The sequence below is a fragment of the Hydra vulgaris genome, chromosome 06 (assembly GCF_038396675.1).
Source record: "Hydra vulgaris chromosome 06, alternate assembly HydraT2T_AEP".
NCBI lineage: Eukaryota > Metazoa > Cnidaria > Hydrozoa > Anthoathecata > Hydridae > Hydra > Hydra vulgaris.
The window spans coordinates 30895995-30968083 of NC_088925.1; the positions used below are offsets into that span (position 1 = coordinate 30895995).

The 72089-nt window shown below is 28.7% G+C and overlaps 2 protein-coding genes across 5 annotated transcripts; one reads left to right on the forward strand and one right to left on the reverse strand.

Moving 5' to 3' along the window:
• Positions 1 to 3842: 3842 nt before the first annotated feature.
• Positions 3843 to 32186, reverse strand: LOC101237748 (uncharacterized). Of its 4 annotated transcripts, XM_065799847.1 has the most exons (3): positions 32078 to 32186; positions 15192 to 15287; positions 3843 to 4620 (listed from the first exon to the last, which is right to left on the reverse strand). In XM_065799847.1, the coding sequence occupies exons 2-3, from the start codon at positions 15202 to 15204 to the stop codon at positions 4001 to 4003; spliced, it is 633 nt and encodes a 210-aa protein (XP_065655919.1). In that variant the 5' UTR covers positions 15205 to 15287; positions 32078 to 32186; the 3' UTR covers positions 3843 to 4000. The 4 variants fall into 4 exon arrangements, with proteins under 4 accessions (XP_065655919.1, XP_065655918.1, XP_065655920.1 ...); XM_065799846.1 differs by lacking the exon at positions 32078 to 32186 and having other exon boundaries at positions 15192 to 15330; XM_065799848.1 differs by lacking the exons at positions 15192 to 15287; positions 32078 to 32186 and adding an exon at positions 14549 to 15115 and having other exon boundaries at positions 3910 to 4620.
• Positions 32187 to 58245: 26059 nt separating this feature from the next.
• Positions 58246 to 59415, forward strand: LOC136081325 (zinc finger MYM-type protein 1-like). Its single transcript, XM_065798634.1, has one exon. The coding sequence runs from the start codon at positions 58246 to 58248 to the stop codon at positions 59413 to 59415; it is 1170 nt and encodes a 389-aa protein (XP_065654706.1).
• The last annotated feature ends 12674 nt before the right edge of the window (positions 59416 to 72089 follow it).

Sequence of the window (72089 nt, forward strand, 5' to 3'; positions counted from 1 at the left end):
TGGCCAGTAACACCATCAAAACCAGCCTTACACGTTAGTGTCATTGTTTTTATTGCTTTGTCGTTCAATATCAAGCGCCTTAGCACAGGTTCCTGAACTGCACAGATTCTTTGCAAAGTATGAGTCATTAAATCTTTTAAAGGAACTGAAGCTGAATAGTCCTCCACTGTTATGTTTGCAGGATAACATTTCAATTTTGCATCTCTGACATCATTGTAAGCGGGGTAGATGTTATATTCTTTCTCCAAGGCTACGCTTCTAATCAATTGATAGGAAGCTTTTGTCAGACTTGCATCAATTATTAAAGCCAGTGCTTCGTCTGCTGAATATTTAGTTGCTTTATCTGTATTTGATATATTTAAAACATTGTTGGCAGCAATAACAACAGATTCATCTCTAAATTTTTTATTAGCAGCAAAAAATAATTCATTGGATGAATGAGATTCAATTAAACAAGATACACGCCGTTTTTTAGTTTTATTAGAACTATTATCAAATGCAACTGGTTTTCGACCACGTCTACTTGCAGTTGGTTCATTGTCTTTTTTTCTGACAATTAAATATTCATTAAGCCAGTTCACAAACATCTTTTCAAAATTTTTCACAGTATAGTTTGCAGATTTCCACTTTTTTTTATACAAGTAAACAAATCGTTAAACAGCATGTCTAAAATCAACGTCTTTAAAATCAGCAAATTTTGGCTGAATAAATTTTAATATATCTTCAGTAATATTTTGTTTTGAAATACTAAGATTGTTCTTTTGGAGAAAATTATGAATGTCTAAGTTTAACAAAACCATATCTAAATAATTATTGTAACAAGTATTTTGTATTTAAAAGTAAAATGTTATAATATATATGCCGCCTGGACTACTAATACTTGTTAGTAATTAAGTTACTACAAGTGTTAGTAATTAAAATTATAAGTAATTAAATTACTGTCAGTGTTAGTAATTAAATTACTAACAACTACCGAAAATATGTTGTTGCTATGTTATGCAAAGTAAGGTATCCATAGTAACCAAAAAAAGTTAACCTCATAAGAATTCTGAATCTCATTTTAATACATACCCCCAATATTGTGTATTTAGCGCAAGTAAAATACTGTTAAAACAACGTTAATGTAAAAATGAGTTGTTGCTATGCAAAATTTAGTACCATAGCAACCAAGTTAAAACATACATAAAATCTGAACGGGGATTTAAGGGGACGAGCAATCAATTAAAACTCGATTGAAGCATCATATAGCTCAAATAAATATAAGACAACACATGGCAAATTGTGGTAATTATTAGTTATTGTGCGGCAAAAAATAAGTTTCTTAAGAAATTTTTTTTTTAAATCTGTGATTTTCAAAGTATAACTGAGATAACATGCTATGACAAATTTATTTCACACATTGGTTTTTCTTATCTCTAAATACTCTAGAATAACATGTACTAATTTTTTGTTTCAAAAACGTAGATGTACTTGAAATATAACACAACGTTGATGTCACCGTTAATTACTTATTTATAATTTTTTTATTTTATCTCAATATTCAAATGCTTAGAGTCCTGGTAACTAAGGGATTTAATATAAATAAATTATCAATAGATTTCTCCTAATATATGTAGATACTAAAATTAAATAGGTTTTCAAGATTAGACAACTAAAATTTTTCCCATTTTGTCCACCACTGTGGCCCACTGTGTGACGCCGAATGCTATGAAGTATTCATCCATCTGCTAATGCTTAGAAAAACGTCCAAAAGGATTTTTAAAAAATCCAAAAACTATATCTTATCTGAAGTGCGTAAACTTTCCACTAGTTGATCTGTCTGATGACACAAAGATTTTATTTAAAATAAAAATTTCAAATAACAAAAGTTATTTGAAATTTTTATTCTAAATAAACTTTTTTAACTTAGGGGAAATAAAAATAGGATTTAAAATAATTTTAAACATATATGAAGTCCATTGATATCACTTTATTGGCAAACCAGTGGACCCAAAGTTTAGGTTTTCTTAAGCCAAAGTTGTATACCAGCAAAAAAAAAAATGTTCACATCTGTAGAAAAGTATACACTAGGGTTATAACTTTTTGATAACCCCTGTTTCCTGTGAGAAAAATAGATGAACTTTGGTTTGAAAGCAACTGAAAAGTCATTAGTTTTGTTTAACTTTTGAAAAAGGTTACATCGCATCACTCTTCACTATACGCTGGCTTCCAGATACCATTTAAATTTTTTTGCTTTTTAAGTAATTTAAAAAACTTGGGTCTAAAAAAAAAAAATTTTAAAGAGATTTTAAAGTTTTTTTTTGTTAAAAACATATATTATGTTTTGTTTTAATTAGTCTAAAATTGCTGGCTTCTTTCGGCATATTTTAGGCTTGTTTTTCCAACATTTTTCCTGCTTCTTCAAATCACCAATTGTCAAACTTTTACTGGCAAAGAAGGATTATGTCCCAGATATTGTCGTCAAGGTTCATACTGTGTTGCAATAGTCGAGTAATTACTTTGTGCATACATCAATACTCTTGCAGTACGTTGTTGCGGAATGAAATTATCCAATGTAAAATTTTTTGATTTTATCTTCAACTATCTGAAAATAAAATGCAGAAAGAGTGAATAATTTAGAAGCTTTAAGATAAAAAAAAATAGACAATAATTTCTGAGACAAAACCTGTCAAAACCTCAATGCTTAAAAGAGGCTTAAAAGCAAAAAAGCATGGTAAAAAAAGTCTTAAATAATTTCTATTTTATTTTAGTTTTTTTAGAAGTTGCATTAATTGAAGAAATATTTTGATCACGACTTCTGATGTTACTTAAACTAAAAAACAGATTAACATTTGAGCAGCCGTGGCGCAGTGGTTAGAGTTCTGGCTCAAAACCCAGAGGTCCGAGGTTCGACGCTGGCTCTAGTCTAACAACCAACATTGGTATGTAAGGAGGCGTGAACTTCTAGTTTAAATGCTCTCCGGTGGTGCTTTGTGAAAAGACCGTAAGGGAGCACCTAAATAACTACAAAAAAGAAGCACAAAAAACAGGGTTTGTTTATTGCAAAAGTTGTGTATAAAAAAACGTAATATTACGTAAATAATTTTTCATTAACTTTTTATTAAATGTTTAACCAAAATAAAGCAAATAAAAACACATCATCGTTTTTTTTTTGTTTTCTTAATTTTGGTTGATTTTCTTAACTTTAAGGATGAACTGATCCGAACTAAAAACTTAAAAACTTTAATTAGGGGGGATCAGCACCCTTGAGCTACCTTTTTGACAAGAGTCCTTCTTCTTTATTAACATATCAAGAAAAAGTGACCCCAACTTTTACATTATTCGATATTCAGCCCTATCTTTACTGACCTTAATTAAGTCCTGTCTTTTCTGACTTTAATTAAGTCCTGTCTATACTGACCTTAATTAATTCTTCTCTTTACTGACCTTAATCAAATACTGCTTTTACTGATCTTAATTAATTCAATTAATTTTAAAGCTTTACTTTCTATCGTCTTAGATAATTTTTTCTTATATATTTATTTATAAAAAATAATTTTTACTGAAGTAAATACAACAAAAACATTATGATAACTTTTTTACTTCGTAAGTTTTCTACGTTATTTTTTTTTTACCTTTAGTGATATTATTTTTAATTTACCTTTAGACGGCTATTACTTATATTAAAAACTTAAATAGATTAATTATTTTAATAAATCATATAAATATATTAGGAAGTCTAAATGGTAAAGAACGGAAAATTAATTATACTAAAATTAAAAACATTTTTTAAATTGGAAATCTTTATGAACCTTAGGAGATAAAAGTTATCAAAATAAAAAGTAAATACAATCAATGATTACTTGATTAATAGCAGTTAACTAATTGATTAAGTTACAACCAGTCACCTTGCAGTTGAAACACCAAACATTAATGATCATCATGCCTAATAAAATGATAATTCTTTCTAACAGTATATATCTATGCATATAATATTTAAACAAGTTACTGCTGACAAAAATCAAGTTTTTAAATTGTTACTAACAATATATAAGGGTTTAGCAAATAAACTTTGTGAATCACCATCTGCTTCCAATAAACTTTGATGTCTTAAACCAATATCGGATAATTCAGAACTTTTAAGATCTTCGTCGTCATAATGAAAAAATAAAGTCGTTGAGAGTTTTTTATTATATATTTCTTCTGAACATTTAAGTTTTTTTAAATTGTTATTTGGTGAATTTTTGGCGTTGTTTGAAGGACTTTTTTGATCACGATCGTTTTTTAGTTTAGCTATATCATCTTTCGGGTGAAACAGTATATCGAAACTTGGTGCTCGAGATAAAGATATTTCTTTAAATGGTTTGCTGATTTGTTCTAAAAACGATAAAGAGTGTCTTTTATTTCTAACACGCTCAGATCCAGAGCTTGAGCTTATACTGTCAAAACTTGAGGTTCTTTCGCGTTGCCATTGTGCAAAAGGTGAGCGAGTCAACCCATTTTTATTGCTATTTAGAAAAGCAATTACTTTCTCCTCGTAATAGCTTTTTGGTTTATAAAAAAGTTCTATATCTATATTATCGAGTTCTTTATTTCCCACTTCTTTTTCTTCCATGTCTTTTTCTTTATTAACAGATTTATCTACAAGAAAAAACGTTGACTACTATTTTCAATAATCGATGTTAAATGTGTAAACACCGCAACCTTAGAAACGTATTAACATCGAATACATAAAAAAGATCCGAAACTTATTAACCGCACTTACAATTTTTAGTTTTTTGTTCTTTAAATGGTTTTGTTAGTGGTTTGTGGTTTTATTAGTGGTTTATGGTTTTGTTAGTGTTTTGTGGGCGATCCCAGTAGAAAATACGCCAACTGCATTATTAACTGAAGTAAAAAAAAATTTTTTAAATTTGTTCAAAGAGTTCCTAATAAAAAAAAAGAAAAAAAAAAGTGCTATATTGAAAATTTTAGGAAATACTTGTGCGGTTGCCATTAGCGATCATTAATGATTTTAACGATTTTAGTAATTTAAACAATAAATTTTATAAGTATTAGAGTAGTAAGTATATATTTATCGGCTTCGGAGCGTGCAGACATCGACTGAGGGTTTTTTTCGGAGAAGCAGTCTTAGGATATGATCTAGATAACCTATGTGCCGTGTAACAAGTTTTGCTTAAATTTTAAAGTTTTAATCACAACTTTTTCAATCTATTTTAAAGTTTTTTTTTAAAATCGATGGAAAAAAATTATAAAAATACATGTATCTCTTAACAGCCATTGATTTACCGGTTTTTACATCCATTTAAAGCAAGCATGACATCCATTTAAAATAACCATGACATTTATTTAAAACAACCATGACATTTAGACATCGTGACAATCAATTAAAACAATCGTGATTTTTAAATAAAACATTTAACGCATGCGCAATCTCAATATTCTATATTATTCAAAAAAAAAAGGTCTTATTTGAATATATGTTTTTATTTTTCATGTTCAATTTTTTTAAACTATTTAAAATTTTATTTTATCAAAAATATAATGTTTATTTTCCAATTACTGTCGAGATATGTCATCTGACCTAAGACACGTTACGAAAAAGCTTTCGCAGTGTGTGTAATAGTTTGATAAGTTAACATTAGGAATAGATAGGCATGCCTCACGCATTCTTGTAATTTCCGCTGGGGCCTTATTTCTTCGCACGTTATTCTTAAGATAAAAAAAAATCTCTTCACGCGGATTCAAGAATGGTGAATATGGTGGCAAATTTTTTATTTGAATGTTCTGAGCCCTCATCTCAACATTATGATGGGTTTAATCCATCACCAGGGTGAATTCTTCCTCTGTCCCCAAAACTCGTACAACTTCATCAATATATTCTTGAAACAAAACTATGTTGACTGACACACTGACAGCTTCGCAGTGAATAATATTTAAACCATTGACGGCCAATATTATCGAAACGTTACGCTGTCTCGGGCGAATAATCGGGTTTGGTGTTACTCCTCTTCTTACCCATTAATGACTGCGAAACATGTGTAAACTAAATGGACTTTCATCAATAGAAACAATATTTCGATAGCAATTAATAGGCGAGACTGAAGTGTACCACCTAATATATTCAATTCAAAGATTTTTACATCATTGTCGTTTGGGTTTTGCATCATTGAGTTTATGGCGGCAATGAAGTTTCAGATTGAATTTTTCTAAGATCAACGACCACTCTCAAAAAAAATCTTCACGTATTTTGGCAAACAGACTTTTGTTGTATTTAATGAAAATCTATAATTAGCTGTTTTAACGAAAATCTAATATGCACATGCGCTAAATGTTTTAATAGGAAATCATAGTTGTTTTAATTATCATCATACATGTTTTAATTTAACGTCATGGTTGTTTTGCCAATACAGTATGTGTACTAATATGTTCCGGGTTTTGCATCCATTTAAAACAAACATGACATCCATTTAGATTTAAAATAAATGCCATGAAATTAAAATAAAATAATATAACATTGATAAAAAATAAATTTAAATAAATATATAAATAAAATCTTTTTTTTTTTGTGAATAATATAGAATGTTGAGATTGCGCATGCGTTAAATGTTTTGATTGAAATTCACCATTGTTTTAATTGATTGTCACGATGTTTTAAATGGATGTCATGTTTGCTTTAAATGGATGCAAAAACTGGTAGTAACAAAAATTATACAGAAAAAAAACTCAACATTAAACTAAATTCCAATATAAACTATATTTTAAAAAGTTATACTCTACTTATTTTGTTATATTATATTTTGTTATTACAGCCAGGGGGATTGGCAATTTTATATCCCTCCTAATTATTCAAAATGTGACATTGAAAATTACAGCAATTATTAATGTTATATAATCGCTGACGTTTATTACAACAAACCGAATATCAAGTGTATAAAAAGTGTATATGAATATGAAAAGGGAATTTTATAATTTATTTTTTAATTAATTTTATAACGAATTAAGACAAATTTAAGACAAAGGGCTAACTCCTACTTACCTCATAATAATAATAATAATAATAATAATAGTAGTAGTAGTAGTAGTAGTAGTAGTAGTAGTAGTAGTAGTAGTAGTAGTAGTAGTAGTAGTAGTAGTAGTAGTAGTAGTAGTAGTAGTAGTAGTAGTAGTAGTAGCAGTAGTAATATTAATAATAATAAAAAAGGTATAGTCTTCTTAAACCCCCTTAACTACGTCAAAGTGTGAGTTACGTATTAGTATTTCTTAATTATATGATTCGATACAGAAACGAAAATATTTGTATACTTGGTTATTTAATTTTGTAAGGGGTGGATGAAATTTGAATAATACAAAGTAGTAAACTAAAATATACTTTTCAAAAAATATATACTTGTATTTTATTTAACTAATTTGACCAACAAAAAAAGAAAAATAATGAAAACATGAAAAACAATTTTTTTTCGACGTCTAGAAGACGTCGAAAACACTAGTTGTGTTTACTAAGAAACCTCCTATTTAACAACCGATAAGTCTAAATTCTTCATATGTTTTCAAAACTTCTTTTTAAATTTCAATAAATTCGATAAGATATGCAAGCTATATACATTAGGGCATCCCATACTTTTCAAAAAACAACTTTTTTCATAATAAACACTTGGTCCTTGGTATTTTTTTGCTTGAAAGTATATAAATTTAAGATCTGTTAAAATAAAGCTATTAATAAATCTTCATTTGCAAAAATTGATTTATTGCGATATTTTATTGACCTGAAAATTATCTTGAAGCGTAAATACATTTTTATGCGGAAACAATAAAAAAACCGTGTAAACTTCTTGATAAAATTAAAATTTTTACATTTCACAACAGATTTTCATAGGAAATTTTTAAAAAAAAAAGTTCTTAAAGTGCGATATTTTTTTGTATTATATTTTTTGTATTTCGCTTTTGTTTTTTTGTTTATTTTAACCCACCAATGCCATATAGTTGAAGTAAAAGAAATAATTTGCAATGAGTGGTATAAAAACAAGAAAAAAGACAAGTACAGCAATGTCTGATTTTAATTTAAAATTATATATGATATTTTATTAATTAAATATTATTTTAATAATATTATAAATATTAAGTTATGAATAATACATTTTCTTTTAAAAAATTTGATCAACAATAACATTGACATTGAAAACAATAATATTTACAATAGGTACATGACATTGAATTTTTAAATTAATCAAACACTAGATTGTTATACATCATTAGAAAGGCTTTTAATTCAGTATTACAAAGGGAAAAAAATTATCAAAATTGAACAATTCTACAAAAAGTTATGGCATTTTGAGTACTGAATTTTTGAAATATAGATTTCTTGAAAAAACTGTGTTCAAATTTGAGGTTCTTTTAACTTAAAACGTCATAACTTGGTCAATTCTTATCGAAATACTTACAACTTGGTATCAAAAGATAGGTCTAACAAAGGGCAATATGTATATGCAATGGGTGTACGAAGGACGCTAGAGGGGCGTCTACGAAACTCTTTATTATTATTACAAAACTCTTTATTGTATATTAAAATGTTTTTTTAAAAGAAAATATTATTATTTAAACGAAAATTATAATTTTTATTTGTATTTTTAATATATCCTATGAGGGTACCTTCAAATATGATTTGGATACTTTAGGTTGATAGACTAGAAGTTATTTGGAAACTCTATACTCCGCACACCTTGGGTAGGATGGGTTAAAACTTAAATACTATTTTTTGTAATAATTAATAATATTTATATAAAACACAAATTTTTTTATAAAAAAATCAAACTCAACTATATGCAAAAATTAATATACAAAAAGGTTAAACACAAGTATCAACTTAATAAATATATACATACACACTATACATACACCTATCAATAAGTGTATATAGATTCAGCTAAGTGAATCAATATAAACGTATTAATAAGTATTAATATATTTATAGCTATTAATAACTGCATTCCTGAATCCTCTGCCATCTCTTACGTCACCAGGAGGTTTGTATTTAAAATAAGGCAGGTCTTTACCTCCATTACGGGCCCATATGCGGAAGGCCCTTTTTGATTTAGGCCCAGGGTGGCTTTGGTGCCAAACCAAAAAATCACTCCTAGACAAACCTATATTAAAAAAAAAAAATTAAGTGTTCGAAAAATTACAATGAAAAACTTAGCGAGGAGGTCTTGGATTTTACTCTGGGTGCCAGATGGCAGTGATGACGTGGATGAAGCTGGTAAATTTAATTTTTATTATGAAATAAATTTAATAAAAATTATAAAAAATAGTGTTAATTAAGTAAAAACTATTTTTAAAAATCTGTTCTTCTGCAAAACTGAGCAGCTGGATTAGATTTGCAATTTGCAATTATTAGCAAAACTTTTTTCACTAACTGAATACCAGAAACATGATCATAAGTTGCACCCTCAGCTAAAACATAAAACTTTTTCATCCAAGGCTCAGTAAGGAGTTTTCCAAACAATGCAAGCACGCAAATTTTTTTTATGCCAGTTTTATTACAAAATGTCCCTCTTAGAATTGTTTGCAAACTTTTACATTTTACTGTTCCAACAGTGAGGAAATGTATAAACTCACTGTAGTGCTTCATAAAAATGAAACAAGTATGAAAACGAATATGAAGCCGATTTCCACAATATCTAGGAATAATACTTTGTAGTAGATCTTTTTCATCTAAAAAATTTACAAATCCTTCTGGATCACCTTTGATGTCAATAAACCTCATTTTGTTCATGGCTAAAACAATTTTAACTGCCATACAATCATTTCAAAATAATTAACAACTCTCACTCTCAAGAGACTGTAATGCTGAGCGACATGAAATGACATGCAATTGTGTCAAGAGGGTGCAAACGGCAGTTGAGCTGATTCAAATTCTTACTCCAGGTTGCACAAACTTTGCTTATAGTAAAATGGTTGACTGCAACTCTGTCTGGCATTGTGTTAGATATATTTTTAATAATCGAGTTACGACATTCATCAAAGCTACTTTGGTAAAAATCTGAATAAACAAATGTCATATAATCAATTGAAGTGCATATATGACTTTTATAATCAAATGCTTTTCCTCCTGGTAACTGATCTAAAGCAATAACAAGACATTTATCTTTAGATGTTAAGTTAATGCTATTAATGTGGACACTTTCTTGTGTTGTAGCATCGAACCCAAGAGTAAGATTGTTATTATGCATAGCCTATTATGCTGCTTACAAATCTGAAATACTGCCAAGTTTACGAGCCCCTTGCTCAACTGTACTTCGATAAGGAATATTATTAAAAATAACACCCATATGACGCCCTATTTTGCTCATAAGATATGGAACGTTACCTTTTTGTATATTACACAACAACATATATAAATTATTATTATTATTTGTAATGAATATGTTTTTTCATCTTCTGGCATGAAAACATTTCTTTCCTCCTTAATCTGGAGCAAATCATTCTCCAAACTAGCAATTACCCTGCTACAAAAACAGCAGCATTATGCTTAGTTTTAAGTTGCCTTAACGTATGCTTTTCATTTAATTTCAAAGCTTTTTTAATTTTTCAGCTTTAAAATGAGCAGATTCATATCTGCTCACTGTAATTTTATTTTTTTGTGTGTGTTTTTTCAGATCTGGTATCTCTACCCTTAAAGATTTAATTTTTTTTTGTTTTTGTTTAACATATTGTCTTAAAACACATAATTGAAACTTTAATAGTGCTATCTTGCTCCGACGTTCTTTGTAAGAGTTAGCAGACCGAGAAGACAAGTAAAATAACCTACCTTTTAGTTTTTGCTTTATGGGGCCTAATTACTCTCTAAATATATGTTTAGTTATGTCTCAATTGGCTATAACATGCAGATGTTGATGTTCGACTAATTAAAAAGAGATAAAACATTTGTATTGGCATATGAAACATCTGAGGAACCTGATGATAATGCAATATTAGGCAAACTTGATTTATGGCTTAAAAAAGGTTTATTTGCAAAACTCAAAAAAACGCTTAATGCCCTCAGCTCTATTAAAATTTCTAACCCAATTCAATGATTTATTTATGAGACTCCTAACCTGATTTTTACATGTTTCTATCTTAAAATGTTTAGTGACTTGTTGAGATGTTTTGAGAAACGAATCACTATTTTTTCTAAATAATAAAAAATATGTCCATTTCTATAAACTGTATTACACTCTGAATTAAAGTCAATGCTTATTTGCTACAATTCAATATTAGCAGTTAAATACTTTTTGCATTCACCATAAAACACAAACTTCGTTTTTGGCCCATGATAGCAAAAAAAAAAAGTTTAATTTTTATAAATAAAAAATAATGTATTTAAATAATGGTAAAAATAATGACATTACAATTCCTAACTCAATACAACTATTTAGTACAATTAAATAATCTATACGCGAGCGTATCGCATTATTGAAGCTTAAAACAGTTTCCTAATTGGAGTATAGTATTAAGGAGTCTGAGTATGCTTTTTTTTCAATGAAATTTGGCAGGTAGTAATAAAAATGGCTTCTTAAAGGGAGAGAATATATTAGAAAATTGAACCAGCGATCCTTTGACGATTATTTGATGTCCAAACAACAACAAATTTTGACCTAATTGGAGTAGATTTTTACAGATAAGTCCATTGACAGAAAGATCAAAAAAGTTTATAATGGTGTTCAGGGTATTTGCAGAAAAAGATTAACCAAAAAAGTAGAAATTGACAAAATAATGAAGTCACGACTATTTGGTATAACTAACTGCAAATGTGCAATTTTTTTTTTGTAATGAATCGAGTTATCTTGAATGTTAAAAAAAGTTTAAACCGACTGTAAATGTGAAAAGTCAGTTAGGATTCCTACGATAGAATTAGAATTTATTCACTCGCAGAGAAAAAAAGAAGGAGAGCAAATTATGATAGGGTCAAAAGACTACATAGAGATTAAAAGGAAGGAAATTGAACGGTATAGTAATAAGGAACAGAATTTGAAAAAGTTCAAGGAAAAGGAGATGATAAATAGTAGCCATTTAAAAAGAACTTATGCTGAGGTTTTAGAAAAAAGTAATAAAGAAGAAGAGTGCAGTTTGAGTTTGAAAGTTCTAGCTACACTAAGCATATTGATTTATTAATGATTTCAAAGTAAAGCGAAATTATATGAAGATTCAAAATACTGCTATTGCTGCAATAAGATATGAAGTTTCAAACACCGCTGCAGCTGCAATTGCTACAGAATTTTTAAAAGATTTGGTTGAATCTAAAGGTGTCAGAATCAGTTTTTTTTTTATTACTGGAAAAAAACAAGGTGCAAGAAGCAAAAAGCCAATTTAATGACATTTAATGAAGAAACCAAAAAATTTTATTCTCCAAATAAAAAGGAAAGTCACTATACTTTGACTGATGAATATGGTAAATATCTTCATAATTTAACCAAAGGAGAAATATGCGAAAAATCAAAAATTAAGCCTGCTAAACATACAGCAAAAGTATTTCAATGATCTATTTTGCATAATGTTGAACATAGCTTAAAGTTCGTTGGTTGTGATAGTACAGCTACAAATACAGGTCATAATGAAGGTGTTATTCATTGTTTAGAGGTTAATTTAGAAAGAAAATTAGGGTGGCTAATATGTTCTCTTCACACGAACAAACTTTGCTTTTGCTATTTAATAGAAGAGATTGATAAAAAGACAACCTCAAAGACAGTGTTTTCTGGACGTATTTATAAGTTGCTTTTCAAGGTTACGGAAATGGAAAGAACGTTTCAAGCCAATATCTATAGGTCCTGGTTTAATTGAACTTGGTAAGGAAATAATAGAGTTATCTCCAGATCAGAAATATGCTCATAAAATATGCCGGACTGTAATTTCAGGAACTCTTACTGAAGGTTTGACAAACCAAAAACCAGGCAGTATAGTCCATTCAAGGTGGCTCAGTACAGACTCTCCCTTACTTTTATTATGGATATGCAAGCATGGGTAAATTTTTTTTTATGTACTTTTAATACATAAAAAAAAATTTAATGTATTAAAAATATTTTTAAAAAAGTGTTATTTTATTTAGGTAACTGCAGCTTCTGAAACAGTTTGGTTTTGAGAGAGGAGATGGATTTATTCATGCAAGAGCAGAAAATAGATCGATAATGCCTCGTTTCAACAGGAAGAAGGGCCTCATTCTTTTTCAGTACCTCAAGTAGAGTTATAAAGATTGAGCAATGAGTTTCATTTTATTTGTTAACTTATATAACCCTCGTATTTTAAATAAGCATTTATAAAACCAGGTACACTTACATAAGGGGTTGGGGGGGTAGAGGTTGGGGAAGGAAGGAGGGCTTGAAAACCACTCTAAATATTTTTAAACTGTTCTATATTTACTGACATAAATGAAAAAAGTTTTTTACCATCTATATAGGATAATTTTAGACATAGTATAATTTTGGTACCCCTACCCATTTGAGTTAAACTTTAAAAACTTAAGGTCTGTTTTTGCAAATATTGCCTTTATTCTGATAAATTTATGTTTTTCTTTCATTTATATACTTAAAGGCAAAAAAATTTTAAAGGCCGACTTTTTTAAGTAAAGTTGAAAAGTACGGGATGCCCTAATGTACATATAAGCGACTGCCTAAGTAGCCCATGTAAATGCTTTTTATAACAAATAAATAATAATAAAAGGAAAATAAAACATAATCAAATACAGTTAAATCCCAACATTAGATGTATGTACATTAGGGTTATAACTTTTTTTCAACCCCATGCTTCTGTACTATAGTTTGATGAACTTATACTTAAAAAGCACGAAATAAACTATTATTTGCATATCTTTTGAAAAAATTTTACCCCGCCATTGAAAAATTGATTTTTAACTACGGTTTTTATACCGTTTTTTATTGTCGCCATCATTGAAATTTATTTAAATTCGGTTAAATATTTTAATAGATATTTATTTTTTTTAAATAAAAAATCTTTCATTCTTTTTTTAAAATGCACATACATTGATAGAAATATATATATATATATATATATATATATAAGTATATATATATATATATATATATATAAGTATATATATATATATATATATATATATATATATATATATATATATATATATATATATATATATATATATATATATATATATATATATATATATATATATATATATATATATATATATATATATATATATACTTATATATATATATATATGTTACTTTTGCTAAGATTTAATTTTACTGTTGTTTCACTGATTATTATTTAGTAATTTTGTAAATTTTAAAAAACAAATAAATTTGTTCATTAAAGAAATTATTAAAAATATTCTCAGTATTTATTGATTTATAATATTATTAATATAACTATGATTTATAATATAACTAATATTATTAGTTAGTTTATAATTAACTAATAACATAAATTAGTTAATTGTTTTACAACAAATAATATTTACTCCGGCCAATTTAAAAATAATTTCATACAAGTAAATATTACCTATTTTAGGTAATCCGATAAAACTATTAATATTTACAATGTAAGGTTAAATACTCACTTTTTGAGCCCTTTTTATCCGTTTTGTAAAAACGATAAAATAAAACTAATTGATATAAACACTAATCATAATTATTTAAAAATCTGTTAGTTAAACAAAAGCTTCGTTGAAACAAAAGCTACTCGTTGAAAACCTCCAAACAGCATATTTTAAAAGACTAGTCACGCGTCCTGTCAAACCGTGTTTATTTGCTTGATTTAGACTTTTTTTTTTTTTTACGCATTGACAATGATGACATCTTCAAGCGGCGACACTTGATATGTTTTTTTAACTAGTTTAAGAACAGTTGTTTATTTCCTTCCCAAAATACACTTTTATGAAATAATAAAAATTTTAAACGCGGTTTTTTAAGTTTCTACAACACACGGTTTAAGTTGAGTATCTACACCACAAGATTTGTGTTGAACTTCTGCATTAACCTGTTCGTATTAAGTTTCTAAAATGCCCGTTCTGTAAAGGTTTTTTTTTAAAAAAAAAAAAAAGGTATAAATATAGAGTTCCTTATAAAGCAGGAAAACATCACATGGTCATAAGTTTTAAACGCAACAAGATTTTTGTATGAAACTTGAAATCTGTTAATAAAAAAATCTAGTTCAAAGTAAAAGAAAACAATATAAAAAAGTAAAAAAAACAAACAACAAACCTGGTAAAAGCATTTCATTGAGAAAAGGACAAACTTTTTGATTTCTTTGTTTCCAAGCTAACTATCTTTTATAGCCATATTTTTTCGCCACACATCCTAATTTTACAGCATTAAAAATATTGTATTTTTGCAAGATTCAACAATATTTTTATATTATATTATAAATGTTATAATCTTTTCCATGTCATGGGCGCACGCAAAGCTTCTTTACATACATACATACATACATACATACATACATACATACATACATACATACATACATACATACATACATACATACATACATACATACATACATACATACATACATACATACATACATACATACATACATACATACATACATACATACATACATACATACATACATACATACATACATACATACATACATACATACATACATACATACATACATACATACATACATACATACATACATACATACATACATACATACATACGAGGGACGTAAGGGCTCAATACGAGGGTACGAGGACTTGTACCGGGCCCTGATTCTGGCTTAGGAAACCGGGCCCCCAAAAAGAAACTGGGCCCCTTTTCCTCAAAGAGAAAATTTTTTTTTTAGTTCTATAAGTTTCTATTAGGGCATTTTTTATAACATTTTATTTAACTTGCTTTCACGTCGGTTTGTTTGTTTGTGCGGTGTCCGCGCAAAACAAACACTCGGTCAGCGGTAATAATAAAAAAATACGCTACTTAATGCAACTAAGACATGGAACACGTTTTTCCGAACAAAAATATAAGTTTTTTCAATTACATTATATGTAAGTTTTTTCATCAAAAAGTATGACATATTTAGTATGCATGGAAAGATTATTTTAACCACTATTATAATCTGGTAAAAGTTATGCGACTATATCAAATCGCCAAGCGCAGTTTTATTTAGAAAAGATGTAGTTTTCAACATAACGTATTAGTGATTGTTTTCAATGAATGTAACTTAACATTTATAATCAAACATTATTTGGGAAAATTATCCATAAAAAACCATTTTTTTATGAAAATTGAAGTTATTATTTTCAATACCACGCCTAAATGAGTATGTTTAACAATAATGTCACGTTAGATTCAGATAAACTACGGTAGTGTTGATTTTTCTACAAAAGTCGTTTACGCATAAATAATCATAGCTTTTGCCCCATTAAAAAAACTGTTTTCGGTATTTAGTCTCATTTTTTGAAATACTTGGGACTTATTCAGCCATCTTGAAAAAACAATTTATTCCATTCTGAATGCGTACTTTCATTTTCAAACTCGTTTTGTTTTTTGTATCACTAGTAAACTTCAATTGGTATCTTTTATTTTTATAACATTAATATAAAAGTAAAATAAGTTACTTTTAACTTATTCTTAAAAAAAATTATTAAATCTTTGAACACAAATTGATACAAATAGCTATTATGGCTTCAGTAATGTACAATAAATTTTTTTTGTTGTTAGCACAGCGCAAAATGAAATATATATTACATAATTTATTCCAACTGCTTTTAAAAGTAGCATATTTTTTATAAATATACCAACACCAATGTATTAATTTGTAATTAGTTTTATAAATTATGTCAAAAAAACACTTCAAGATATCTTTATTATTATATGGATATATCTCCTGAAAAACTAATAGACACTTCATATTTTACCATTATTTACGAATTCATTGTTTGTATAAATTAAATACCAATAAACAAAAAGTTGTTCAGTTTGCCTCTAACAACCAATCGGAATTGTTTAAAGTTATCAGCTTTTTTTTTAATGAGTCTTTTTGTTCTATGCCAGCGCTGGCCAGTATTTTAGACGCGAGAGCCGCATAAAAATACTGACGTATGCCGAAGAGCCGCAATAAATATGTTGCTATGCCAACTAAGCTTCGGCGTTAGGCGGTCCGTTAAAAACCGTTAATTTCCGTTGCGTTAAAAAAAATTAACGAAAATTCCGTTAAAATCCGTTACGTTAAAATTTATTAACGGCAATTTTCCGTTAACGGTCGTTAACTTATTTTTAAACTCCGTTAACGGCCGTTAATTAAAAGATACAACAAAACACATATGTATATTTTTAAATGTTAACAAAGTAATATTGAAAATTAAAATAGTTGCAAATCAGATAAAATCGATATTTTTAAAAGCAAACAAAATAATATTAAAACACCTAGACAGAGTTGTCCATTGTAAAAAAATAAAAGCTATCACTTTTCTTCTTTTTCATTCACAGAATCGTTCAATTTCCAGTTTTTCGCTTTAATACTCTCAAAGTTGTCATGGCAAAACACCAATTGTCTTATTGTGTCAGTGCAAAAAGTGTCTCAGTTAAAAGTTACGATATTTCCTGACGAACTGAAAACCCTTTCAGACGGGGAACTTGATTCAGGAATGCAAAATATGGATCTGGAAATTTTAGCCAAGATGAGAAGAACCTTTGAATTGTCTTTCCACCAGGTTAAAACGTTTGTGTTGCTTCTGGTGACAGGCTTTGGCATAGAAAAACAGAGGACATTTCCTCTTCAATTAAAGACATATCACCCATTGTAATATCTTTGACATGTGACATACTAGCAACACAAAAGTCAATTGACTCCATAAACTGAAAATCTTCTGTACTTGCTACAGAAATAACTTTTCCAGGGTTGGGATTGTAGATGGCCACTATTTGCCTTTTGATTGATTCAAAACACTAAAAAAATAGCACAATGTTGTAATACTTTTTAAGTTTTTATAAAATTTATAGTTAAACTTACTTCAAATTTTTCTAAAACAGCTCCTCGATAATATGGGTGTAGAAAATGTGCAACTCTGTTACTAAAATCCTCTGAACCGCATTTTGGCTCTTTATTTTCAATTTCAGTAGGCAAGGATTCGATAAAAGCTTTTATGCTCGGTAATAAAGTAAAATCTTCATTTTTTTTGTAAGGTGCACGTTAATGTTATAAAAAGCTGCTATAACATTTTGAATCGTCGGAACGTTATCAGCTGAAAGCATATCACTTATTTTTATAAATTCTGTCAAGATCGGTAAAAGTTGATTCAATATAGTAAAGTGTCTAGCATCAGGAATTATTTTTTGTAACTCTGAGACAACTTCTGAGTCTCTAATAGACTCTAGAGCTGGTCTTAATTTCAACATCGGTTCCACCATCATGATGTGGCTGTTCCATCGCATTTTAACGGGAGCGATTACTTTAACATAAGACACTATAAAAGAAGCAAAAATCATGTTATATTACAATTAATTGAATATTATGAATAGAAATTTAGGCACAAAGTAATTTAAAAAAACCAACCATCAAGTTTATTGAATTCTTTTTTAATTTTTTTACAAGTTAAGAATGATTAATAAGTTTTAGAAGAAAGTTTTATGCAGATGTCAAGAGAATCTTGAATTTCATTAACCTCTTCAAATAAATTTTGTTTCATTGTTTTTAATGCTCTACCTAAACAAGTATTAATCCTATGGTCGTAACACAAATTAGCATAAGTTACATGAATTAAAAGCGTCATTGCTTTTATCATGCTGCTTGCAGCATCAGTTATCATCACTTTTTGTTTTGCTTTCAAGCCGGCTACTGACTCAATCATTTTGTCTATTCCATTAGCAATATGTTGAGTAGTATGGCGTTCTGAAAACTCTTCACAGCTAATAACAAACTTTCTCAAAGTGTAATCATCAGCAATGTAATGCAGAAGTTAAAGTAATAAATGAATCTACTGCTCTAGAGTTCCAGCATTCAGTGTTAAATAATATTAAAAATTTTAAAAATTTTATATTTTTTAGTTCAATTGTCAACTTTTTATCTAATGTTGCCTTCATATTCCGATTAAAAAATTCAGTTGATCAAAATGATGGCAAGGTATATAACTCTACAGAGACACAAGGTAACTTAAGATAAAAACTTTTTCACTGGTTTTATTTTAACTAAACAGTTTAATTGAAAAGTTGTTTTTTAATTTCAGATGAGTATATCGAAAGATCGAAGGTCCAGCAACAAAAAAAAAAAAAAAGAGTTCAAAGAAGATTCAGCTCGCTCTAGTTGTTCAAAAAATATTGGCAAACAAAACAATACAACAGTATTTAAGTCACAAAACAATATAGTTTCTCTACTTTCAAAATATTAAAGTCAGAAACAAAAACACCTGGTTATTGATCTTAATATCACAAAGTTTTTGGTTTGCAAATCTCTACCTTTCAGTATAGTAGAATCTCAAGGTTTTAAAAATTTTGTTCATAGTTTTGATCCCCGTGCTAATATAAAAAGTAGGACAACATTTTCTAAGTACAAGTTACCTATGATGTATCGGAATATGAAGGCAACATTAGATAAAAAGTTGACAATTGAACTAAAAAATATAAAATTTTTAAAATTTTTAATATTATTTAACACTGAATGCTGGAACTCTAGAGCAGTAGATTCATTTATTACTTTAACTTCTGCATTACATTGCTGATGATTACACTTTGAGAAAGTTTGTTATTAGCTGTGAAGAGTTTTCAGAACGCCATACTACTCAACATATTGCTAATGGAATAGACAAAATGATTGAGTCAGTAGCCGGCTTGAAAGCAAAACAAAAAGTGATGATAACTGATGCTGCAAGCAGCATGATAAAAGCAATGACGCTTTTAATTCATGTAACTTATGCTAATTTGTGTTACGACCATAGGATTAATACTTGTTTAGGTAGAGCATTAAAAACAATGAAACAAAATTTATTTGAAGAGGTTAATGAAATTCAAGATTCTCTTGACATCTGCATAAAACTTTCTTCTAAAACTTATTAATCATTCTTAACTTGTAAAAAAATTAAAAAAGAATTCAATAAACTTGATGGTTGGTTTTTTTAAATTACTTTGTGCCTAAATTTCTATTCATAATATTCAATTAATTCTTTTTCAACTAATAATTTATACTAAGATGAATGAGTTATTTTTTTGGCACTCTGAGTCTTTTTTTGGCGCTCTGACTTTTGCGGAAGAAAGACGTGTTATTTAATAGCGATAAGTTTTTACATAAAAAAAATGGATATTACGATGAAAAACATCGAAAAAATGATTTCTAGTAAGCTTGAAGAACATAAAAAAAGTATTCTCAAAGAAACGGAACGCTTATTAAAAGACCAGGAAAAATCATTTACCTCAATAATCAGTGCAAATCTCAAAATTATCACAGATAGATTAGACATGCTAGAGAATGACATTAATAACAACAAATGTAAAATATCAAATATAGAAAAAGACCTATGTGACATTAAAGACAGCCTAAATTTTCAAGAAAATAACATCTCGGAAAAAATATCACAAATAAAGAAATACTACGACAAAGAAATCAATTCATTATATAAAAAATCCATAGATCTAGAAAATCAATCGAGAAGAAACAACTTAAGAATAGATGGAATACAAGAAACACTAGGCGAAAGTTGGGAAGACTGCGAAAAAGCTGTTAAAGAAATTTTCAAAACAAAACTGAAAATACAAAGCGAAGTAGTGGTTGAGCGAGCTCATCGTATTGGACAATTTAAAGACAACAAACCAAGAACATTAGTTATAAAACTTTTAAACTTCCAAGACAAAAACAAAATTCTCAATGGTGTAAAGTATCTTAAAGGAACTGGCCTATACATAAATGAAGACTTCGCTCAAGAAACAATATATCATCGAAGAAAGCTCTGGGAAGAAGTTAAAAAACTAAGAAGCGAAGGTAAATACGCCATTTTAAAATACGTTTAAATATTTACACGAGATTTTAAAAAATAGCGCAACACACTTTTGTTTTACTTAGTGAACGCGTTCTAAATTTTACATTCTAAAATAACGGAAATAAAAAATAAAACAATAGGTTTTGAAACGATGCGCTTCAATGTCTTTGAAACCGCGAATAATATACTCAATGACGCAAATTTTTCAAATGTATAATTTTAACTCTCGATATTTTGAAACAGAAACTTTCAAAACTGAACTTGAAGCTTATAAAAATAATTTTACGGTAATTCACAGAAATATAAGAAGCATAAATAAAAATTTTGACAAACTTAAACATTTCCTAATTGATTGCAATTATTCATTCAGTATGAGTTGCCTAACAGAAACTTGGTGTTCTGATGAATCAATCCAAAATAACTTTAACTTTCAAATTCCAAATTATTATCTTCTGAAAGGAAAGCATACAAAAAAGGAGGAGGGATTGCAACTTATGTTCGGAATGATCAAGTGATAAAAGTGAGAAAAGATCACTCCATTTCTAACCCCGATAGTGAGATCTTTACAATAGAGATCATCAACTCCAAATTTAAAAATATTATAGTCTCTACCTGTTATAGGCCACCTGAAGGTAATATTAAAAAATGTTCTAATTATCTAGAAGAAATTTTTCTTAAAATCAATAAAGAGCAAAAAAAGTTGTTCTGTATCGGGGACTTAAACATAGATTGTTTAAAATACAAAGAGTGTCCGATCACTAAATTATTTTTTGATAACATGCTTCAACATTGTATTTTACCAATTATTAATAAACCCACACGGGTAACCACGAATACTATTTCTGCTATAGATAACATACTAACAAACTCATTTCTAAATACGTCCTTAAAAAAATAAAAATAAATAAAAATTCTATTAAATGTTTTAAAGACGCACTATCGGCAGTAGATTGGGTTAAAGTGTATCAAGAATGTAACCTTGGGAACACAAACTCTGCATATAATACTTTCACAGATATTTTTCTAAAACACTATAATAATCATTTTCCAATCAAAGAAAAAGAAATAAAAGTGAAACATTTGAGCTGTCCATGGATCACTAGCGGAATCAAAAAATCTTCAAAAACTAAACAAAGACTATATGTTAAATATTTAAAAAACAGAAATGAAGAAAACCTATCTACTTATAAACAATATAAAAATCTTTTCGAAAAAATCAGAAAACATTCTAAAAAAGTTTATTATTCTAAATTACTTCAAAAAACAAATGGAGATACCAAAAAAACATGGAACATCATGAAAGAAATAATCGGAAAAAAGTATATAAAAACAAACAGCTTACCAGATAGAATTATTATAAATGAAATAGAACACAACGATAAGAATTCTATTGCCGAACAATTCAACAATTTCTTCGCAAATATTGGCCCTAACATGGCGTCTAAAATTCAAACCGCAAATAACTCCTTTGAAAATTATTTTACTGATCTAAATAGCGAACTAACTTTCAACTCGAAAATGCCATAAACTCTTTAAAAATCAACAAAGCACCAGGAATTGATGAAATTTGTAGCAATATTGTAATAAGTATCTTTCCGATAATAAAGAAACCTCTCTTCGAAATATTTAAGTTTTCAATTACAACAGAAACCGTTCCAGAGAAATTGAAAATTGCAAAAATTGTACCAATATATAAAACTGGAGAACCATACTTACTAAACAATTATAGACCAATCTTAATTCTTCCTGTATTCTCAAAACTCCTCGAACGAATAATTTATATTAAATTATACCAATATATAACAAACAACAACATCTTAAATACAAAACAATTCGGCTTTCAAAAGCAACATGCAACCGAACATGCAATCGTAGATCTTGTAAATAGCATCAATTACTCATTTGTTAATAAAGAATTTGTTTTAGGAATCTTTATAGATTTATCGAAAGCATTCGATACTGTTGATCATGCTATCCTGCTCAAAAAATTGGAAAAATATGGCGTAAAAAATGTTGCATTACTCTGGTTTAAAATTTTTTTGCTAAACAGACAGCAATGTGTTAACACTGATGAAATATCTGTTCAAAATTGCTGAGGTTAAATGTGGCGTTCCCCAAGGTTCCATTCTAGCTCCCTTATTGTTCTTAATATACATTAACGATCTTCCGATAGTCTTAAACAAACTTGATGTAATAATGTTTGCAGATGATACTAATTTATTTTATTCATCTCAGTCTATTAAAGAACTCTTTGAAACAACGAATATCGAACTTGAAAAACTTAATATCTGGCTAAAATCTAATAAATTATCTTTAAACACAGAAAAATCCAATTGCATTTTATTCCATCCCAATCAAAAAAGAAAAAACATACCTAATATATTACCATTGCTAAAAATAGAAAACAAAAATATTAAAAGAACCTCAATAACAAAATTTCTAGGTTTACTAATTGACAAAAAAATTTCATGGAAAGCACACTTAGACTATTTAAATACTAAAATAACCAAAAACATTGGCGTGCTATACAAAGCTAGACCAATGTTATCCCAAGAAATCTAAAACATCTTTATTTCTCATTTATACAGACCTATTATACATATGGTAATATAGCATGGGCAAGTACCAATAAATCCAATTTGAAATCACTTTATCGACGTCAAAAACATGCCGTTAGAATTGTCTATAAAAAAGACAAATTCACTCATGCTGAACCTTTGTTAAAACTCCTTAATGCACTAAACGTCTATAGAATAAACATTTATCAAAACTTATTGTTTATGCTAAAATATAAACTCGGGCTTGTCCCATCACATTTCTCAAATGATTTCTTTAAAAGCAATAGAAATAGATATGACACTCGAGAAGTAGGAAACTTTAATATACCGTTTAGAAAAACAAAACTATCGCGTTTCACAATTTCATATCGCGGTCCCTATCTCTATAATAAACTGATATCCAGAAATGCCATAATTACAAAATTAGATAACCTTAATTGTTTGAAAATCTTACTAAAAAAAATCGTTTTAAATATAAACAATTATATGAACTTACACTAAACTAATACTGAAGCTAGAGCCAAAATTAACGTTGAAACGAAAATCTCAAAAAAACTTCAATAACAAATATTAATATAAAAAATATATAAATCAAAAATAATTTTATTTATGCCTAATCATATATTTATGTGTACAAAATCTATCATTTATCAATTATTTATTATCTTACATTTTATTATATGTGAATCCAATATAAAATGAACTACCATAATATTTTGTTAAACTAGAAACATGTAAAAACAAAAATACAAAAAATATTGCTAGTACAAGCGGTTTCTTGATGACAAGACCATCTGGTCTTCTGCAAGTTTCCCGCGTTCTTTTAATAATAATGATACCCTGCAGTTATATTTTTTGTATTCTATAAAGTTGTGAGATTTTATTTTTTCTCTTACCATCATATATTTTATAAACATTGTAAATTTGTATCAGTTATATAGATAGAATCACGACATTGTAAAGATAAAAGAACAAAAAAAAAAAAAAAAAAAAATTCAAGTAGTATCTCATACTAGATGTTGAACCCTTAGCAAGTTTGTAAACTTTTCGACATTTTTTGCAAATTGCGTTGGAAACTACTTCTCCATCTTTATTAGTTGGTTCTTTTTCAAAATAATCCCAAATAATAGAACATGTTTATGGCATTTTACACACAATAAAGAAACTAATATATAAAAAAATTAAACTTTTACAATACCGATAATATGCTTTATTTATTATAATAAAAAAATGTTATAAAAACTTAAATAATTTTAATAAAGTCAACTAACTGAAATTTATTAGTTTGAAACTTTTTTTTTAATTATATATTTAACTCAAGTTATAAGTTTAACAAATGTACAAAAATGTTTTAAATTTTTCGATAATCGAACTGTATATTTGGAAATTTTTTTTGCTCCTTGTCGTTCATTCAACCGAACGTCAATTAAATGAAACTTATTTTTAAACAACTTAAAAAAAATTTTTTCTTATATAAAACTAATGAAATTAACGGAATCAACGGAAATTCACGAAAAAATATCGATCCGTTAAAAAACTTTAACGGAAATTTTCCGTTAATAACGTCAGTTAAAATTTTTTAACGTAACGGACGGAAAAATCAAACGCCCATGCTTTATGCCAACTTCATCTTTAAAAAAAAAAATTGGCGAATGTAAATTTAGATTTTTTATACATCAATATTTTGATTTTTAAATGGAAATTGTACTTTTTATAAATAAACTTAGTATGTACACAATTTATGTTTAGTATTTAGTTTTATTTACAATAAAGAAAGTAAAAGCTATTCTTTAAATGTAAACTTGGCTACATAAAATCGGATTCCTTTTTATTCACACTAGAAAACCATTTGTAGAAAAAATTGAGAAAAAAATCTGCAAATCATAATTTTTTTTTGAATTAACACAATTACAACAACCATAAATTTTCTTATAAAAATAACTGTAAGCAAGATATAAAAATCTAAAGATAAAAAGGTTTCTTTGAGAAAAAAAATTATGTTAATGTATTTGAATTAAACTGGCTTTTATTTGAATTGAACTTGCTGATAACCACTTAATAGCATAAGTTACTGAAATTATATTTTTACAATTGAAAAATATCTTTTCATTGTTCAGCAAAAAATCTTTTTATAACATCAATTATTTTTTGTTAAAGACCATTAGAAAATTCTTCTTGTATAATAACTTGCATAATTTACTATAAATTTATTAGGCACTAAGATTTTAAACACTACTGGTAAGTTTTTTAAAATCTGGTTTCATGCTTCTAGTTGATATTCTAAGCAACTGTAACAAATATTTACTAGTTAGATTGGCACGATACTTTGATTTAACAAATTTTGTAGTCGAAAATAAAGATTCACATGTATATGTTGAACCAAAAATTGAAATAAGTTTTATACTAATCCTTTTTAATTGAGGATACTTAACTTCAGGAACCATTTTCCAAAAATCCAATAAAGTTAGTATTTTATGCAGCATATGAAGATTTTGATCTTCTTGGAGATCTAGTAATTTCATTTCAAATATGATTCAATCTTATGATTATCAAACTTAATCGTAGAATTAGAATTATAAATTATCTTTTTCATTTGAGGAAAATGATTAAAAGTTTTCAAGGTAAGATCTTTCTGAAATAGAGCAATTTTTTTTAAAAAACTAAATATAGTCTGAGCAAGATCAGATATATTTTTTCTTTTTCCCTGAAGCGACAAACTCAGATTTTGTAAACGTTGCAGTACATCAGTTAAAAATAAAAGATCTTGCAAAAAATTCACATAGTCAAAGATTTCAAATGTCTTCTGCTTTTCAAGCAAAAAACATTTAATTGGTTTTAATAGTTCTACAAACCTGTAAAGAAAGTCACTACTTGAAAGCTACCTTACAGCACAGTAAAATGACAAGTCACTTGGTTTGTCAAAAAGATCCAATTCACTAATGAAATTTTTAAATTGTCTGTGATTTTTTGCATTAGATCGAATATAATTTACATTCTCCAGCACTGATTTAAAAACAATTGGAAAATTAAAATGTTTTGCTGCTAAATGTTCTCGATGAATCACACAATAAACTGGGATAAACTCTGGATACGTAGGATCACTATTTAGTAAACCCATAAGCCCAATGTATTTTCAAACCATTGCTGTTGCACCATCTGTAGCAACACTAACAAGCTTGTTCTTACAAGCATTGGCTTTCACCAAAACAGTGTCAAGGGCTTTCTTTAAATCAATTCCACGAGTTGTGTCTTTTAGCTCTACTAAATCTAGCAACTCTTTTTTCACGAGTACATTAGATGTTACATATCTAACAAATACTGCCATTTGAGGTTTATCTTGAATATCTATTGATTCATCCAATGCTAAACGGAATGCTTCCCATTTTTTTAAGTCATTTAACAAATGCTGTTCAACTTCGATGCTAATCTCAAATATTCTTCTTTCAGTCGTATGTCGAGAAACAGAAGTATCTGAAATTACCCTTTGAATTTTGCTATTAGTAGGATCTAAAACTGAGATCACATCAAAAATATTTTGTTTTACAAACTCTCCATCGTAAGGATGTTTACTTTTTGCAATATTCCAAGCTATAAAACTTGCTTCTGTTGTAATATTTGATTCTTTGCTGGAAGATGAAATATTCATTTGTTGATTTTTAAATTTTGTTTTAAGCTCGATTTTATTTTTTCTATTACATGAATTTAATGGGTATTCTTCAGAAAAACAAATATGTTTTAATTCATAGTGACGTTTAACATTACTTATCTTATTTTAAGCAAGTAGAGTATTGCAAATTAAACACAAAGGTTTATTTTCTTTTTCAATAAATGCGTCTTTTTCTGTCCAATCACCATGAAATAATTAGTTCTCATCTTCAATTTTTCTTTTCTTACTTTTATTTTTTCGCTATATCCATTTTTCAAACGATATGTCTTACGGCTATATTTTAATAGAAGTTTTTATTAGTCAATCAATAAAACTTTTGAAAAGAGCCGCATGCGGCTCGCGAGCCGCTATTTGGCCATCTCGGTTCTATGCCTTCGTTGCGTTGAGATAGACTTTAGTTTAGCTTAAATAAAAGAAATAGTTAAGAAAAATAATTAAAACAAACAAAAAACAACAAACTTTGTTTAGCGTAAATAACAACAAACTTTGTTTAGCGTAATAAAATTGCTGTTGAATAATAATAATAAAAAATGTTGTTGACCTGAAATTGATATATTTTATACTGTAAAAAAGTTATACTTTAAGACTTTACTTATAAATAGTAATTATAAATAATAGTTAAAACTTTTAATGTAATTAAGTAAAAATAATAATATTTTATCAACGTAGAAATATAAAGAAAAAAGCTAAATATAAAAAAGAAAGCTGGAAACTGAAGTTGATCGATTAGCTTGTCTTGCTCGAGAAAGAGAACACAAATTTCGAGCTAGAGCAAATGAATCAGCTGAAAAACAAGCATCTCGGCTAAAAAATCGAAGAGAACGATATGTTAAGGCAAGAGCGACTGAAACAGAAGAAGGTAGAGGCAGACGTATTGCTAAACGAAAAGAATTCCGAAAACAAGCATCGTAGTTACGAACGATTAAACGATGTCTTCTCTTTATTTGATGAAATTAACCATTCCATCAACAGAAAAAAGAGAAAATTGTAATTGAAAAATTCAAAACAATAAATTTATAAAATGCATGAATTCATTTGCTTTGCATTGATTAATATGGTTAATATATGCTTGATAAATAAAATTTTGTGTTCAATGAATTTTTGTTATTACTTTCATTCACTACTACTCAATATACTCATGTCCACTCCCTATCGGTCCATGGAATTTATAAATAGCACTACTATTTATAAATTCCATGGACCGATAGTAGTTATAACTCAAACGAAAGAATCCAATGCATTGGTTTCTATCATAGGAAATATTTTTAATTCTATATTTATTTATGTTTCAGGTGAAATGAAGGAAAAAAGAAAAAAAAGAGGCAACATGGAAATACAAATCTGGTGCTGAAAAAAAAAAGCTTATAAACTACAACATGAATTGAAAGCAGCAGATCCAAAACAATTAAAGTTAACGGCAGGTCTCACGTCAGTGCAAGTGCCACAAATACAGAGAAAAGTTGAGACATCTTTTGCAGCAACAGAGAATATAGAATTAACATCAACATCCATTGTGAATATCATAAGTAAGTCTATTATTGAAACAGAGCCAATAACAGAGATTAGTGACCAATTATCGATACAAGAAACAGACAATAACCAAGATACCATTATTGCAGCAGATAAAGGAGCAGAACTACAATATTCAGAAACATTCAGAAACCGAAACATTACTGAAACTGAGAGAGTGACTGTAGAAATGGGTAATTATGAAGTGCTTGTAACTGCAGCGGCGGAAATAACTCTAGCAGAAAAGATTATTCTGAAGCAACCACACAACGTTGTAAATGTCAATGAAAATGTTCCAGCTAAATTTCTAGAGCTGAAAAATGCAAAGATGATTAATAAAAAGCAATTTATTGCATAAGGGCCAAATCAGCCACCAAAACGTTCAAGGTTATCTAAATATTACACTGAATCAGTTAAAGTTAATGACATTGAAGTTGTGCAGAAAAAGACATGACTAATCTACTCTCTATCACTAGACAAAATTTTTGCATTGTTTGTTTATGCTTTGGATGAAGAGAGAACACAGATTCTTTACGTGATGAGTTTGATAATTGGTCAAACTTAAGTCACATCATAACAAAGTATTTCACCAAGAAAAACCATCGAAATGCTGCTGAAGCTATGGTTCATGCATTATAAAGCTACAAAGCTGATAAAATATTAAATATTGAAACCATGAGACATCTAACAAAAAACGTAAAAAAGCGGAGAAACTACATCAATACCTAATACGAGTAATTGATGCTATTCGGTATTTGATTGCAGAGAGTATTTCTTTACGTGGAAATGAGGAAGTAAACTTTTACAATGACTCTGAAAAAAATGAAGTCTTTCAATGTAGTGCGAGTAAATTTCTAAATTTTTTAAATTTACTCAGTCAGTATGATGAGGTTCTGAATGAAAAACTTTCAAGTATTTGCAATACTCAATAACAATCTTCTGAAAGGGGTGCTAGAATAACGTTTCTTTCTAATTATACACAAAACAAGCTAATCCATACAATGACACAGATGGTCAAGAAGGATATTTCAGAAGAGATAAATGATTCAGTATTCTTTCCACTATCAGCTGATGGTACCACTGATATGACACTAAGTGAGCAAACTTCTATTACTATTGTATTACGTTATGTTACGCTTGCTGCAGAAGAGGCCGTTGTAAAGGAACATCTGATTTTAATGGTTGAAACTGAAATAACTACTGGTGAAGGAATAAGTGAAAAAATCAAAGTTGAACTCAAATCAAATATCATAGATATTCAAAAGTGTGTGGCTATGTCATTTGATGGTGTGAGCAATATGCAAGGAAAAAAACAAAGGAGTTGCAACGCATTTAAAGCAGTGTTCTCCCATAGTAATAAATATATATTGTGGATCTCATGGAAAAAATCTGGTTGTGAAAGCTTGTGCGAAATCTTCTGTTGTTAACCTTTTTGGAACAGAAAATAAGCCTGGTAGTGCACAGAGATTAAAGACCTTTCTATACGGAGACTCAAGCGAAATAATATATTTGAGAAGTCCAAATCTCTTCTTGAAGATGTAAATCAGTCTCTTGAATTGGCTGCTACTCACAGTGTTCGCTTCAGTGCCTTACAAAATGCTGCAGACCGACTGCTGACACTATACCCTGCAGTAATCAATTGCCTTGAACAAATTTCCATTGACATGGAATTTAAAATGAATATTCGAAGCAAAACACAAGGCATTTAATCCCGATTTCAGTCATAAAACAATTGTGACTTAATGTCTCTTGAAAGAAATTTTTACTATCTTGGGTCCCCTAAATAAAGTTCTTCAAAGAGAAACACTTGATTTTTCGATTGCTATAATGTCTGTCGATGTGTCACTAGAAAAGCTTCAAGTACTAAGGGACAGTGCTGACCAAAACTCTATTTTATCTGCTGTTAAAATTGAAACTGAAGCTCAGCTTGAACAGCAAACATTTGTTGGGAAAAGGACTCGCAGAAAGAAACGACTAGACTTTGATGAAAGAGAAGATGAGCAGCTTACTCAGGGTAAAGATCAGTGGCTAGCAGAAATGTTTTATACTGTAGTGGATTCAGCAAATGTAGTTCTTGTTAACAAATTTTCTTCACAGCGGAAATTTTTAGAAAGCATAGACATTTTTTTATTGAAGAATAAGAGCGAAGATATTAGTCATAATTTTCATAACTCTAATTCACAAAAAAAAATTCAATCAGTGCTTGAAAAATTCAAAATTAGTATCAGTTTAAATGAATTCACTTCTGAAATGGTTGATTTTGTGGAGATAGCAGAAAGATTGCTAAGAAGGATAACAAAATTTTGCCTTCTTTCCTCACCATTTATAGTTTTATGCTGAAGACTATGTTAGAAGCTGTATTCCCCTTTGTTGCAGTTTTATACAAGATATTCAGTATAATTTTAACAAATTCAGCAGAGTGGGAGAGAGTTTCCAGCAAACTGAAACTTGTCAAAACTCGTCTAGCAAACTGGTTGAAATCAGAGCATGTTAAAGATTGTGTTCTCTTGTCAGTGGAACATGAGAAAATGGGAGTTAGTTGCATTCAGATATAATAAAAAACTATGCTGAAACAAAGGAGTTACGTAATATTTTGGATCCATAAAAAACTTTTTTTAGTTTAAATATAACTTTCCTTGATCGCTTATTTGTCTCTCGTTAAAATTTCTTCACCGGTCCCCTCTTCTGGAAATTCGTACCTGCTTTTCAGGTGCCACCACGTCCCTGATACATACATACATACATACATACATACATACATACATACATACATACATACATACATACATACATACATACATACATACATATACACACATACATACATGTACATATATTATTGGTTATTTAGCTTAGAAAAATGATGTCTGAGTGTCTTCAGCACATTATATTCTTAGAAGACAAAAAACACAATTATACAGTAACAGGAAGTTTCAATAATAAACCCTGGAACTAATGTCAAGATGGTGTTTTTTTTTTCCAGCATTTTTTGGTGTTTATCTCAAACACCAAAAAATGCTGAATCTGTTACTGAAGATACTAACCGGCTGCAAACATATCAAATTTATGTTCGGATTTATCTATACTTTAACTAATCACCATTATAAAAAATAATAAAAATAATGAAAATACAAAGTTCTAATTGAATGAACAATAAAAAAAGGAAGAAAAAAACAATGTACTTCAGAAAATAAACAAATTGATAATTTTTTAAATTAATTATTGGTCAAAGTATGCTGTTTGTTTGGCTTTTATCAAATAATTTCCTTTTTTTCTTCCACATTATAAAATAAAAACATTACTATTTTTAATCTGAATCCAAAATAAAAAACTCTATCAAATATTATTTAAAACATTCAAAATTTTTCTAAACAATTTATTAATAAATATTTAGAAAGTTTTAAAGTTGTAAATTACGATTTTTTCAAAATTTTTTACCTTAAAATATCTTAACGATCACAAAGATGTCGCCAAACAAAAATATTGTTTAGATGCTTTATTGGAGAAAATTCCCCATCAATATAAATCTTTTTTAAATTATGATTTTTCTAAAAACTTTTTGTTCAAATGAAGTTTAAGTTAAAGATCTAAAAATAGAAATCAATTCTAATAGATATACACGTCATCAACTCTAATAGATATATATAGATACACGTCATCAACTCGTTAAATATTACAATAATTTTAAGCAGTTTAACTGGTGACGTCTGTATGGCTCTTTTTCGTGGAAGTTCAAAATTGGCGCTCATAATTTAGTTGAAATTTAAGGAGTCATCAAAATTAATCCGTTGTTTTCACTTATGCCAATTTGCACTTATGCAAGTGTTTTCAAATTCTTTTAGCGCGTGCGAATTGGCATAATTGCGAACTGGCACAAGTGCATTTGTGCCAGTTCGCAATTATGCCAATTCGCACTTGTGCCAGTTTTTGTAATTACTTCGCACTAATGCCACTTCGCACTTATATTGATTCTCACTTATGCTAATGCTTTCAAATTATTTTAGCGCACTTGTTCCTGTTTACACTTATGTTAGTTTGCTCTTGTGCCAGTTTTTGCTACTGCTTCGCACTTATGCAAGTTCGCACTTATGCCAGTTCGCATTTATTTTGTCTTCTCAACGTATGGGACTAGCTTCCAAATTAAAATTATTATGTAACAAATGTCATTAAAATATTAGTTTTTTCTCTTCTAAAGAATGTTTAAGGAGTACTCACAAAGTACAAGGGAGAATTTTATTTGAGACAAACGAAAAATTTTTAACAAAAAAACAAAAAAATTTTATTTGAAATAAAACTCTAAAGTTTTATTTGAGACTTTGATAGAATTTAGAGTAATAGGGAAAGGACATGAGGCAATTTTGAATTTATGCAATACATGAATTGATCTGAAACAAATTACAGTAGTATGCAGAATTTCATACAACTACACAGAGTATGCAGTATTTCACAGAGTATGCAGTATTTCACATGCAGTATTTCACAACTACACAGAGTATGCAGTATACAGTAGTATGCAGAATTTCATACAACATACACAGAGTGCATAAAAGCAAAATGCTGCAGAGTTAACATTCGCCAATGTGATAAATGTATTGACTGTCTCCAACGATGTTCTATCCTTATTTTAGAGAAGTAACCCGTAAATACCCCACGAAGTTCTCTTAAAATAATTTTGTAGCTAAAAAATATAAGCTAAAGTTATGTTCTTATTCTATTCAGTACCGGGGACCAATTTTGTGGAAAAACTTTTAGCATATTGTTAATATTAAAGAAAAAACATTTCCGCAATTCAAATCTAAATTAAAACGTTATTTAGTACTTACGGATTTTAATATCGTAGATTTTCTCGGTCACTTTTAGAAGTTGTTTAACTATTTTATGATATTGGAACAGAAATTTTATTATTTTAATTTCGAATTATTCAGAAATATATATATATATATATATATATATATATATATATATATATATATATATATATATATATACAATATATATATATACATACAATATATATATCGAGTTACTTTCAGTTTATAACCAAAAACAAAAAATTTTGTCATTTTTATTACTAATATTATAATCATTTTTTTTTATTATTTATTTCTTTTTTTTATTTCTTAACATCTTAAAATTATCTTTTTTTTAAATGCTGTTGCTTACCGTAAAAACCCCTAATTCCAGATGGTTTAGGATTTAAATTGTCATAACTAGCTCAATATAAAGAATTTTGAAATAATTTTTTTGAATAAATAAACTTCATAACAAGACAAATCAAACGATATAAAAAATATCATTTTTGCAATATAAATCTATCTTTTATTTTATTTTTAAAAAATATTGTTTTTATCCGGAATTAGGTGTTTATGTCCCTAATTCCGGATGCGTATAAAATACAGAAAAACACATACACAAATAATAGTAACATTGAAATAATTATTTTAATCCATTAAAAAAATGAAATCGCTTAATAAAAAAAGAATATATATTATTTTATACATATTCGTTACAAATAAATTCCATGGTTGGACGATAATCAAAGACACATTCAATGCATGACCAATTTGAACACTGCTCACACGCAAGCCATTGGTTATTTAAGTTATTTGTCCAATTAATTTCGCAAGAATAACATAAAAGATCATCAGATACTAAAATGTTATTTGAAGCTTGAGGAAAATGAGGGTCTTCTAATTGATTCTTTGTTTTTATACCTTTTATACCTGGTATTTTAGACGACTGACTTTGTCTCAACTTTTTTTTTTCTTCTCTTTTCTGTGCATTTTTCGCTTTTTAGTAGCAGTGGAAATCTTTTTTTGTTTTCTAGTAAATTTCTTTGCAGCTTGTTCATCTAATTTTTGTTTTTTTGATGCTTGTTCAGCTTCATCGTAAGCTATGGCATCCGCCGAAGTCATATTATAATTAGCTGGTCGCTTTATTCTCTCCCTTTTTTGAACTCTTTTATTTAGAGTTGGTATCAATTGATCTCGAAGCATATTTAACACTGATTTGTTTATATCTTTGCCCACTTGTTGAACAGCATTTTTCAAAGTAGCAAAGCTTTTAAGCAAAAATTCACGATTTGACATTCTTGACGGTGTGTTAGGTGTATTGGTAGCATTTCCCATAACTAATGGACTAGATACTGTTAAAGAATTAAATAAATTTTCAATATTTTTGTTTTCGACAGCTTGAAACACAGCACCAATGAAAGTTTTTTTAGAAGAAATTTGCGAACGATCGAGTGGAAATATACCAGTATTTTTGAAACCACATTTTCAGGTTTAAACCCACCATTTTGTATGAGATCCTTAAACATGTCGTGGTTTAAAACAGTTAAAAAACTGTTTTAAACCACGACAAAAAATGTTCGGATTCCATCCAGCCTGAACTACGACTGTAATAATAAACATTCTGGGCACCGCCTTTGCACCAGTCTTTCATAACATGTTTGCCTTTATAAATTATTTGATGAGATAAATAATTACCGAACGCGTCACAACAAGTCAAGATTGTCGTCATTTGCTTTTCATTCGATAGTGCTGGCTTTTTAGGGTTTTTTTTTCCTTTTCTACAAATAATTTTGACTTTACCTTGATCAAATTGCAAACCAGACTCATCACAGTTAAATATTTGAAACGGCTTATCGCCTAAATTATGTTCATTATATGCTACTGCTAATTGCTCAAACCAATTCTCAATTATAGCTGGTTGTGTGGCCACAGCTCTAATAGTTTGCATACCGCTTACTTTTCTTGGGCAAATTTCTTTACGATATTTATTCATGAAACCGGAGTACCATTTTCTTGTTGTTTTGCCATCTTTGAATAGTCTATATTGGTTTGATTCTTTTAAATAGTTTTCAACAACAATAAACACGTCTTTTCTATTCAAGCCGAAGCCTATATCACTCATAAATTTTAATAAATCAACAATAATAGCTTCAGTGATGTTGCTCATCTTTCTTGGTGCTCCTCGATTATTAGATGATCCTTTTGTTCTGTCAAAAAGTGTAGATTTTGCCACATTATAACACTTAGCAGCTTGTACGTATGACTTTTTTTTTTCAGTATTAGCTTGAATAGCTAGCTGGATTCCTCTCTCTCGTTCTTCTTTTTGTTTAAAATTATCCATATTATTTAATACAGTAATACAATTAACACAAATGCGTTAACTTTATGGATGCTAAATGGATTAGTGTGAATTATTTTTTCCCTGGTGGCTAATTTATTTTTTATTACTTTCATGAAAATAGTATTTTATATCATGTGCATGAAAGTGGTAAAAAATAAAATAGCCAATTGTAATTAACTGTATCCGGGGCTAATTTGTTTACTATTTTTTTTAGGTACATAAAATAATAATTACCTCTATCTGGAATTAGGTATCTTTTTTTTTTGGGTGGTTGCAAATTTGTTTTTCATTTTTTTCAATTATTTCAAAAGGTAATTTAATTTTTTTTTTGGATAAAATAATCAGCATAAAATTCTGCACAAAACAGTGTTTTTACTTTTTTTAACTTTTTTGTTGCAAGTCAAAGTTATTTTTTTCTTTTTTTGTTCTTTAGTTATGAGAGATTTCAAATTGAAATCTTTCATGATTGCATTAGTTTATATAATTTTTTTTTATATTTTTCGATGTGTCTGGTAAAGACGTTTATTAATTTAAAAAAATTATTCATAAATTCATTATATTAAGGGAGTTATGAAACTTTTTACTAAAACCATCCGGAATTAGGTTACATCCGGATTTAGGGGTTTTTACGGTATATATTACGGATATTTATTTGCGTTACTATCGGGGCTCGGTGATAAGGCTCATTTATGCTTTCTTCTTGCTCCAACCAATTGTACTTTTTATATTGTTGTACATTGTAAATGTTTTTAACGGCGAAATAAATAAAAAGTTAATGTATTATGGGATGTATTTCGCTTGATACTTGGGAAAAATGTGAATGGTATTGTTATAGCTCATTGAATGGTGTTGTTATAGCTTGTCATAATGATAAATGTATTAATATGTATATAAAGCCAATGTAATAAAAAAAAAATATACGTCTCTAAATCCTGAATTAATAAATGATTAATAAGTTATGATTGTAATACAAATTGTAAAAGTTTATCAGGTTCAATGGAAAGGATCATCAGGTTCAATGGAAAGGATCATTAGGTTTAATGGAAAGGATTATCAGGTTTAATTAAAAGTATCATCAAGTTCAATGGAAAAAGCCATAGCTGTTAAAATATTTAGTAAAACAGAGGCATAATTTAATTTACCATTTTACTATACTTAGGGGATGGGACACTTCCTCTTTTAAGAAAATAATTAATTCAAACTCTTATGAACAACTTGATGTGACACTGGTAAAGTTAAAATATTTTAGACACATTCAAAAAAGATTGAGAACCAGATTAAGTGTCATAATAAAAAAGTATTAGGATACTAAAATCACACTTTTATAAAAAGGAAAACTAACTGAGTTCATGTTAACTTAATGCAAAAGTTTTATGGAGAAGTTATTAGAGATAACATTATTCAATTGTATACAATAAAGAAGTCAGTTCTAGCCAGGGATGGATTCAGCATTTTTTGGTGTTTGATATAGCTAACTTCCAGATATGGAGAAAATCTCAAAGACCAAAAAATGTTAGATCCACCCCTGGCTCTGGCAGTTCTTTGACATTGTATTCTTTTAACGGATGTGTCTTATTGACATCAATTTCGTCCACCAGATGCTAACAGTTGGTTTATATATGGTACATACACAAACCAAATGTATATAAAACACAACATGAAAAGTTCTTTTATTGATCGTATCAATATATTAAAATGGTTTCATGGTATTATAGAGCTAATTTTTATTAGTCTTTTTGATGATGAGCTTGTTATTTACAGAAAGTTTCAAAACAGGTTTTAAATATGTTTCAAGTAGGTTTTAAATATTTTTCAGTTCATGAGGATAAAATAAGAGTACATATGTCGCAAAAGAAATCATAAGGTAATAGTAAAACGAAAAGAAAGACAGTCAGGAAGATTAAGTAAAGATTTAAAGACAATCAAAATGAAAAAGAAGTAACTGATTTTTATTTTCACACTGGACCTTGTTTGAAAAAACTATGTATATTCAATTATACACCACCAAGATCCTGATAGACCTGTGACAGTGGCTGAATTTTAAAATCTGTTTAGTATTGCTTATAGTGAGGTTGCTTTAACAAGTAAACCTGAAGTGAATTCCATAAATCTGGATCTCATTCTTTTATTTGTCTCATCTTCGTAGATGAAGATTATATATCACTTAAAGTGACAAATTAAGAACAGAATACCTCTAACAGCAAACCCATTGGGAAGCACACAGTATGTCTATTTAAAAAGACAAAACAAGAGCAAGTCAAAACTGTAGTTATCTAAAGTAGCATTAGTAATTCACAGATAGTATCGACAAACAACCAGATCAACGTATTTAGGATCCACACATCAAAAGAGTCCTGTATAAAAGTGACTAAAACATTTGCCTAATGACTTAACAAATCTGTATCTGTTAATAAAACATTTTAAAAAAAGAAGAAAATCTGTTTAACATTCTGCTATTTTTACCAATTCACTATGTAGAGCTTTGCTTGAAACAAAGAGAAATCAAATTCAAAAACTGTAACTATGTTAAAAAATATACACAGTAAAAAAAAGATTACAATTTACCATGAGTCTAAAGCATCATGGAACCAATGCTGTCATTACAGAAGTTGGTACTGTCAAACATGTACTGAAACCAATGCTGTAATTTCAGAAGTTGGTACTGTCAAACATGTACTGAAACCAATGCTGTCATTTCAGAAGTTGGTACTGTCAAACATGTACTGAAACCAATACTGTCATTACAGAAGTTGGTACTGTCAAACTTGTACTGAAACCAATGCTGTCATTACAGAAGTTGGTTTTGTCAAACATGTACTGAAACCAGTTTTTGTGTGATGCAATTGTAATCAAAATATTACTTTTCAATATATGCATATAAAGTTATGTTATGCTATAAAACATCACAATAATTACATATTCTTTTATATATATATATATATATATATATATATATATATATATATATATATATATATATATATATATATATATATATATATATATATATATATATATATATATATATATATATATATATATATATATATATATATATATATATATATATATATAATCTTCTCTTACTCCAGACTTATTAATTAAAAATTAGGCTGGACAATTTTATTTCAGAGATAAGGTGCTCGATAATCTATACAAAATTGATTAAACTTTGTTTGACAAAAGGGTTCTTTTAAATAGTTTTTATTTCGCAAACTATATTTATTCTTTACTTTAAAGGTAAATAGAACTTTAAAAACATGTAGTAAAGGGTTGTTCATACAACAAAACGTAAAACATAAAGTATTATACAAGTTAAGTTCAAAAACGTTTAATACATTCATATCTTTGAATAAAGGTTTTGTATTTGAAAAACGATTTAAAAAATATATTTTTCGCATTGCATGTTTCTGATGGCGGTAAAGACATTGCAATTTACTTTTACCTGTACTTCCCCAGGCAATATTTGCATAGTTTATATAGCTATGAATAAATGAGTAGTATAGTTGTTTTAAATTATTTTTATTTAAATAATTTTTGGCCTTATAGAGGATTCCAATACCTTTTGCAACTTTTTGTTGATATTTAATCAAACTTTCGTCAAGATAATTACCTTGGAATTTTAAAACGGAATCTTTTTTTATTTCTACTTCATCAATATAAAGTTTTGGTAAATCATTAGGCAATAAACGTTTTTTTGTTGAGGAGTGAAAAAGAATCCACTTTGTTTTGTCAATATTTAAGGTTAGTTTGTTGCATTTAAACCAAGTAGAAATTTTCATAAGTTCTTTATTCATATTTAAAAAAAGTTTGTTAATGTCTTTGTTTGATAAAAGTAAATTTGTATTGTCTGCAAACATGATGCTCGTAAGGTTCGAGGCCTTATTTAGATCGTTGATGTATACTAAAAAGAGAAGTGGACCAAGGATAGAACCCTGTTGAACACCACATTTTATTTCAATTAATGTTTTCTTTTGAAAATCAATAGGAAGCAATTCTTCTCCGTGATAGACGAATTGCTTTCTATTTGACAAGTAGCTTTTATACCATTTGATCAATTTACCAGTTATTCCGTAGAACTCAAGTTTTTTAAGTAAGGTATCATGATTGACCGTATCAAAAACCTTTGATAAATCGACAAAAACACCAAGTGTATATTGTGATTTAGCAAAAGAATTTGAGACTTCACATAAGGTCTAAGTAATACGAGCTCTTTTGCTGATTTTTTCAAAACCTCTGTGTTTTTAAGAAAATATTTTGGGTGCCCAAAATTGTATGTGGAACTCTAAAGATTGTTCATTTTTAAAACTCTTAGATTCAGCATAATAGTTTTTGGGAACAATTAATTTTTTGCTAAAGGTGGTTGTAATACTCTTATCTATATATCGGTTCATCAAATAAACAATACTTGATCAGGTGGAGGTGTGAGCATTTTTATTCACAATTCTATTTAGCATAACAATCTTTACCTAAACGAAACAAATTGTGATGTTATGCGTTGAAATAATAAGTAAATTTGATTTAAAAATCTCTATCACTGCTATTTACAGACAAAATCTAGTTGGTTAAAAGCGTTCAAAACTGCGCACCTTTGTAACCAAAAAATTATATTGCAAAAACATTTTTACGAAGTTGTGAAAATTGACCTCCTCAATCACTTATGTAAAAAAAGTAAGTAAAGTAAGCTTAAGTAGTAAAGCCAACTCTATATCGATACTTCTCTTACGGAAAATTTCCATGGAAAATCTATTTAAAAAACCGTGGAAAAACCATGGAATTTTCATGGGAACATGATTTCATGGAAAAATTATGGGTTTTGTCATATTAAACCATAAAAAACAAGTTTTATCACGCAGTCGCTAACATTATTAAGTTCTTTTAATCTATGGGATTGCTTTCGCCGGATAAAATCAATAAACAAATTTAAATCTTGTCGAATCCTACAAATGTTTGAAAAATAATAGCTGCAATGCACCTAAAACATTAAAACTTGACTTCACCACAATATTTAACGCATGCATATGTATAAACATACTAAAACAAATAAAACAAAAAATTACAAGTAATATTATACTATAAGTGATATACATAGAGTGATAAACAATTGAAATAGATTAAGAAAACAATTTTTACACAAGATATAACAATTTACATGTTTATTATTTTATATTAACTATTTGATAAAAATATTATATAATATTTTTATCAAATATTTAATATAAAATAATAAATTTATTTTATATTAACTATAAATAATAAAAAATTTGATAATTAATAACTTCAAGTTTCAACAAATTAAAAAGAATCATCAATACAACATATTCAATCCAAAAAAACATCAAGACCATTTATAAGTAGGATTGCACCGCCCCGCCAACTGTATCTGTAGAACCAGATAAACCTCAAACAAAGTACCATTCATATTTTGATATTCTTTATTATTTTCACTACAGTTAGTACCATTGTCTATTTTACCAATCTAGACAATACATCATACAATAAATATATACATACTAACTAATTTTGTTTATTTATTAATTCATTTATACTTATAATTATTATCTATAATTTACTTTATAATTACACATTAACACACAACTTCTTGAGCGTTCTATATAAATGTTTCAAAATGTCGGGTAATATTTATATAAAAGAAGTAGCAATGAATATATCATTATTTATAAATAACGATTATAAGATTATTACCTCTTTTTCGCCCAAGCTATCTGGATGATATACAACATCGTTTATATTTCCAGTCAAACATTCTTGCCTATAATATAATTTATTATTATAATAATAATTTTATATTATATTATAATAATTTTATACTATATTATTATAATTAATATAATTTAAATAAAATGGTATAGGGGAAAGTAGGGTAATATGGGATAGTGGGTAATATGGGATAATTATCTACTTATAGGTCAGTGCTATAAAATATTTGTTGAATTGGAAACGAGGCTAATGTCAAGAGGTTATTTCCGCAAGTATAAGTTGTTCTCTTTTGAATTATTTGCGTCTGAAAAAATTCTTGCAAGTTTTCACCAGTGAACCTTACATAACATTGACTTTGTTACAGGAAATAGTCTAAAAAGGTAAACTATCTTACTATATTCAGAATTTAATTAGTAACTGACCAATTATTAAACATAAAATACCTTTTAAGGGTTGCCCATTCCACGTGGTACATAAAAAAAAAAAAAAAATTAGAAGTGTGCTATATATATGGGATACTATCCCATATTACCCACGTTATTTCCATTATCTTCTTTTCATCTTATTATATTTTCAATGCTAATTCTGCTTTTATTGTATTGTCAGTATTGAGCTAGCCAGGTGTTTCATTGACATTAATTATTAGTCTGGGTGTGTTAAGTATTAACTTGAGATTAAAAAATAAACAATTTATAACCAATTTTTTTATTCATGATAAAAAAAAGCTAAAAAACCAACAACAGTTTCTCATTAGTATAAACCACCTTAAGATCCAACAGTTCTGTAAAAATGTTCAGAATTTTAAAGTGCATTAATTAAATAGACACTAACAACTTCCTTAAGTCATATTATTTGCCATAATGATAAATGTGTTAATTTTTAAAAACTTTTTTTACGCTAAAAAAACTTTATCATTTTTAGATATTTTTTCATACATCTTTGATTGGGGTCGCATTCAGGAATAGCACATTGAAAATAGACTCTTATGTGTTCAACTCTTTTTTAAAAACTACATTTTTATGTTTTTATTTTATAAACCCTAAGAGGTTTAAAATTCTAGAAAATAAAACGTATAAAAATTCTCACTCTTTTTTTTTGGTCATTTTTTTAGATGCCGAGAACATTTAAAAAAAAGGATAGATGCAACAGTGGTCAGCAGAAGCTATGACAGCAGCTATTAATGCCGTTAGAAAAAAGAAATGGGCTATCTAAAAGCTAGCAAAGTCTTCAATGTCCCTCGGTCAACTCTGGAACGCAAGGTAAAATGCAATGATCATCCAGTACAAGAATTGACCAGTCTCCCACTTGGATGAAAACCCATTTTCTCTTCCAAATTTGAATCAGATCTGGCTGATTATATAGTAGAAATGGAAGCCATTCTTTTTGGTCTTACCAGCTTAGATGTCCGTAGACTGGCCTTTCAGCTTGCAAAAATTAACGGTATTCCCAACCGTTTTAACTCTGCAAAAGAAAGAGCTGCAAAAGACTGGGCTAGCATCGTTTTTAAGACGACATTCACACTTATCTATAAGAACCCCAGAGGTCACTTCCATTTCAAGAGCTATAGCATTTAACAAAGTAAATTTGGGCAAATTTTTTGACCTTTTAGAAAGGGAATTTGATGAGAAGAAATTTAAACCTCATCAAATTTTTAATGTGGATGAAAAGAGCATTACCACTGTCCAGTCCAATAATGCCAAAATAATAGCACTGAAAAGGAAAAAACAATTTGGCATCCTTTCTTCAGCTGAAAGAGGACGGTTGGTTACTACAATACTTTGCATGAGTGCATCTGGGACATATATCTCACCTATGTTTATTTTTCCTCGGCAGCGCATGAAAATGGAGTTAATGGACGGCGCTCCAGCAGGATCTACTTATGTCTGTCATAAGACTGGCTGGATTCAACTTGAATTGTTTACCCAATGGCTCAAACATTTCATTGAATGTGTAAAGCATAGTCAGGAAAGCCCTGATTTACTTATATTAGATGATCATGCCTCACATACCAAGAATTTGAAGGCCATTAATTTGGCTAGACAACATTTTATAACAATTTTCTGTCTCCCGCTGCACTGCACTCACAGAATGCAACCTCTTGATGTTGCATTTATGAAGCCGTTATCTATTATTATGACTCCGAGATTAAGATGTGACTCCGCTCACATCCTGGGCGAATTATCACAGAATTCCAAATAACTTCGATATTTGCGAAGGCCTAACTGCTCATTGCCAGCCTCGCAACAGCAGTTAATGGATATGAAAATACTGGAATTTGGCCAGTGAATAGGAATGTATTTAAGGAGTGGGAGTTTAAGGTGGCAGAAACAACAGAAATGCCTGCCCCTAAAAGTGAGATAACCATTCAATCGCAACATCCGCCACTGGCCAGCACCTCTAGTGATACACCCATGTTGGCTAGTGACATAAGTCCTTACCCCGTAGCTAAAGAAAGGGTGAACAGAACCAGAAGGCGTAAGGAATTTAATGCCGTGCTGACAAGTTCCCCTTACAAACAATCGCTAAGTGAGAAGCCTGAAAAAAATGAAAAGACGAAAGGAAAATCCAAATTGAAATAAAAACTTTTTTCAGCCGAAAATAAAACGTCAAAACAAACAGGCGCAACAATGACGAGTGCGTTAATGGTTGATAATGACACTCCATGCAAATACTGTACTGGCTTATTCTCAGAATATGGCCTAGGAGAGCAGTGGGTCATATGCCAAACTTGCAGGAAATAGGCCCACATAGAATGTGCAGGGGCTGATGAAGACGAATTTAAATGTGATTTATGCATTGAAAGCGATTAAAAATTAAAATTCTTTTTTATTAACCTTTTTTTTTTTTTGTAATATTAAAGCTGTTTTTCTTTTTTTTTATAAACTTTTGTTTCGTTTCATTGATTTATAAGATCTTGCATAACTTATTACCATCCTTAGCTGACATTGATCAGGTGTCCCATATTACCCCACCCTTGAGGGTAATATGGGGTATTATTAAATTTTCTCAAAGTGTTTTGAAGCTTTTAGACTCATCTTTTACAGAAATGATATTTGATAGCTATTTAAACTAACTGACTATTAGCAATAACATTAATTTTTAAAATTTAATTTTTATAGGTCGTTAAAATTAAGTATCCCATGTTACCCCACTTTCCCCTAAATAAAAGTTAAAATAAAAAGATTAATGCAAACTAAAACATATATAAATGTTAACTGCATGTTAGTAACATTTATATAAAACAAGGCAGCAACAAATACATTATTACTTATAAATCGTAATTTAAAAACAGCTTTCTTGTTCATCCAATCTATCTGAAAGATGTAAAGCATTATTTCCCCAGTCAAACTTAACTGCTTATAATTATGACAAAGAAGGATGCTTTGCAAAAAGTTGCGATGATTGGAGCCTAGTAACAAAAAAACCCCACAATTTTAGCTCCTCCTTCCCCAAACATGAGAGCAACAAGTTGATGAAATATTTTGAAAACTATTTCAACTAGACTTATATTCATCGAGAAATTTTAAATTTCATAGTAAAATATTTTATGCAAATTTTATATGGTCATAATTTTTGAACACTGAGAAATTACACTATGAAACTTAAAATATTTTACTATTTAATATTTTAAGAAATTACACTATGAAACTTAAAATATTTTACTATTTAATATTTTAAGAAATTACACTATGAAACTCAAAATTTCTCGATGAATATAAGACTAGTTGAAAATAGTTACCAAAGTACTTTATCAACTTTTTGCTGTCACGTTTGGGGCAGGAGGGGGGCGAAAATTTTGGGGCTTTTTGTTACCAGGCTATAAACATCGCAATTTTTTGCAAAGCATCCTTATTTGACATATTTTTATTAGTTCATATTTAGCTAATTAGTTAAGTATAAACAAATAGAAATAATTGTATTATGATAAATAATAGTGTATTATTTATAAGAATTGCTTTTATATGCTTATATTTAACGGAGAAGTAAAATCTTGTGCATTAATTAACTTCCCTTTCTGATACATTAAAAAAATTACCGTAGTTTTCCTTCTCCAACTAAGTTGTTCTTTGAACGTCATTACAAGTTGAATCTCAAAAATTACGCTTATATCTTTTCTGGTTAATTCAAACTCAATTCATTATTTTATTTAGACAGCTTTTGAACTTTTTTTTAAAATATTAAATGCATATAAAAACTGACAATGCTATAAATGATATAAATGATGAACAACATTATTTATATCGTTAGTCAAACCTGCCGGTTTATAATGTCATAATTTAAATAAAATAATAAAGTAAAAATAAAAGAATTTATACACAAACTATACACAAATTTATACACAAATTCTGCTATTTAATAGTAAAGAAAAAACTTAATAAATATACTACTACTAGATCTGATTGCTAAATGTCGACTTGAATTGTCGCGTCAACAAAAAGACAAAAAAAACTTAACAGAAATAAAATTGAATTAAACATTTATCATAAAATAAAGTTTTTTAATACTTAATAAACACTTACCATACAATAAAGTATTTTTACTTCAAACATTTTTATGTAAACTATAGCCATTAAAAATAAATTAAAAAAGATAGTACTAGTTATCTTTTGTACATTAGTTATCTAATCTTATCCGATACACTGCTTATCTAAGCTTATCTTGTATATTAGATAAGTTTTATAATAATATTTATATCAGTTTCAATGTACATTAGATAACAAAAGATGCAATACACTTGTTATCTAATGAACATCAAAACTAAAATATTTGTTGTAAATCAACATTAAAAATCAAACTGATTCACTTGACAACCTTGCTATACTATTGCAAGTTATGCAAAGTATGCAAAACTATTGGCAATAGCTCGAATAAGTATATGCATAAATAATATATAATTAAATATATAAATGATTAATTTATATATGCATTTTAAAATGCATTATAATATGATTATATCCAGAGACGTAAAGACAGTATAGGTCAAGACTGACCCAAGACATTTTGATTCAATACCAAGACCAAGTACATGACAGTTAAATGAGTCTCGAGACCTCTCGGGATCAAGACTTAAGCTTCAAGACCAACATCTCTGATAATATCGTATTATGATGCATTACAAAATGCATACATTTATCATATTTTAACTATTGCAAATATGTCTAGTTGTTCATGTCTATATGTTTAGTTTGAATCATATTAAATGTGATGCATTATAAAAATCATTCAATTAATAATCTTATTAAAAACAGAAAAACAGAAGAATGCAGAAAGTATTGTTTACTCAAGTTAGAAATGATTGTAACTCTACGAGTTACGACGACATCTTTAAAAGCGCATTCGTAAAACCCATGGTGCAACATGAGCTATGAAAAAAAACCATGATTTACTCATAGAATTCTGTTGATTTTTCATGGAATATTTTTGTAAGGTTCTTCTCAAGTAGAACTTTATAACAACATTTAACAAGCAGCAAAAATAACTCAAAACTCATCAACATTGTTAGATAATATGGACAAATTTTCACAAAAATAAAGTAACAGTTATCTAACAGTTTCATAACAGCCGGGGATAATCAAAACCAACTTAACTGATTAATTCCCAATGTTCCTAATGTTCCTAACTCTTAATTATACTCCTCTTAAATTAACAGTATTCGTGCGACAATTGAATGAAAACAAAATTTGCTAAATTCACATTTTATTAAATGAATAAAGTAAAAATTCTTATGATTTATTTACGAAGAGTTTGCTTTATCAAACAATTTTTTAAAATGTTTGATAAAGCATTTCTTATTAAAAAAGAATATTTTAAGTTACTTTTATGTCCATTGATAACCAAAGGTCTACTTAAATCATCTAGGAAAAGAAAAATTGTATAAAAATATTTAAGACAACAACAAATCATCTTTTAAAAGTGTCTGTCTGAGGGTGGCAAAGTTAGTGGAAATCTATCGGGCAGAACGCAATATTTTACATCATATCAGGTCGTTTTAAACGTCTTCAAAGTGAACTAGAAGATACACTACGAGAAACTATCCTATAAAGGACAAAAACAACAATTTCAAGTTAACTTCTAGCAATAAAAAGGCTGCTGACGCTTTAAATAAACACTTTGGAAGTATATTTACAGATGAAAACAAATACTCACCAAATAATAGTTTTCTTAACAACTCATAATCATTGAAGAAGTTAACTTTTCTGTTGAAGCGGTTTATCTACTTTCATTGGTCTCAAATCTTATGGTCCTAACGGAATACCGAACATTCTTCTGAAAAAGTTTGCACTTGTTTTATGTACTCTACTTGCATTTATATTTCATGCCAGCTTTAAGTTTAATACCACAATAATGACTTCAATCTTTTGTTTCTCCGATTTTTTTAAAAAGGAACAACATCAGACCCTAATAAATGTAGACCAGTTTCACTCACATGCACTTATTGTCGTGCAATGGAAATAATTATTAACTTGGATATTGTTAAGTACTTAACTCAGCATAACTTAATAGTCTTTAACCATCATGGTTTCTTTAAGAAACGTTGTCTTGTACAAATCTTTACGAGTCAGTAAATGATTGGAGTATTACACTAGACAAACATCTAACAACAGGTATTGTTTATATTTACTTTCAAAAAGCATTTATCTCATCCTACATTCTTAGCCAAGCTTGCTTTGTTCAACATAAGAGGTAGTTTACTAAATTGGGTTGCCACATTTCTATCCAATAGGTGTCAATAAGATATTATTGGAAGTTCATTTTTAAACTCAACTCTTACCGTTAGAGGAGTTTCTCAAGGTAGCGTGTTAGGTCCAACATTATTCTTACTATATATCAACGGTTTAACCACTACATTTAAACAATCTTGATTGCTCTTTAAAGCTTTATGTTGATGACATCAAGTTATATAGTTTAATTTGCAACACGGATCATAGCCACCACTTATTTAATGCTCTTGATAACGATGTACTTTTGTCAGAAACGTGGCAACTACCTATTTCTTACATCAAATGTTTTGTTCGCAGGATTGCGGCTGCTTCATTAAGAAAATGTATCAACTTTAACTATAACTTAGGAGATCATACTTAAGCTTGGTCTTCTAATCGCAAAGATTTTGGTGTAACTCTGGATTCTCATCATAACTATAAAAAAAACATTTCAAAAGGTTATTATCAGTTAATACCAGAGCATACCTTATTTTAAAATGCTTTAACTCTCGCAATCCTAGTAATTTCGTAAGAGCCTTTACTACATATATTAGGTCTGTATTAGAATATTGCTCCCCTCCAAAACGTTTCACAAAAAAAAATCCTATTTAATCTAGGGGTCATCCATAAATGATGTCAGTGTTTTTTCTCAATTTCTCGACTCCCTCTCCCCCCTTTGTCAAACTCTGTCAATTTTTGGCCAACCCCCCGTTATATATGATGTCAGTTATTGTGTACTCCCCCCCTAAAAAACAAGAAAAATGCTTAAAAACCATTGATATTTTTTCTGACTAAATTATACATTTATATAATAGTAGATCTCATCAAATTATATTATATAATAGTCGATATGTCATTAAATAATCAACTAAGCATATAGTATTATATATCTTTAATATAATCTTACCATGGATTGTTGAAGTGATCATCGATTGAAACAATAGGTAGTGAATGCTCTCCGCGCTCTAAAAGGATGTCGTATTCTTGAAGTACAATCAAGTTCGTTGCGTCAACTTCATTTTCATCTAACCATTCAGCAGTTTCCGAACTCTTCTGCAAGGCGATGACTGCCAAAAATTCTGTCTGACGCTTGGCAGCGATACGAACAGGTTGGACCCTTTTGATTAGAGGGAGTATTATAGCAGAAGAATGGATAGAAGCGTGCTTTTTCAACATAGCTTGAGAGGCAAAGTAGATATTGCACTTTTTACAGATTTTATCAGCTAGGCTAGACTGAATTGATGGACAAAACGCATCATACGGCAAAATTGGAAATCCTTTGGCAGTACGACGAAGAATACTTTCAATGTTTGATGCGATGAGCATAAAGGCGGATGATGGAAACAATTCTTTTGCTTCTTCTGAGACATCTACTGCTTTAAGCCCGTCTCTCGTTTGGTTGAAAAGGACAGGTGGCGGAAGAAATCTTGCTCTAATTAGAGTAAAGTAAGAGCTTCTAATAGTCAGACAACAAGAACGATTTTCACATTTCACAATTTGAGTAAAATATTGACTTGTACGAGGATGATCGGCAATCCAACGTTGATCTTGTAATAAAAGGCTCCTTGACTCTAGCTTTGATTTGTCTAGATCAATATACTCTGCAATGGTTGGAAAACCGTCAATTTGTAGATCAGACCAAATATCAGCCAAAGCCTGTCCAGTAAAACTAAAGCTCTGTTTTTTTAAATTTTCATTTATTGTCCTTCCTGATTTAAAAAGATATGTTGGTTATTATAGGTTAAAAATTATATTAATATTTTTACAAGTTAACTTTTGTCAATGTAATTACCTTAAGAATCAAGATGAGTTCCGTAAAGTTCGTGCGGAAGAATCACCCTAGATAACTCTTTACTTAGAGATGCCATTCGTCGCTCAGCTCTGTTGAATGCACTGCGGCCTGGAGCGTTTGTCATGATGAAAAGAGCGTCATGGTTATTCTTCAAGAAATGGTGAATCCCGATTCCAATTACTTTCTGGTATCTGGGATTTTTTTCGGATCCTCCATCGACGCTAAACACAACGATAGGCTTAACCATATTAGTTTGAGGATCTCTGGTAATAGAGTCGAATTCTTTGATATCCAAAGGCGGTCGAGAATGCGTGTTTTCCTAATCGAACAGCAATGTAGGTAGGTCCAGAATAAGTAATAGCATCTGTTTTTCCGAGACCATCTTTTTTGATTGTAATTCCAGCGTATACAGATGGTATAAGCTTGTGTTTAGCAGCCACGACCAAGTCGTGATCCGGGAGAGTTACCCGATACTCCAAATGCATCAACAACGGCGAAATTAGTTGTTAACATTTCAAGGATATTTACAATAGTGCAAGTACTAGTTAAGAGTAAAATTCTAACAAATACAATATTAACAAACTAAGCTATCATTACCCGAAGAACCTCTGATTGACGTCTTTAATCAGCGGACGAACCATGGAGAGCAATATCCATAATCGCCTTCAAAAGAAAAGGTTGATCTACTAGGTTAGTAGATCTAAAGGTTGATTAATGACGGTCGACCAGGTTTCTTTCTGATTTTTAGTTTTTCTTTGACTTCTGGATGCTCCAAGCAGATTTCCTCCATTCTTGCTTATTTCAGTTCTCTAGTTTTCTTCTGTTGAGCTTGATCATACTTTTTTTTGGCCAGTTCTTTACATAGATGAGCTAGTTTCTTCTTTTTCTTTTTCAAATCATTCTCTTCAGCTTCAGCAATGAATCCACTTCTCTTTCTATTCTTCAGTCCAGCAACTTCACAATTTAAAGCTGCAATCTCAGAATTGAGTCGATCTTGAGCCACTGTTCTTGCATTTTTTTGATATTTCGTGGTCAACAAACTCAAAGTTAATGCACTTTGTTGATCATCAATAACAGATCACTCATTGGTGGGCTCAACAAACTGTGAGGAATTCTTGTCAAATTCAAGTGGAGTATACGTGGGGGCAGATGTTTTGGAGTATTGGCCTAAAATGATAATTGCTTGCTCTTGAACTTCATTGCCTTTTCATTAAATAAATTGATTAAATACATTACTCTTTATTCAAGATCCTTATGCACCAGTTTCTCTTCTTTTAATGAATTCCATATACTATGGATTTCTTTCTGGATATTAGCCTTTTTTTTTATCGGGAGAAGCATTTCCATACGAGACCATCAATAAGTTAAGTAATGCGGTTTTATCCATATTTTAATATTGATTTATTAGTATTGTATTTGAAATAACGACAATTTAATTTCAAAAAATGACAAATTTATAAGTTTACTTTTTTGAGTTTACTTTGAACCACATTTTTTAATCCGCTAGGGAGCGATAATGATTGTGAATTTTATATACAAAGAGTTAATATTTCTAACATAATTTGATTCGCAATCAAATGGTAATATATTAATAAAACAATAGTAATTTTTTTTTACGTTAGTAGTTGTTATTTATTTAATGTCTCTGGGAAACTTATTATATTAATTTATAATATCATATTATAAATAATTTGATAAAACATAATATCAAATTCCCTGCATTTAATATTAATTTCGCAAAAATCCGTTAAATAAGGTACATAACTTTCTCCGTAAAATTCACGGTTTCCCTATTTCATTTTTTCCGCACAAATTAACGGAAAAACTCAGTTAATTCAGCAAATAGACAGTTACTTAACTCATCTTACAGAGTTTACGCGAAAGTCAAGAATAAATTAATAGAATTTATATGTTGTTATAAAAATGTAGTTCGGCTATTAAAAAACTATTCGTGAAATAATTAAAAATTATCATATAATTCACATCAAACACAGCATAAAAAAACTCAGCAGTTTTGAGTACTTTAGCCACTTACAAAACATTTAAGAAAATCTATTTTAATCATTTAGACCATATGTAAAACGTGCTAAGTCACAAAAATAAATTTTCTGAATAAATTCCATTTCCACAATCTATACATTGAAATTTATTATCAATTTAAATATTAGACCACTTAAAAGTTTTTTTTTCCTGTAAATAGAAAAAAATATATATATATATCTATTTCAGTTGATGCACAACTATGAGTAGCTCAGTTTTTGCTCGTTTTCTTAAATTCAATTTACTTGGACTTAGCGCGTTTGTCAGATGAACTCCTCATATATTGATGAAATAACTATTATAGAAATAATATATATATTTTTTTTTCAATTTTTTTTTCAATTTTTATTTTAGGTGCCCCAAGAAGTCCTAACGGTCTTGTCACAGAGCACCGCGGAAGTGCATTTAACCAGGAAGTTCACGCCTCCTTACTTACCGTGACGCGAAAATTTGTCCAGAGCTCGTTTCGAACCTGGATCTCCTGCTTGTAAAGCAAGCGCTCTAACCACTGCGCCACGGCCGCACATATATATATATATGTATATATATATATATATATATATATATATATATATATATATATATATATATATATATATATATATATATATATATACACATATATATATATATATATATATATATATATATATATATATATATATATATATATATATATATATATAAATATATATAATTAAGGTATATATTAAATAAAATAGTATGTTAGACGTATTTTTTTATTTACTTATTTGTAGTGCAGTCTTTTTAAAAAAGCTCTCTTAATTATTCTTCTCGTTATCTGATCTTTATTTAAATTATTTAAAATTGCGGTTTTTGACAAAGTTATCTGTAGAATAGAAATTTTGATGTTAATTATTTTTAAAATTTAAGAACATCATAATCCCTACGCAGATCAAGAGTAAGTGATTTTTAGAAGAATGAAGGATATTAGAGAGAAAGATAGAAGAAATCGAGTTAGAAAGTTGGCATAGAGATAGCGGACAGTATTGCACTATGTGTTGAATGTGCAACTTATGTTCAATATTAAGTTCACTCGATAGGAACCCTTGTTACATATAAACTTTTACATAATTTACGTAAATTTTATTATATATATCGTCGCTGCAAAACAAGACTATCATAATTCCATTTTTGCTGTTCTGAGAAAAAGGCATTGAAAGTTTTTAATTTATCACTGCGTTTGATCTTCTTAATTAAACCAAAATGTTTTTAAAATACTTATAAAATATGTTATTATTTTTCAAAACATAAGAAATAAAAAATTAAAAATATATGTTTATGAGAAGCAACAATGCAAATAGGCTTAAGATAATCTTAAAACTCCAGAAATTATAACAAAATTCTACAAATTAAATTGCCGCAGCAAAACAAGACCGTCTTAAGTCCGTTTTGGCTGTTCTTAGAAAAAGACATTTAAAGTTTTAAATTTAATCACTGCTTTTAATTTTTTTGATTAAATCTACTTTTTTTTTTCAGCTATTTATTATATGTATTAAGTATTTTTAAATCAAAAATTTTTTTTGCCAAAAAATGAACTTTGGATAGTTTTGTTTACAACGTCTCTTAATTTTTTTTAGGACATAAAATATTTGAATTTTACTCGTAGCAGAAGCGGATCCAGGCTGTAGCAAGTGTAGCAATTGGCACAGTCAGCTTAGTTTTTTTTTCTCTTTTTATTTTTTACATACATTTTTCATACAACAGAGAAAAATAATTTAATCAAGATTTGGAGGTTACAAGAGGTCAAAATGCGCCGCTTCAAAAAAATTTTCAAAATCGTAGCTTAGCCAAGTTGACTTAGCCATGTTACCGAAGTATTTCATTCTGAAAAATAAAATGCTTCACTGAAAAACCCATGTTTTTAACGGGTTTTGTCTCACATACCCATAAATTTTTGAAAGAATGTCAAACATTTCGCAGCGTACCAACTTAAATTGAACTGGGAGTTAAATAGAATAGCAAATCGACTGTAGCAATTGGAGCAAAAGTCAATTTGTCATGTTTTGAAACAACTCTACACATACCCCCGATAATTTATTATATATTTAGGTTATTTAGCTGCAATCTTTTTATTAACAAGGAGGTCTTACGTAGTGACTAAAAGTCATCAAGCGAGAACCTGTACCAAAAAAAATTGTGTAGCAAAGACAGATGTTTAAATGGTTAGCGTTCTTTAGGATGATTCAAAATCAGATTTTGAATTTTCTAATACGCATGCGTTCAAACTGTAAACCTTATGGATCATCCACGCTGAATTTGTTAATAAAGGAGCTTCGCTGATTAAATTATTAGCATACAAACTTTGATGAATTTAAATAGAATAGTTTTTAAGAAAAAATTATAAAAAAAAAACAGTTTTAAAAATGAAATTATACAATTACTAAAAGAAATAATTTGTTCTATTGAATTCTTTAAATCAAGTTGTTGTGAAAATGTTTGGTAGTTTATTTGGTATTTAGGTATGGTATTTAGTTATAGTTTAGTATGGGTACGTATGTAAAAATTTTATTATTTTTATTATTAATATATAATAATATATCATTGAAAAGAGGATAAAATTAGCATTACAATAGTGAAAACTTTGTAACAAAAAACTCTAAAAAAAGTTATGCTCATTTAAGTTACAAAATTTGATTACAAAAGTTGGCTAATAAAACTGCGACCAATTTTAAAATGTCAGATTCGGCTAAAGGTAGTTTGTTATGGAACTTTGTTGTTTGAAGTGCAATATTTTGCTTTATTTACAATATTTAACTTAAGTAGGGGAGAACGGGGTGAGATGGGACAAAAAAATTTGCTTGCGTGCTGCGCTTTAAATTTTCCACAAAAACCATACAAATCGGTTTAAAACTATAGTCCAATGAATTGTCATGTTAAATTATTGCAAAACTCATTATTTAACCATCAAATTAAGTTCAAGGGCTTGGTTTTTTAAAGTGACACTGTTTGTCCCATGTCACTCCATGTTGGGGTGAAATGGGACAATGGTTGGGGTGAAATGGGACAAAAATAGAAACAAATAATTTTAAGCATTATTTTATTGTTTATTCTACTCCTTATAAAACATAACAATACACAAAATTTATTTATGTTTAACAAAAATAAAATACCATTCTAAATGCATTTGTAACTTTGTTCAACAGGTTGCTTGATGTTTAATTTGAGTCAAAATTACGTTGATGTCTGAGGGGGTAACTTTTTTTCTTTTTCTTACCTTTATCTTCTTTTTTTCTTTTACATTCTGATAAACTTTCAACTAGTTCATTTCTTGTTGGTGTGTCAGTCAATACCAGAGACCTAGAACATTTTCTTTTTGCACTTTTTCTCTTTGCCACCCTTTCACCCGCTTTTGGAAAAGGCCTTATATCTTCTGCTGTCCAATGGTAGGCAGAAGTGCTGATTTGCTGTTACTTTTCATTAATAACTTCAGATACAATACACAGTGATGTGGGGATTGTTTGTTTGTTGGAATTTTCATTTGCTGGAATTGGTCGATCAGATACATAAGAACATAAAAAGTTGACATCACTGAAAACATATGGATCGTACGGTAAAATGCCAGCTGCTTTAAAACCATTTTGAATGTTTTGGGAAGTAAAGGCTCTCGTATAAGCTATTCCTAAATTTTCAGAAATGTCATATATCGTCATAGGAGTATTTGGATGTGCCGTTAACCATGAATCACATGCTGAATTGTAAAATTTCTTTAATGGCCCAAATACTGATCTGTCAAGTGGTTGGAGCTGCAATGGGGTGGCAATGTCAAGAACACAACATTGCTTTCCTTAGCTTTATCCATCAGTTCAATCAATATATGAGTTTTGTGGTTGTCCATTATTAAAATTAATGGATGATCCTTGCTAGAATGTCCATACTCCACAAAATAACCAAACCATTTCAAAAAAATTTCTGTATTTATCCATCCACTAGGATTAGCATCACCTTTTGTACCTGTTGTTGCACCTTTAAGCATATGGCTACGAAAGTGGACACGAGAAAATATCAAAAACGGCGGAATAAAATTTCCAAGGGCATTAATGCAACCCACCATTGTAACTAGGGTTCCCCTTCCAGCAGAAGTTACCTGTCCTACTTACTTTACTCCTTTACCAGCAATCACTTTCACTGGCTTATGAACAGTTGTCAGACCTGTTTCATCAATATTGTAAATGCAATCAGCAGAAAAGTTATAGCGCTTCTGCACACTGTCAAGGTTTTTGATGAAAGTATCTACATTTGTGCGATTGAAACTAGTTGTTCGACTGAGGCTGGTAGCTTCTGGCGTACGAATAGATAATTTTGTACGATTTAAGAATAAATAAAATCATTCAGTTCCAGCTGTTTCACTCTTTTTCCAGTTTTCTGGTATTTTAATGTTATTTTTAATTGCATATTGATATGCAAGTTGCTTTGTTTCTCTAACATCAAGTCCATAATGCATATTAGATGCTTAACAAAGATATATTGAAAGTTCATCTTCTTGTGTCTTACTAAAAATATATTTATGTTGTTCATCAAAGTATAAGTTTCTGTAAGAAGTTTCTTTATTAACCTTTATTTTCCGCTATAAACTTGATTTTGAAATTGCATACTCTTGTGCAGCTGCTCGTAGTGATAAACTGCCAGATTCGACAGCCATCACAGCAGCTTTTATTGTATGAGCATCAGGCTTTAACCGACTTGTCACTCGTTAGTACTTTCTTGGCATCTGAAAAATTATTACTCATAATACTCACTCCATAATTTAAAAAAATTATGCTCTTTTTAATTGCATTAACCAAAATCTAGATTAGGCTATAAATTTTAAATTTAATTTAATGAAAATAAAATAGTATCACAACCCTATAAAACTTATAATGTGATTGAATATAATTATTATTATTTTCTATGATAAAAAACACTTTACTATATAGTAAACATTGAAATCTTATCATAAACATAAACATAATTTTCTGTTCACTTGCTTTTTTACAAAAATATTGATTATAAAAGTTAAAGTACAGCAAATTATAAAAATGATAAAATTGAACAGTGTCCCATTTCACCCCAATTCTCCTGTCCCAAGTCACCCCATCACTAGTAGGTGTGAGAAAACCTTTATTAAATATAGTTCTCGTAGCCATATGCTAATCATATTTCTTCAGTAGTTAAATAAAACAATAGTGAATAATTAAAAACCATAAACATAAAAATATATGCAAACAACACATAAATATTTAATATTAATGATGTCTTCAAAATCCAGGAAAATTGTTAGATTTTTACATATTCGCAAATAATCCGAAAAAAAAATACTTCTGAAACTTAAAAAACACAATAATATGAAGAAGCTATTGCAAACTTATAACATATATAAGAAACTTTTGCTTTATTAAATTTTTCACTGAGATATTGCCAAGTCCCATCCAGGGCCGTTTTTGGAGCGTCGTAGGCTCTAGGCACTTTACATAAAAATGTAGCTGTAGGCCTTTCTTTCAATTTAAATGTCAGGTACACGTTATTCAATTTACATTATTTTTTAATTTTTGTACGTAGTCGTTAATGGGCCTATAGTCGCTGTTTGTTTGATTATTCTGTATCTGTACACATGTTATGCTTTAAAGAAATTAAATTGTAACCATTTCATTAATTGTATTTCTCTCACTATCATTACTTTAGTTATGATCATGAAAAGCCATTAAAAATTCAGTAATCTATGGTTTGTTATTTGTTTTAAATGTTTGTTTAAATTTATCAATAGTTTACATTTATTTAAAAATGAAATTCGATGAAATATGATTACGTTTTTGTAAATTATTAATAAAGTAAGTTTTGTTAAATGTAATGTTTTATGGAATATATTTAAATGTTTTCCCCCTATTTAAATGGGTTAACATATTTTATTTTATTTTTATGTTTTATGTCTATTCTATACTAAATATTTATTATGATTTTCAAAAATTCAAGTCATGTCCGATGGCGATGGGTACAAGAGAAAGCACGAGTCTGGCTATATTAAACGGCAGAAAAAGCAAAGGAAAGAGGATGCATTAAAAAAAATGAAAGGTTCTTTGCTAAAATATGTTAATAAAGTAGATGCTACTTCTGGCAATGACACTTCAATAAACTCTTTCGTTTCTTCAACAAGTCCAGGAATAGTAATACCAGAGCCAGAACCAATGCTGACTGACACTGTAGAATAATGCGGTTGTGCAATGAGTTTTACAAGTAAACCAGTTATTCAAGCAGATGCGGAACCAACAGTAGCAGATTTAGGATTGAGAATAAGGAATAGTAAGGAATCTGTTTCAAATGATCCTGCTGAATGGGAAATAAATGCTGATTTCATAGCTTATTATGCAGAGAATATCCCATCACAGAATTTGAAATCTGATTTAAGCTTAAAAGGTAGACAATTTGGTGAAAAGATTAGATTTGTACGCAAGGAATATTTTATAAGAAAACTGGTAAATGGAGAAATTGTCAGCAGGGATTGGCTCATATATTCTCCCTCAACTGGTAAAATGTTTTGTTATATTTGCAAGATATTTGGTTGCAAAACCGGCAGTGGTGGTACTAATAATGCACCAAGGAATCAATTTATAACTGGTTTCGATGATTGGAAAAATGTTATTACTAGGATAACCTCACATGAAAAATCAATAGATTATTTTGCTGCTGTGTCGATGATAATGCAATACAAAAAGTCTACTCGAATTGATGTTGAACTTCAGAAGGAAAATGAGAAGTCTTGCAAATACTGGACTGAAGTCTTAAAGAGGGTTGTTGTAGTGATAAAGTTTCTTGCTGAAAGGGGATTAGCTTTTCGTGGTGACAATCAATTGCATAACTCTCCTAACAATGGAAATTATCTTGGTTGTATTGATCTGTTAGCTGAATTTGATCCATATCTAAGAGAACACATTCAAAGATATGGAAATCCAGGAAAGGGAAATGTATCATATCTTTTAGCAAACATATGCGATGAATTCATTAATATATTAGGAGGCAAAGTTTTGAAACAAATAATTTCTGAAATCAAGGATGCTAAATATCATGGAATTAGCATCGATTCAACCCCTGATATTAGTTATGTAGATCAGCTCACATTTGTTATTCGCTATGTACTCAAAAACAGAAATGTAGTAGAGCGATTTCTTCAATTTATTCCAATTGAACACCATGATGGGGAATACGTATTTAATCTTGTGGTTGGTATTCTTCAGTTTCATGGAATAGACATCAAAAATTGCCAATCACAATCTTATGATAATGCCAGCAATATGAGTGGAATATATTCTTGTGTGCAAGCTAGATTCAGAGAGTTTAATCATTTAGCAAAATTGGTTCCATGTGCTGCCAACAGCCTAAACTTAGTTGGTTGAGCTGCCGTCGAGTGTTGTTCAGCAGCTGTAAATTATTTTGGTGTCATACAGTCAGTTTATAATTTCTTCTCAGCTTCAACGAAGAGATGATCAACTCTTAAAGAACTTCTTAAAGAAAACGTATTTGTTTTACAAAGCTTATCAGAAACTAGGTGGTCCTTTAGAAGTGATGCGACAAGAGCTTTCTATGCAAATTACGTACAAATTCGTCACGCATTATGTGAAGTCACTAACAGCAAACATCAACCACCAGCAGCTGTTCATGAAGCGAAATCACTGGTTAAACATTTAGACTACTTTGAAACTGCGTTAATGTGTGTGATTTGGTAAGATTTACTTCAAAAGATGAATATTGTCAATAAAGCCCTACAGGAGCCGGGTATTGAGCTGTGCACCATCATTAAACTGTACAATGGTCTCATACAGTATTTTCATGATACACACAGTAAGTTTGAAACATTCGAAGGCCAGGCAAAAGATCTCACAGAATCTGATTACAAAGAAGCTACACAACGCAAGCGAATACGGAAGCGATTTGATGACGAAGTTATGGATACAAGTAATCCCAGTTTAAATGTTAGTGCCAGTGATAATTTCAGTATTCAACAGTATTACGTTATCATAGACAGACTTAATAATGAGATGGAAAAACGCAGAGCAGCTTATAAAGTATTGTACGAAAGGTTTAACTTTCTTCTTGACAACAGATCTTTGTCAAGTGAGGAAGTTGTGGCTAAAACCAAGGCACTAATTTAGTTGTATCCATCAGACCTCGAAGACGAATTTACCGATGAGTTTTTGCTGTTTTCTCAAATGTTTAGTGATGGTAAATCGGTGTCTGATAAGATTAAGCTGCAAATAGACAATAAACTAGTTGCAAGTTTTCCAAATGTTAATATCGCTTTCAGGGTTTATTTCTCTATATTAGGCACGAATTCAGAAGGCGAACGTTCTTTTTCAAAATTAAAACTGATAAAAAACTATCTGCGTTCAACTATGGGACAAGCCCGACTATCCTCCCTGGCACTGCTATCAATTGAAAATGAAGTAATGCGGGAGATGACATTTGAAGATGTTATAGTTGATTTTGCAAATACCAAAAGTCGAAAAGTTAATGTCATCTAATTATACTGTTTGATTATAAACATTTTTATCAAATATGAATATTATGCTGCATCTGTATGTTTATTTGATTAATGAAATGAAAAACACTTTAAAATTTCTTTTTTGTTCATTTCTTTTGTAGGCCCCTGTAGATTCGTAGGCTCTAGGCACAGTGCCTATAGTGCCTAATGGATAAGATGGCCCTCGTCCTATCTCACCCCATGTCCCATCTCACCCCGTTTTCCCCTACGTATTCTGCTACAAAAAAATAGGTGTCTGCTACATAATCTTTTAAATTAAAATTTAGCAAAGTTTGACAAATAATTTTTTAAACTTTTCTCAATAGTTTCAATAATGTTATCAACATTCCTTTAATATAAGTTTGATGTCTAATCAACAACAAAGTTTTTAAGTTTTAAAAACTTTGTTAATTAAATTTGATACTCCCTCCGTCCGGAAATATGGTATACATTTTAGCGATTTTTGTTGTCCGGAATTATGATATATATTTGCGAAAAAATAAAAAAAATAAAAAAATGTACATAACAAGTATATTATATTAACTTTATTTGAAACATTTTAATTAAATAAGAATGATTTTTTTCACTCGAAATTTGATTTGGCAATGAAGTTGCTACGCAGTAGCAACTTTATTGATTGCACCGTGTTTTAGCTTATTCTCCTTCATCTGCTGTAATAATTTTTCTAATATACCTTGACGTTGTTCTTTGGTTAATTGTTTATATTTGGAATCCCTTCTTTCTAAGTTTAACAAATTTCCTTCAGAATTTTCCATACTTGCAGCGGTATTAATTTTATTTGTCTCAAGAAACACTGATGTTTGAGCGTTAAGTTTTTAATTAAGAATGATATTGCTTACGTCAAATATCTCAGGTTATACTGTCATGAGTATTTACTATGACAATGAAATGACAGTTGCCAAATTACCTTTATAATCACGATAATCTACGATTTTTGTTGAAATGTATACCATATTTCCGGACGGAGGGAGTGTATTATATCAAATTTAATAGAAAATTTAATAGCATAAATTATTTCTTTTATTAAATGTATAACTTTATTATTGCATCTGTTTTTTTATAATTTTTATTATTTATTCTTAAAACTATTCTACTTAAATTCATCAAAGTTTGTGTATTAATGTATTCAATCAGCGAAGCTCCTTTATTAACAAATTCAATGTGGGTGATCCAGGTTTACAGTTTAAACGCATGCGTAATAGCAACTCAAACCGTTGTATTACTGCATTTTTTTGAAAATTCAAAATCTGATTTGGAATTACCTAAAGTACGCTAACCCTGTTAAATATCCACTCTCCGTTTTCAAAACCTTTTTTAATAAAGTTGATAGCAGTCATTAAATGAAAAGGTTTTATTATTATAAAGACTAAATTAAATAGCATCGTCTGTTGGTTTCTTTATTTAGTCTATTATGAAAATGGTGGAATTGGTTAATGTTTATGAAAAATAGTGAAATGTATTTATTGCTGTTCTATGAGTTATTTATCATTGAAGGAGTCAAACGATTAAAAAACGTTTTAAAGAATTTGTAGATTTCCCAGAGACAAAGAGTAGAAAACACGTTAGATAGAATGTTTACCTAATCCGAGTTTTAAAACGTCTAGCAACACTTTATTACATGATCTGATTGGCATCAAAACTTCAAAAAGGTTAAACTAAACATTTTGGACAATTTTCCTCTCAGATAGATTTTTAGTTTATTCTAGAATTGCAAGGAACTTTCTACTACTTTTTTTTTTACTATGATAATTTTTACTAGGATTTATTATTCTCTGTGACAAGGTGTATGTTACAAAAATGTTATTGTATCAGGAAGTTGCTGTTTTTGATAAATGATATAAATTCTCTTTCGAAAAGTGTTTTAGATGTTATGATAACTTGTAATTTAGGACCATCAAACATATAATTGTAAACTAATTATATGTTTGATGGTCCTAAATTTCTTTTGAAAATGTTGTGAAAACCTGTAAACAAATAAATTCCAAATTTTTATGTGATCAAATTCCTTTAACTTTAGAATCAGTAAGAGGGTCAAATAGCAAACAAAGGCAATTATATGTGATAAAAATCTAACTCTAACATTTAATGAAAAACCTTGGTTAACTACAGATGGAACTCTTTTGTTGTTTGACTTTGGTCGACGTTATCAAAAACATACAAAATAATGAACTCAGAAAGTAAAACTTTTTTTTCTGATAATACTCACAACGTTCTTCTTAATCACCCTGAAACTTCTACTATCTCAAACGTTAACAAGATTGGTGATTTTATCAAAATTGCTGCCACATAATGGAAAACTTTTAGTCTAAAATGTGTGGGCAGATATTTTAGGTTCAATAATGATCAAAAAGCTTCCTCAGAGATCTAAATTGTAAACAGAGAAAGTTTATTTTGCATTTTTGCAATACACGAAAAAAATCATTGTTACAAATATGTTATGTTAAGAAAATTTTTTACAGAACTACTTGAAACAGAATTTAGAAATTTAAGAAAAGTATCTTAAGACATATTTTTTAAGTGTTTTTTGAAACCAAAGTAGTTTCTTGTTTACATTAAAATGTATTTTGAAATTATGATTTGCTTAACGAAGATGAAATTTTGAATAGTATAATGTTTTATTTTTTTAAACTTTGACCAATATCCTAAATCATTTGAAATAGGTGAATTAAGTAAAAAATCCTTTTCACCACTGTTCAATGGCTTTTCTTCAATTTGATTAAAGATAAAGCTTGTTTGAATAATTTTATGTTTTAATGCATTACTTAATTGAAGATTAGTGTTATCATCTCTATATACTTTCCTATATTAATTTATATAAAACCACTGAAAGCTTTCTACAACAAAATCAAACAAAGAACTATGTTGTTTTAAACAAAGAATGACCATATTAAGTTTGTCTTGTTAGGTTAACATTTATTCATTGACACTTTTGTTTTTATTATTTGCTGAGATTTGTTAATAGTAATATGCCTGACGTTTGTTGTTTTGGGATTTTAAAAGCATTCTTTATTTTTATTTGATTTAAAACCTGTTTCTTTTTTTCATTATTTGACAAAAAGTCTATTGTAATAAAGTCTATTATTTTTTTTATAAATTTATATAAATCGTTACAGTGTCTATTTTATTTTTTTAGATTTTTTATAAAGCCGTTAAATAAACCATAAATTGCTTTAAAACAAATTTTAGTTAAATAAAAAAATCGAATGTTAAACAAATTTAGATTAAATTTGTTGTTTTCATTTTCAAATATCAACCTCTAATTTTTGTGCAGACCAAAACATTTTAACAACCACAAGTATTTTGTGGATTTAAATATATAGATAAATTTATATGATAATGTTTCGTGTATTACTTGGCATAAATACATAGACTGGCAATAGGAATACCAAGAACTAAATTTAAATTCATCGATTGAGAATAAGGGTTCGGTCAGGGTTTTAGTCATGTTTAAAGTCATAAAAGACAAGGAAACTATCATTTCGTTAAAAAGTATTCAGGTTAACTAGATTTAGTTCAGTTTAACTAGATAAAAAGTATTCAGTTTAACTTGATTTACGCAACTAACGTTGCATAAATCAAGTAACGTTCTTCTGCTTTAAATGGATGGAAGAAGAAAGCAGTGCTTGGGGACCTCATGTATCAATATAAGCCACTGTACATCCAAGGCTGGCGTGAATGGTGTGTGATATCCTCCCCCACCCCCTATCAATGAATTTTGGACTTTGGAGCCTTGATATATTGTCGCTGCAAAGCAAAAATATCTCAAAAGTCATCTCACAAAGTATGGAACCAAAATTTGATTCAACTTTCATTTATAAATTTAAATAGTTTTCATTCTTCAAATAAAAAACTAGTTTTCATTCATTCTGATAAAACATTTGTTTTTAATGTTAAGGAAAAAATGTTTTTAACTCAAAAAACATCTACATAAAAAACATATCTACATAAAAAAACATATCTACATAAAAAAACATATCTACATAAAAAAACATATCTACATAAAAAAACAAACAAAAAAAGACAAATCTTTACTTATGATGTCTCTTTATTTAATAAGAAAAATGTTTCTTTAAATAAATTTTTCAATTTTTTTTTTAGCTTATTATAAGTCATTGAAGAACAATTATTAAAGTTATTTGATGAACTTCGAAGAATTTGTAACGCAAGACAGATTAATGGTATGTTAAATAGAAGAATGACAGTCTTTTAATAAATATCACCTAAAAACACATTTTTTAGGTGATATTTAAATGTTAAAGTTAAAAGTGTTAAAGTAGTTACTTAAAAAAATACAAAAAAAAAAAAACCTTTGGTTTATTGAGCAGTGGTAAAATAGCAAACATCAATATATATATATATATATATATATATATATATATATATATATATATATATATATATATATATATATATATATATATATATATATATATATATATATATATATATATATATATATATATATATATATATATATATATATATATATAAAATAAGAAACAAATAAATACACTGTCAATTGCAAGTTCAATACAATGTTTAAATAAAATTGTAAATAAAACTTGACTTTTTTAGTAAATCATGTTTTATTAATTTGCAATGCTATAATATCCTTTTCTTATGAATTGATTTTTTTAAAGTTCATATTGATTAGTGTTTCTTTTATATACTATAAAAACGCTCTTTAAAGGCGCTCGGTAAATTCGAGGCTAAAGTACACTAAAATATACGGTCAAAGTCCGTAATTTAAAGTTACGGAACCTCTCCATATCATAAATACGGACTAAATCATATAAAATGATATGATTAAAAAGTATATAATTTATTGAAAACGGATTTTTTCCGTAACATAACCACGGAAAAAGTCTGATAAATACAACGGAGTTTTTTTACAGTGTACTAGAATTGACTTCAGTTGCTTGATTTGGAGTCACTTGAGATAAGGCGATTAAAACATGATTTATTGACTTGCTTCAAAATTCTACATAGCTTGGTTTTAATTGATAAATCTATGTTCTTTTTTATTAACAACAAAAACAACACGAGAGGAAAATATACAAAATGTGCAAACAACGATGTCGACTAGATATTCGAAAATATAGCTTCTCTTACCAAAATGTTAACATTTGAAATCAGTTTCCTTTCAGTGTTGTTAATGCCGATGATATCAAAAACCTTTAAGAGTAAAATTAACTCACTCAATTTTGAAAAGTTATGTCGGCGTTGACTGCATATATTATGGCTTATTTTTACATAAATTAGTTAATCGATGTATACTTTTACATAATTTGTTTTGGGGCGCACTTTTAGTGTCTAACAATGTGGACCTGCATATCCTTTAGAACATGTATAATTTGTTCTAGTAAATACAATCTAATCTAAAATTTGTTGACAAAATATATATATATATATATATATATATATATTTATATATACATATATATTTATATATACATATATATTTATATATACATATATATATATATATATACATATATATATATATATATACTATATATATATATATATATATATATATATATATATATATATATATATATATATATATATATATATATATATATATATATATATATATATATATATATATATATATATATATATATATATATATATATATATATATATATATAGTAACAATATGAACTTTAAAAAAATCAATTCATAAGAAAAGGATATTATAGCATTGCAAATTAATAAAACATGATTTACTAAAAAAGTCAAGTTTTAAAGTTTTATTTACAATTTTATTTAAACATTGTATTGAACTTGCAAGTGACAGTGTATTTATTTGTTTCTTATTATATATATATATATATATATATATATATATATATATATATATATATATATATATATTGATGTTTGCTATTTTAATCAAAGTGATTTTTATGTAGATCAAAATCAAAGATTTTTATGTAGATCAAGATCAAAATCAAAAAATCAAAGTGATTTTTATGTACATGTATTTCTATAAACGAATCTATTAAAAAACTATTTGCTATTTTCTGCTTCAATTCAGAGCGCCGTGATAAACAAGAAATGCTACTTGGTATTTTAATGAATGCTGAAAACTCGTTTTCAGACAATGTGCATGGTGACAGAAATTTTACATGTCAAAAGGTTGACAAATTTTTCCATAAAAAAAACTTATTAATGATGAATTAAAAGTGGTGAAAAAGATAAGTAACAAAACAACAGTTTATTAGACAATCTACATGGGTAATAATAAAAAAATAAAAAGATAAGTAACGAAACAACATTTTATTAGACAATCTACATGGGTAATAACAAAAAAATAAAAAGATAAGTAACGAAACAACAGTTTATTAGACAATCTACATGGGTAATAATAAAAAAATAAAAAGATATGTAACGAAACAACAGTTTATTAGACAATCTACATGGGTAATAATAAAAGCAATCTACATTGATAAAAACAAAACCATTTCAAACTTTAACTAAATTTCTCCTAAATATACTACTAAATTTTCAGAGAATAGTGGTATCATAATTTATCTAAAAATAAGTTTTTACCAAATTCAATATCGTAGTTCATTTATATGAACAAATTTTTTACATATTTTGAAAAAACATTTGCGTTAAACCGCACTTGAATTTTAAGGTTAAATCAAAAAGACATTTACTTACCATGAACTTTGATATATTTTATTTCAATATTTCTTTTAAAAATAATTTTAACAATTTTAAGGTAAACAATTATCATTTAAAATAATCATTAAATTATTTATTACATGTCTTCATCTATCAGGCTGACGTAGATGTATTGATAATATATTGTTTCTAGTTTATAATGTTGAATAGTGGATGTTGTTAATTTATTGCATGGCTCTTTCTGATGTTATTTCTAATCAAATTGACCATTTCTTTTCTCTTTATTCTTCAGCCAATATCGTTGTTGTTGGTTACTTTAATGTTCATCACACTGAATGGCTTGATTCTGAAACCATTGTAAAAAGGTTTTTTTTAACGCTAAAGCTCGCTAATTTACGGTCACAATACCTCGTATTTCATTATAAAAACTAGGCTCTAGAGACTTCTGGAGTATCTTTAACAGTGTCTATAATAAGGATAAATCTGTTATTCCTCCTCTCTTGCATGGTTCAGACTTTGTTACCTCACCTACAGACACAGCTGCATTGTTTGCTAAGAACTTTTCATCAATCTCATCTCTTGATTCCAGTACATTACATCCTACCTTATATAGCCGACAAACAGTTTAATTCATTGCTTGTCATTCTTATCTCTCCAACTTCTGTACCTAAAGTGATTTCCTGTTTAGACTTTTCTACAGCTTGTGGTCCGGACAACAAACCTGTTATACTCTCGCAGAAGTGTTCTCCGGAGCTGTCGTTAATACTTTCAAAACTAGTAAACAAGTGCTTATCAGAGTTTTGTTTTCCAGTCTGCTGGAGAACGATCTGACTCGACTATCTACCGCCACACTTGTCTTCTTCCTATCATAAGCAAAGTTTTTGAGTCTTAACTAACAAATACTTAATTTCTCATCTTGAATCTAATAACTTACTTTCTGATCATCAGTATGAATTTTAATTTTTTCGTTCTACTGCTAATTTTTTTATGGTAATAACTGATAGGTTTTATTGTACATCTTTCATAGAAACCATTTATCAAATCCATCTCTTTATTGCGCTCGCCACTTTCTTACTCCGGATTCTATTCTTTATTTCTACAAATATCAAACCATTCTTGTATGGAATACTGCTGCCATATCTGGAGCGGATCTTTGAATGATGTTCTTTATTTTTTTAAACAAAGTGCAAAAAAGCAAGGTTATTAAACATAGTTGGACCTGCTCTTGAAGCCAACCTCCAACCCTTATCACATCGTCGTAATGTTACTTCTCTTTCTCTTTTCTATGAATACTATAATGGGTGCTGCTCTAAAGAGCTAGCGTCTCTTGTACCATCTACTAAAATTCATTCTCGTGTTACTTGTCATTCAATTAAGTGTCATTCTATTACTGTGACTGTTTCTAAGTGCTTCAATGTTCTTCAAGGAACATCAGTTCTTTGGAATTCGCTTCCTTAATCTTGTTTTCCTGGTTCATATAATTTGCAAACTTTGAAGTCGTCTGTAAATCGTTATCTTGCTTTATAAACTTCATACTTTCTCTTCCAGTAACTTCCAACTTTAATAGTGGCTGCATGCAGCCTTGTTGGAAAAAAAAATGTTGAAAAAAAAAAAAATTTCGTATTGTAATATCAGTTTTTAATACTTATTTACACTTCATTATTTGCAAAAAAGCTTAAGTTTTGTAGATTTATAACTTTTATAATAATATTATTTCTAAAAAGTTATAAATCTACAAAACTTTACCTTTTTTGCAAATAATGAGTTGAAGTCAAGTATTAAAAACTGATATTACAATACGAAACTTTTATTTTATTTTTTTATCACTAATAAATGCTAACTAAATAAATTTAATATATATATTTAATATATTATAAATGAAAAGTTTTCATCTCTCTTTTACTACAGTAAAAGAGAGATAAAACTAGTGAAATAGTAACTAATGAATTATTACTACTTCACCAGTTTTATCTCTCTTTTACTGTATTTTAGTTTATATTTTGTTTCTTAACTTATTCTATAGAAATATTATTCACTGACGTATATTGCTGTAGTTTAGTGTGTATGTTCTATAAATTGGTGTATCTTTGCTGTAGTTTAATGTGTATTTGTTGAGGTTTAGTATGTGTTTGTTGATGTTTGGTGTATATTTCCTGAGATTTCATGTGTATTTGTTGATGTTTGGTATGTATTTGCTAAGGTTTGGTGTGTATTTGCTGTAGTTTGGTATGTATTTGTTGTAGTTTAGTGTGTGTTTATGGTGCTGGTGCTTGGTGTGTATTTTTCAAGGTTTGGTGTGTATTTGCTGTAGTTTGATATGTATATGTTGGGGTTTGGTGTATATTTGCTGAGGGTTGATGTGTATTCTATTGAAGTTTGGTGTGTCTTTGCTGAGATTTGGTGTGCAACTGTTAAGGATTCGTTTGTATTTGCTGCTGCTTAATGTATATTTGTTGTGGTTTGGTGTGTATTTGTTGAGGTTTGGTGTGTCTTTGTTGAGGTATCCATAGTCTTTTTCACTTAAAAGTTCATTGTTTAAATTTTCAATTGCCTCTTCCATTGTCTTCATCTTTTTAAGCAATTTGATATTTACAATTATTTTGATATTTACATTTTATTGTTGCCTGAGTACATTACATCTACTCTAAACATTAAACCATTGCACAGTGGGTCAAAAATGACATTTTCTAGCCAAAACCGCTAAAACCAAATTTTTTTTATTTTTTTTAAGTAGAAACAGTTTATTATATTGAAAAACATAATTTGTGGAAACAATAACATTTGTTTTTTAAAAACTTCAAATTTTATTACATAGTTACGCAAATTATTAAAAAACTGATTTATTTTCCATTTATAAAAAAACCTGTTTTTATCCAACAAAATTAACAAGCATATTATTTAAATTTATGTTTTACGCAGAGTATTCTATCGTTGGCTCTTGCAATAGTTCAAGTACACCAGATGATAGACTTTTTTTTTGTTATGTATCTTCTTTCTTAATGTGCAAATTAAAGGATCAGATGCACATAAAAGGCGATGAAAAAGGTCTATATTGTTTTTTTTTCCGATCGCATTTTCTTGTAAAATTTTCACGAAAAATCTTAAAAACCTTATTGGTAGCCTCTTGAGCCTCTTCAGAAAACATACCTAATGGAAGAGTAAATAGTTCGATGACTTCATAGCCATGAATCAAAATCTTATGAAGTGTTTGGGTCATAGGATACCAAGGGTATAGGAATACATAGAGCGAAGCAGTTGTTTTAACACCAACAGAATGTTTTAAATTTGGATGAGTTAATTTTATAACCACTTGATATTGTGGCCAGAATAATATAAAGCCTTTTCTTAAGATCTACATCGATGTTCATTATACTAGCTGAGACATCGTATTGCTAAAAAAATCGCCTAGCTGTGCCATCGTTTGATGTACCTGCCCCACCTATTCTCGGTTGGTCTATGACAAGACCTATCCTTGTTCGAAATTCAGCACAGACTTCAAGTTTTCTCACAATATTTTTTTCGTCTTGATTTCTAGCTTGTCACTTCATAATCGGCATCTTATAAGAGATATGGAGCATACATTCTAAAAACCTTATCCAAGCATGCAAAGTTGAAACGCCATGTTTTATATTGCCTTCTAAAGTTTTTTTTTGAACAACTAAAGATAAATTGTTCATTTTGATTGGAGATGCACCACACACTGAACAGCATTGGTATAAGTTGGTTGCTGTGGAAATAATAGTTTGAATTTTTCTATCTATCATTGTTAAATTTATAATATGTTGTATTTCAACTTTCTTTGTTGTACCGTCCTCCAATAAAACAGGTACAACAGATAATGTTATCTCTTTAATAGAAGCCATAATTGACTCATATTCTGTAAGAATTACTTCATTTGATTCTTTTCTATATTTAAATCTCAGAGGTCTGCAGTAACTAGTTGACGATGGATTTCTCCAAACAACCTGTTTTTTGTCATCTTTGAAACAATATAGTTCTAGAGGAACCAGGCAAGTTATGAAAAGTGATTCATCTGTATGAAGTTCACTAGAAACATCTGACAGTTGTTTATAAACAGATTGTCCTGTTGCACCATCAAAACCAGCTTTGTATATTATAAATAGTTTAGTACAATCTTTAAGCACAGGTGAATTTAACACAACACTATAAGCTGAACATATTCTTGATGCAGTATGAAAAAGAAGAGCTTGTAATGGAACCTCTGCAGAGTAGTCACTGACCTGAATGTTTTTAGGGTAGCATTTATTTTTAGCCTCTTTTACAATATGATAGGATGGGTATAGAGAGCTGAATCGAAGAGCATTGTTTCTTAAATGCTGATAAGTTTCTTTAGATAAATTAGCATCAATTCTAGCGCTAATGATTGTTCTGAAGTAAGTGATTCTGTCGATAATTATTTGTTGTATATTTTTTAAACCACTTTTGCTTCTATAAACCTTTTATCCCTTTTCAAACTTTTATTTGCTGCATATAAAAGTTCGTTTAAATTATATTTACTCAAAAGCTCTTTAATCAAACAAAATCGAAGGGCGTCCACCTTAAAGTATAATATTATTTTGTCAATTATTAAATCGTCGTAATAATAATACAAATAAATTATACACATTATAATAAATTTACACATAGTTAAAGTAAACATACCACAGGTTTTTGTTTCGATTTTCTTTTTTTTTACAGTCAAATATAATTTGGTTTAACCAAACTTTATATCTTTTTTCAAATACTGCACTTGTTCTATTCGATTTTTTCCACTTTTTTTTAGCTTGGTAAATGAATTTCGAAATAATTGACAAGTGATCATTAGATTTTTCAAAATTGCTTCGGGAAACAAAACTCAAAATCTTTGCATGTAAATCATCATTTTATAGTAAA

What these genes read in the sequence shown, in the direction of transcription:
- LOC136081325 (XM_065798634.1), top strand. Translation starts at nt 58,246, where the DNA reads ATGAGTTTTACAAGTAAACCAGTTATTCAAGCAGATGCGGAACCAACA.